At 42.7% G+C, this 69,754-nt stretch overlaps 1 protein-coding gene across 12 annotated transcripts; it reads right to left on the bottom strand.

The window, feature by feature from the left end:
• Window positions 1-9,077: 9,077 nt before the first annotated feature.
• On the bottom strand, window positions 9,078-38,473 carry tle3b (TLE family member 3, transcriptional corepressor b). Of its 12 annotated transcripts, none has more exons than XM_082527807.1 (22): window positions 38,336-38,473; window positions 36,518-36,741; window positions 35,880-35,980; window positions 35,637-35,700; window positions 33,649-33,693; window positions 27,401-27,463; window positions 26,569-26,673; window positions 23,899-23,937; window positions 21,525-21,728; window positions 21,001-21,060; window positions 18,520-18,642; window positions 18,017-18,067; window positions 17,453-17,608; window positions 16,423-16,561; window positions 15,778-15,950; window positions 15,109-15,185; window positions 14,767-15,016; window positions 13,638-13,885; window positions 13,360-13,507; window positions 13,028-13,178; window positions 11,034-11,110; window positions 9,078-10,542 (listed from the first exon to the last, which is right to left on the bottom strand). In XM_082527807.1, the coding sequence occupies exons 2-22, from the start codon at window positions 36,539-36,541 to the stop codon at window positions 10,435-10,437; spliced, it is 2,406 nt and encodes an 801-aa protein (XP_082383933.1). In that variant the 5' UTR covers window positions 36,542-36,741; window positions 38,336-38,473; the 3' UTR covers window positions 9,078-10,434. The 12 variants fall into 12 exon arrangements, with proteins under 12 accessions (XP_082383933.1, XP_082383938.1, XP_082383929.1 ...); XM_082527812.1 differs by lacking the exon at window positions 38,336-38,473 and adding an exon at window positions 37,260-38,299 and having other exon boundaries at window positions 21,001-21,017; window positions 21,524-21,728; XM_082527803.1 differs by lacking the exon at window positions 38,336-38,473 and adding an exon at window positions 37,260-38,299.
• Window positions 38,474-69,754: the final 31,281 nt, after the last annotated feature.

The following is a 69,754-nucleotide window of genomic DNA, read 5'->3' as shown; positions in this document are numbered from 1 at the left end:
CTTCACATTTTATCTGAGCCCTTCCACTGTGCTAATGACTTATTTGTACCAATTATTTGCTTTGCTGAGCTTGTTAACCCCCGCATTCACCTTGGCAGTTAAAGCGATTGCTATGAGGAGTGCTTTAGCGTTTCCCTTTTACAGGCCTTATGAAATGAAAAACTGAGTCCTCCGTGGGTCTGTGAGCTGCTTTTTTCTTACCGTAGGTCACAAAATGCACGACAAACCACAAAGTACTTCAGACCTCATAACTTAACGATCTGTCACAGTTGCGTGTCAGCTGAGACGCTGGTTTGAGCTCCGATCTGGTTGAACCCAGGTTGTTTTCCCATCCTGGAAAAAAGTCCTGGAAATAGTATGGATAAAAAGTTTAATGGACATTTTAATGCAGTGTAGTGAAGTTTTCAACATGTTAAATCAGTTTATTACAGCAGACGAGTGATGGTCGTCTCATATCTGAAGTATAGCCTGGTTTATATGTTATTGTTGTTGATTTTAAAGGCACGTGCCTTCGTTTTTAAGCATAATATTCAGCATATAAAAAGGGTGAGAGGATTCACGGTGGATTTCTTATTTTTTGCACTGTTGGTCAGATGTAAACTGAGAGGTTTTGAAAAAGCAGTGAGTCTATAGCCTCAGCTGAAAGATATTGAGCTATCGAGTCATTATTTCTTGCTTTTGGGTGTCAGTCATACATTATGAAATGCATCTCTCCATCTCTCTCACACCCGTGCAAGCACACATTATTTTTTTTCTCGTTCTTCACTCATATTAATAGAGATTGGTGTGCAAGAACTAATCAACACCCCCCAAAACAACGGTCTGAGCTGCTGTTATTAAGAAAAATGGTGTCCGGCAGACAGGGACAGATGACAGAAACCCAAAGTTAATGACTAATTAATTATCAGTTCAGTTCAGTTCAGTTCAGTTCATTTTTATTTCAAACATTTCAAACATGTGCCTTCACAATCATTACAAAATATCATTCCATTATTTGTTTGAAAAGGAGTAGGCTGAATTATCACACAAAATGTGATTAACTATCAGTATGTCAAACTTGAACAGAAGACAGCATTCACTTCAAGATGGTTCCACAAAGTGGGTACACTTAGTAGACTCATTAAAGTCAGCATTGTATACAAAGGGTTAAGTGGTCTCAGCAGAACATGTAACAGAAACCACGTAAAACTAAGAACTAAACTCAGTGTGCTCAAGTTTAATAAGCAGGGATGGATGGATGGATTTATTTATTATATGTACTCTGTGCATGTCTGAAAATCAGAGAAGAAAGAAGAAAGGTTTTCTCAAAGTTATGGAAACCCATTGGCCAAATAAATTAACCAGCATCCTCTCTGGTTCAGAAGTCAAACAAATAAACAAAGAACAGAACATGCCCTTCATCTTTGTTTTTTCACCTCCTCGTAATAAGAGGGTGGAGTGTGGAGGGTTACTCATGTTTGAGTTAAAAGTCAAGTTTTGCTTTGTGTGCTTTATGAAGCCTTCTGTTGAACCTCCTGTTGAATCATTGTTGAAGAAATATTGTTTCTGAAATAATTACCAAAAGTGACTAAATGTGCCGCATGTTAATTTGTGGATGCTGGTGCGTCTCACTTTTTCCACTGAAGGGGAAAGAAAGATGAAGTGCCGCTTCAATGAACATGACAAAAATAGACCAGAATCTGTTAAATGAAATTGAAAAAGCAGCCTTGGATTCATCATGAATGACACATTCATACCAGATAGGTTGAGGCCCGGGTTAACAACAGCCGCCACCCTGTTGACCAGTGGAAAGTGTGTTAAATGGACTAGTTCTTTTCTGTTCTAATTGAGCACTCAAAGTGCTTCAACGTGTATCCAGGGATCAAACCACTAACCTTCCAATTAGTAGATGATCTGCTCTACCTCCTGAGCTACAGGCATATATAACTGCTATCCCCAGGCAGTTTCATATCCGAGTGCTAACAGGCCTGACCCTGCTTAGCTTCCAAAATCAGACAATAGTGGGTGTGCTCGGGTTGGTGAGGTTGATCATAAGCCAAGTTTACAGTACCTGGTATTCACAGGCGGCCTCCCATGCAAGTATTAAACCAGGCCCAACCCTGTTATGCTTCCGAGATCAGACCCCAATCAGCTGCTATTGGGCGAAGACAGAGGAGGAGGAGAGGGGAAAGGCACGTTTAAAGGCAGTAAGACAGAAGTACATGTATGAGTGTGGAGGTGACTGCAGGGGCTGACTGGTAACAGGAGACCAGAGAGAAGATTCATGGAAGTATTGAAGAAGCAGAAGGTTGGCGTGACAAGGAAACAGAAAACTGAGCACGAGCATCATTGCAAAGATCTGTTGAATTTCATTACGTTGTGACATGTTTTTGGGGGGCAGGGGGGTTGCCTGCCCGTGTATAAAGTCTGGCTGCTGTTAGCTTGCTGCAGGACGGCCTCTTCAACTGTTTTGTTTTCTGTTTGCCTGAAAAGCTTTCAAAGCCTCCTCCAGTCCCTCCCGGGCAAAGAAAATTTTGGAAAATCCAGTTTGAGTACTGCTCTCGCTAGTCTCTGTGATCAAAGATCAAGGGAAAGGCTTCTATAACAGTAAAAGCATTGAATTATACATAACAATATGAAAACTCAATGCACGCACACACACAAAGCCCTCCTCTAATTTGAGGCGCTGATCCTGAGTGGGCTCTTGTGTCCTGCAGAGACTGATGAAAGCTTCTCATCTTAAGGACAGGTCAGAAGATGGAGCGAGGGCTGAATGCTTTCAAAGGGACTCAAATGACCTCTGAGAGCTGAAGCACCAGCGCTCTCTGCCTCTACACAACCTCCCTTTAATCTCACTCTGCTCTCTGCCAGCACTTGGTTATCCCAGTGAGTGAAAGAGAAAAGAGAGAGCCTCTTGTTTTTATCTGTTGTCTCATACACCGAGTTTTTCTTCAGGCTACTTGGTTCAGCCCAATCGATGTGCTCATAGGAGCTGCCATCACAGGAGAGAAGACGTGAAGATAGAGAAAAGAGAGCCGTGCAGGCATGTAACTGCTGAAGAGATAGGATGGGGGGAAAGGAGGTGGTGGAAGTGGTAGATGAAAACATAAAAGGCTGTCTCAGTGAGGAAGGAGAGATGGAAAGGAGAGAAAAGGGCTCATCATTTTGCTCTCCATTTCATCTCACGGTGCTATAAAAGAGAAATGAAATCAGAAGGCTGTCAGGTAAAGAGGAGTAAAACCTTTGCCTCCCGCTGAAATGGACCGAGGAGAGAAATGGGGAGGAGAGAGGCAGAGCAACCTGCATCAGTTCTCCTTCACAGGAAAAGCTCTCGACTGTCAAGAGAACAAAACACCTTGCATCAGGCAGAGCCTTTCAGAGTGGTTAGAAGCCTTTACTGGCGCACAGTCAGCTTTTAGCACAGATTGAAGGGAAGTCTTTTTTATGAATTGAGAGAAAAAGTCTTTAATGGATTTTTTTTTTAGGTAAGATATCGAAATTTATGCCGACAACAAAATGTAAAGAAAAACAGAAATATGAAATGACATCCAGGCTCATTTCTCATACATCTCTGAAATAAAACAGCTAATGAAATCACACTAGGATGGATGTCGAGGTTAAAAAAATATCTAAGTGAAGGTTGACTGGACCTGTGTGTGGATACATTATGTGGATACTAGACCCCGATCATGAGAATTTATTTCTGTTTGATTCAGTGTGCCTCTCTTTACATTTGGTGCCGAACAGGCCGCTAATCGAAGATCGTGGGCAGGAAGGAGGGTTAGTGAGCATCCTTTTGCAAACTCATTCTCATCAAAAATCAAATCAGTAACAACAAATCTGAAACTTTAGATCAAGGCTCGGGAGTTAATTTTCTTAAGGGGTCACATGGCAAACTGGGACTGTTGTGGAGCGCCATGCCAATAAGTTTATGCGGCCCTCCTCAACAGTCCTAGTTTGCCATATGACCCCTTGGGAAAATAAATTGCCCATCCATACTTTGGACATGGTGGATCTTATACTCTCACAGCTTGTTGCACTGCTTTTCTGTGTCAGTATAAGAGCAAGAAATCCTTTAATAATAATAATAATAGTGCCACACAGCAAGAAGGTCCTGAGTTCAATTCCATCATCAGGCCGGGGTCTTTCTGTGTGGAGTTTGCATGTCCTATGACAGCTGGGATAGGCTCCAGCGCCCCCGCGACCCTGAAAAGGATAAGCGGAAGCGAATGGATGGATAATAATAATTGCATTTATATAGCGCTTTTCGGGGCCCTCAAAGCGCTTTACAATACCACTATTCATTCACTCTCACATTCACACACTGGTGGAGGCAGCTACAGTTGTAGCCACAGCTGCCCTGGGGCAGACTGACAGAAGCGAGGCTGCCATATCGCGCCATCGGCCCCTCTGGCCATCACCAGTAGGCGGTAGGTAAAGTATCTTGCCCAAGGACACAACGCCCGAGACTGTCCGAGCCGGGGCTCGAACCAGCAACCTTCCGGTTACAGGACGAACTGCCAACTCTTTGAGCCACGATCGCCCATATTTAGAATTAAACATAGACAGTAATCACATCGTCTTAATTAAAGCTGTTCCTTTACTTTTTAATTGCGTAGTAGTGTGGTTAATTTCTCAATTGCAACAATCTGATTTTAGTTGTCAGTCAATTTCAGTTCTCTGTGGTGTACCCCAAGGCTGCATTCTAGGCCCCATTCTCTTCCCTCTAGTCATTCAATGCTGATGATATGTGGCTGTACATATGCTTAAAATATGTGATGTGCACACATTTAAATCAGCTCTGTAAATACTCATCTTGACCTTTAAGTTGTCTATCACAATTTTTTTTGTTTGTTTTGTCTTTTGTTTGTTTCATTTTTAGGGGGAATTTCACTTGCCTTAAATTATCTGCTTTTTGGGCATTTATGCTTATGTGTAGGAGTCAGAGCTCTTTCTAGAAATGAAAATTAATTTCCAAAAAGAACTTTGAATCGTGACTCGTCTGACCACAGAACAGTCTTCCATTTTGCCACACTCCGTTTTAAATGATCCCTGGCCCAGTGAAAACGCCTGAGCTTGTGGATCTTGCTTAGAAATGGCTTCTTCTTTGCACTGTTAAGTTTCAGCTGGCAACAGCGGATGGCACGGTGGATTGTGTTCACTGACAATGGTTTCTGGAAGTATTCCTGAGCCCATTCTGTTATTTCCTTTACAGTAGCATTCCTGTTTGTGGTGCAGTGTCGTTTAAGGGCCCGGAGATCACGGGCATCCAGTATGGGTTTACGCCCTTGACCCTTACGCACAGAGATTGTCCCAGATTCTCTGAATCTTTGGACGATGTTATGCACAGTTGATGATGATAACTGCAAAGTCTTTGCAATTTTTCGCTGGGTAACACCTTTCTGATATTGCTCCACTATCTTTCTGCGCAACATTGTGGGAATTGTTGATCCTCTACCCATCATGGCTTCTGAGAGACACTGCCACTCTGAGAAGCTCTTTTTATACCCAATCTTGTTGCCAATTAACCTAATTAGTGTTAATTGGTCTTCCAGCTCTTCATTATGCTCAAATTTACTTTTTCCAGCCTCTTATTGCTACTTGTCCCAACTTTTTTGGGATTTGTTGACACCGTGTAATTTTGAATCGACATATTTTTCCCTTGAAATGATACATTTTCTCGGATGAAACTTTTGATCTGTCATCTACGTTCTATTCTGAATAAAATATTGACATTTGCCATCTCCACATCATTGCATTCAGTTTTTATTCACAATTTGTTTGGTGTCCCAACTTTTTTGCAATCCGGTTTGTAAATGATGTTGCCAGTTACAGTCATGACAGTCCACAATCCTCACCAACTACCTCCCAGCATGTGTGTGTTACACCCAGCAATTAATGTAACATTAAAATACTGCCAAAGACAGTCACTTTTCATATTATGCAGAAGGTTACGCGAGGTTAGCTTCAGGTCCTTGAGCTGGTAATTGATGTGGAAGTATCTGTACAAAATATGTCCATGGATGCATGAGCTCAGCCATATGCACAGCACCTTCAGCCCACACGCGCAGCTAAAATCACCCCATATTGCATCCCTAAGCACCCCGTCTCCCCCTTCTCTCACATGCACAGTCAGAAATCACAGCCTTACAGCCAGCACCCCCACAAAAGTGAAAATGAATGTACTCGCCACCTGTGGTGGGAGCAGAACAAGAGAGTGGGAGAGGAAGAAAGAGAGGAGAAAAAGAAAAGACATGCCAAGTGTTCATGGCAGTGAGTCAGTACAACAGGATTCAGACGCTGACATTAATAGTATGTATCATGATTACATCTCCTGTGGCCTGTACTTGACAAAAATGCGTAATGAGAAAAAAAAAGAGAAAAGTTGCAGTTTGACAGTCTATATAGCTGTTGGTGTTTGCGTGATATTTATTTGTGAGACATTTTATCCAGAAATGCTGCCCAACAATCATTTCAGATATCAGTACAAAGCCACAAATTCCCAGAGTAGCTTGTCTTTTTCTTAGGTGTGTGTGTGTGGGAGTGTGTGAAATGCGAGTGCGACTGAATGTGTCTCTGCTGGCTGTGTGATTCATGTGAAGCCACCGACTAGTCACTCTCTAGCCGTGCGTGTACGTGCATGTCTGTGCATGTGTGTGGTTTGGTGAGCCACACTGATCCAAAGCTCCATGTCTCATCCCTCCCACCATTACTCCTGTCAGCAGGCCCGAAACCACAAACCATCCTGTCTGGAAACAAAGCCATTAAGTCACAACAACCGTCTCTGTCTCTCCCACGCCCTTTGCTTCAGTTCACAAGTCCTCGCTCCACCGCACTCCACCGTTTCATAGCAAAGTGTGCGCCGACAATCATATTCAAAGGAACAACCGACACTGAACTGTTTCTGTGAGCAAAAATTACACCTGCAGTAATCACTGCACATCTCTATAAACGTATGTACTTCTGATTTTTTCTTTGCACAGCGCGGAAGAAGAACAACCGAGCTGTTTCTATTAGCCGATGATTAATGAGCAACGTCAACTGTTTTTCCTGACAGCAAAGGAAAAATTGAGGTGTTTCTTTATCCTTTGCCTTAAAGTAAAAAATCATAATAATATATAACAAGTGGTATATTTTAAAATCAGGAAAGCATTGCAGAATTTCAGATGGCAACCGAATCTTTAAAAAAAACAAAAACAGATAACTGATGTGATATGAAAGCTGTCCTGTATCTGTCGTCATGGCTGCACAGCTCCATCAGTGTGTTAGAGAAGGTGCTCTGCTGCCTGTCCAGTAAGCGGTGCAGAGGATTATCTGCTTGTTTAGTGACCTCCTCTCCATCACTGCTTCAAAAGTATCCAGTGTGCAGCCAATCACAGCCTTCCCGATCAGTTTATCCCATTTGCTGGGTGTCACCAGCTCCCATGCTGCCCTCCTAGCAGACCGCAGCAAAGCACCCCCCATTATTTTGATGCACGTTGAACGGTTTCAGCATCCTTAGGAAGTATGAAATGCTCTTCTTCTAGTATACAGCCTCGTTGCTGGGCTTCCAGTTCCAGTGCTCCTAGACTTGTGCTTCTCTGCCACATCAACATCCTGACCATGTAGTTGTCCTCTTACATCTAAAGTTGATCGTCATCTAACTGGTCTCATTTACATTCAAACATAGATGATCGTTTCCAGAGCACTCCACAAAATCATCCACTGGTGCAGCGTCCTCCTCCAGCCCCACACCAATACATCCAACCACTGCAGAACCGTGTCAGTATTTCTGTAGGTGGCATGAGCTTGTGCTGTGCTGAACGTTTGTCTCATTTGTTTCAGTGCTGAATATCAAAAAAGCATTTTTGTTTGCACTGACAGAGTATTCAAAGAAGAAACATATAGCATAGGATGTAGTCTTTTCAAGTTTGGATTTTGCAGTAATCAGATTAAATAACATTTTTTGTTATACTTTAGATTATGTTGCTAGCTGCTATATCATTTGCATTCAGTAAGTCAATATGCCCCTTTATTATTATTATTTATACTTCTAACCACCTTAGTCTGAATGTTTAAAAAAAAGAGGGCAGTAACAGCAGTTTCAGCTGAATCAAATGAAAACTGGGTTTGAAACATTAACCCTCTCCAGGCAGACGTTGCAGATTTGCAACAGTTAAGAACTAACAACCTGATTAGCCCACATACATATTTTATGAGTTTCTTTTTATTCAGAAGTACCACTGCAGGACTTGGTTGTGCATTAGCAACAAAAAACTTAATTTGGGCCTGAGAGGGTTAAACATATTTTGTGATTTTTCATCTATTCACATCAGGTTTGATGCCTAAGAAGTAGATTTTTGAACATGAAAAAGGGAAGCAGTATTCTCATTATCCACTTCCATGATTTGAACTTATGGTTGGACTGTATCATTAGAATTACTATTAGACACGCGTTAACTTTCTAATGCCTGAGCTTAAAGATGCTAGAATATTATAATAATTATAATGACGGCTCAGTAGTCCTTTTCCATTAAGTTAGAAATACAGAGCGGATGCTACATACTGACAGGGAAAAAAGGTCTAGAAAAAAAAAGATCCCAAAAGTAGCCAACGATTATTTTACCAAATCTAAAATTTTAGAAATCAGTTTAAAATGGTTTTTCTTTTCTTAAATGTAAAAATAACATGCTAGTGTTTTCTGGAAGGATCATTTTCGGCTGAACACAACTTTAAAAACTAATAAGACTCCACAAAGTCCCAGTGAGAAAAGTAACCTTCAGCCCACAGACCTCCATGAAAACCACAATCCATGCGAGTTGTTCTTAAACTTGGCCTTTTGTACAGGTAAAGCAAACAAAGCGTACAGTTACCTTTGATCAGAGCTACGCCGTTTCCCTGTTTACACTCAGTTTGCTAAGCTAACAGTCTGTGGGTTGTAACATCATATTTATGTAAGAGTGCTATCAGGAAGCAGAATTCCCCAAAATGTCAAAGCATTCCTATAAAGTTCCATCCCCGCGATGCTGGCTTGCGTGTCGGAGCAGTCCTTCACAATGCACGGGTGCTTGTCGGGAACACCTGATGAACACCGTTGGGTCAAACAATATGAAATGGGCCAGTCTAGAAAAACAGTTTTATTGATTTTATTAACAACTGTACATTTCTTTTCAGTGCCGACAGCATTTGCTACATACTTTGGTGTTACTCAGAGGGGACTGGTGCATTTCACCCCATTCATAATTTCTTGTGGGAAATGCTGACAAGAACCAAGAGCACAGTTTGAATTTTACACCACCTTGATTCACTAACTTGAGTTTTTCTGTTTATATTTAAGTGCCATTACCACCTCCTCATTCTTCTTTTTATTATTAACAAGCATCTACAGGCATCGAGCACGTCTGTAGAGACGGACCAATCCGCGCAGTCGGGTCAAGGGTCAAATGTCTGCCTGTCTCCCCGTCACGGCCAAACAAACACGTTCCAGGAATATTGATAAGATACAAAGGGCAGAGTAATTCCAATAGCACAGATTGGACTGTTTGAGTTTGGTCTGTAGCCAGGAAATCAATGGAGCAATTCAACATCCACATTACGTCAAGTTAGCAAAAAGCACATTGTCATTCAGTTTGTGCCCGTCGCTGTGCTTCTGCTGCCAACTGAGGTCCAAGGGTTAGGCTGAGCTTAAATGTTTCCCCATCTCCCTTAAACTAACAAGGTAAAACAAACAGGGGAGAGATAGCACAGACAGAGCAGTACACTTAGTACACTTTAAAAAGAATTTCTATATATATATGAATGAAATTTACATCCATGTCTTTTCACGAATCATAGTGCACCGTTCGATCCCACAGTAGTCCAAAGCAGCCGAAGCTCCATCTCACACAGAAACCGTGATTTTTGTCCGTAAGAGCACTGTGACAAAAAGGCCATTTAAAAAAAAAAAAAAAAAAAAAATCTACAAGTTTGGTGCTCCTCTGATTTCCAAAAAAAGATCAGCCTGCAGAATGTGCTTTAAGAAAAACAAAGCGCAAAACTGTTAAAAAGTTCTCATGTCCCACTCAAATATCAAACAGAGTGGGAGGGGGAGAAAAAAAAATCACCACAAGTACACCCAGGACATGAAAATATATATATTTTTATAATATATATAAAATGTCTTATTTATTCCAATATGTACACTTTGCACAAGATGTCTGGGGAAGGAGTTTCTCACAATGAAGCGCTGCTTCACCAGGTTACATCCAAATATTCTTGAGGAAAGAAAAAAATCAAAAAAGTGCAACCCAAAAATAAACCCAAAGACAAAAGGACGAAAAAAAGTTCATTTCTTTCCAGTACAAGCATCCTCAGGCCGACAGCGCCTCTGATTTCCACGAGTACACTTTGAGAAATCTGCAGCCCGCAGACGGTTGGTCAGGGAGAAAACTTTAATCTCAGTAGAAGTGCTGAAGCAGAGCGGGAGCCTCTTTCTCTCTAGTAGATGACCTCGTAGACGGTGGCCTTCTTGTCACCGGATCCTGTCACGATGTATTTGTCATCTGCTGAGATGTCGCAGCTCAGGACGGAGGACGACTCCTTCGACTGTGGAAAGAAAAGAAAACAGGATTACCACTGAATATTCCAAGTCATCATTTCTTTTGTGTTGGTTTTCAGGTTCTCAGTCTTGGACTCAATATTTTAACCACAAGGAGAGAAAACTATGTGATTTGTTCAGCACCATGTGGGTACACAGCTGTTTAATTCAGTCAGATTACTCATGAATTAGCTGCCCAACTGTCCTTCAGGAAGAATCGGCTGATGTCACATTAGCTCAAGGACAAAATATAAACCAGAAATCTGAACTGGAAAAGCCTCGGCTTGCATTTTAAAATTAAGAAACAAAACTAATGAGTTGTATACAAGTGCAGTGTGAGATTAAAACAATCTGAATTTAGCCATTTTTCCAGCCAAAATTATTCTAGGACCCATCGGCCTCTCTTTGCACTGCAGCTCCAGTTAAAAAGTTTGGACACACTCGCTCCTTCATGTCCAAACCTTCGACTGGAGCTGTGTGTTCGTAGTTATCCAGTTACCTGGAATATGCTGGCACCATAAGGAGTCCTCCATGCATTCAGCAGGTTGTCCTTCCCTGTGCTCACAAACCATTTACCTGCAAACACAGAACACACCTCTTTAGAGTACAATCCAATGTGTGTGTGCTGAGAGAGACACACAAACATGGTCACTGCTGTCCTTCAGTCCTGCAATAGAGCTGTGCAGAACACAGCCAACACGTGACTGTAATAACATCATCAATGGCCATAAAAACCTGAAGGGGAAAAATTGCCACTACACCAGCAATCATAAAATGCCCATAATGAAGGAGACTCGCACCACTTCCTCTTAGATAATTATTTTAATCACCCTCTGATTAATTACCCAATTGACTATTTGGCTAATGATTTAATTAGTGACAGCGCGAGCTCTGAAGCAGTGAGCTTTATTTGAATGAACTAGTTCTGTGGCGGCAGAGATATGAGACGGTGCTGTGGGGGGTCTTCGGAGACTAAATGAATATGGACATTTCTAGGAGAAGTGCAGCAGTAAAACCTCATTTGTCTCAGCCTCAAACTGGAAACCAGCTGGTCTGCCTAACAGGCACAGTGATCCTCGCTAAAAAGCATTAACAAATTTCCCTAATGATCCTGTTTGTAAAGTAACTTCTCCCATGTTCACGCGTACAGTCCTCACCCCCTGAAATTCAGACTCAGTCATGTGAGCTGCATAAGTGTCACATTTCACTTTTTACAAATAAGCTGCACTCATTAAGAGTTCATAAAAATATTCTGAAAAGCAAACAAACAGCACTTTAATCACATTCAGTCATTTCTGGATTTACACAAATGGTGGTCCTGTTTGTTTTTATAGTACAGAGAGTAGTAACCAGCTGCACAGAGACTGCAAAATCCTGGCCAGGCAGTGTGTAAAGATGTGGTTTCGAGCCCAAGCGGCTGTCAAGACAAGTTAAAGATCCGGAAAAATCCATGTTCACCACATTTAACAGGCGGCCAGGTCAGGGATGTTAGGTCAGGAGTCCAAATTCTCTCACCAGTACCCCCCAAAAAAACCTATAGAGTAGCAGACTAACCACCAAGCGTCTCTAAATATTTCACATTTTATGCATTTGTTTAACTTTTCAGTTATGTTTTCTTAACATTGCTAATACATGTTAAAGCAAGCATTCCCAAGCTGACTTTTTTTTTATATACAATTCTGGTTGTTGGTACCAAAACCCCGTTATCAGCAATGGTTGCTCATTGTGAATGCAGAATCAATCTAGACCACATCTTCTCATCGACAGGTATGTGATACCTGCCACACACACAAGAAGATTACAATAGCTTAACATATTTTTGTACAAAAAACAAGCCAGTTCCTTTTTTTTTTTATATAAATGAACTGGCTCTGTTTGGGTGCCATGATGGTTCAGTGGTGAAAACTGTCCACTTGAAGAAAGGAAGTTTGCGGTTTGAATCCAACAGTTGCCTTTTCTTTGTGGTGCTTGCGTGCTGTCCAAAGTCCTGCACGCTAGGTCATTTCTAAAGTGGATCTATGATAGCTGAGACAGGCTCCATGCCAACGTGACCCTTAACTGGATAAACCATTAAGAGAAAGGATGGAGAGCGCAGCTCACTGGTATTACTCATCCTCTCTGCTGCTCTACAGGTACTTATGTTAGAGTACACGTCCACTATAAGCAAAGACAAGTATAGTCACCGCATGATTAGCTTTTGTTTGTAGCACAATCATAACATTTCGCTATCATCATGTCTGTTTGCTTCATGTCTGTCCCTGCTTGCAGGTTCTGTTACACGTAGGGAAGCATTGTTGTCATCAGCTCGAGTAGCACACAATTTCATGTACATCCCTCATTTGGTCGTGCCGTCCTTCGTGTGGGAGTATAGGATTCATGCCAAAATCTGGCGCCACTCAAACATTAAACACTATAATTGCCAGATAAAAGTGAAATGAAACTTTCTTGCTCACAGGTCTGTAATATATAAACAGCTCTTCCTCTAGTACTTACCACAGTAGGCGAACTTGAGTGAAAGAACGCAGCTTTCGTGCAGGTGCAGCTGGTACTTGTCAGGCTTGGTGTGGTGGAGCACCTCCACATTGCTGCTCTCCATACCCACGGCCAGCCATTCCCCAGTGGGACAGTAGCCCAATGAGAAGATCTGCAACAAGCACAGAGCAGGATCAGCAACAACATCAAAGCAGCCAAGAATCCCCTAACCAGAATCATTAAAACAACCCTTAACTGCTACTTCTAAACTGAATGCCTAAGACATGTCAGAAAGGTTACTCAGTACTATAACTGGATGTACAGAAAAGTTTTTTCCCCCCACTTTTTGTTACCTGTGAGGTAAAGTCATGCTGCTGGAGCTGTCGCCCTTCCCTCAAATCCCAGGAGCGGACCGTGTTATCGAGTCCTCCGGTCCACAGTTTGGTCCCGTCGTGGGAGATGTCAATACAGCTGGCTCCATCCGTGTGGCCCTGGAACTGCCTGGAACAACAAGATGCCAAAAATTAGACCAGGAACAAAGAAAGTTCTCCATGCAGGTGTCTTATGTTGACGTTTGGTCGTTTTGTTAAATGCAGTGTTTAAAACAAATCCCCTGCTCCAAAGTACTGACCTGACCAGGGTCTGGTTATGGAGGTCCCACACAGCGATGTTTCCATCGGAGCAGCAGGAAAAGCAGACCTTGGCGTCAGGGCTGATAGCCAGTGCGTAGCAAGCTGGGGCAGAGGAAGTGAGCTCAGCCTTTATGCGGGGCGTCTGTGAGGCCAGGTCCCAGATGGTCAGTGTGCTGGCCTCGCCACCCACTATTAGGGTGCGGCCATCAGGCAACAGCTTGCAGGAGCGGATGTAATTGTCTCTGTTCTGGAGCATAAACAAAGACAGGGTATCGCCCCAATCTTAATGACTGGATATAATCTGTGTGTTGTGTTTTTTTTTTTTAACATGTGAAATATCTGCATAATTAGTGATTTGAAGAAGACGGTTATATTTCTGCTGAAAAGCAAAGACATCAGCGACGCACATCAGTGTATTAATTTAAGGCTTCCTTTTTTTAAACTCAAAAGCAGATTTTCTTTGACAAGTTTTCACACTGTAGCCGACTCTTGTTTCTGATACAGCGAATATGTGGATGTCAGCGTTAACAAGAGATGCAGAAAGAACGTGTGGGGCTGCAGCTGTTGGCCAGGCTCCGAGAAAGCAAGAAGACAGATCAATAGGACCGTGGGAGCTCTTGGTGGAATTAAAACAGCACCCTGATGACTTTATAAGACCCGATTGCACTCTGGACGAACCTTAAGGGTGTTGGAGGCCAGATGAGTATAACTGCATGAAGCTACAGTATCAAAATGAGAAACGGGAGGCAGTTGGGAGGAAGTAATGAGCTGGGTAATGGCAGACAGGGTTGGCCAATCAGAACATCATTACTCAGCAGGCTTTTTTTCCCCCTCCCCCTCCCCTTACCAAGGATTATTTCAGCACAGCAGTGAGACACTATGCTGAATTATTCACATCTGTGTCTGCTGGGATCAGGAGGAAAGCTACTGGGGGATGTGGGGTCAGGCTACATTTGATGCTTAAGAAAACTCTTAATGAAGTGACCAATCACACAGACTTCATGAAACATGAATGCATTATGTCTGTGCTCTGGTTGGAAGCCTTACAACAGCTAGTCTAATGACACGCATCTAAATCACATTTCACACTTTCTCCTCCTGAGACTTCTAACGAAATAACAAAGTTACCAGGCAGTCGAGTTGGGACACTGGGCTCTTGCTGCCTGGCTGGCTGATGTCCCAGATCTTGACACAACCCTTGCCACCGGTGTAGACGTGACGTGTGGGATTGCTGATGGTGACGGCGCACACCACTTCCCCGTGGCTGAGTGTGTTGATCTGGCGAGCGTGCCGTGGGATGCCTGGCCCTATCAGTGCATCTGGAGGGAAGGGCACGGGCTGCATCTGACCATCTGCACTTACGTGAAAAGAATAGGCTCTGCAGAACAGAGAGGAATGGAAAAGCTCATTAGAAGTTCAAGCAATCCATTAAATGCAAATCTAGTTTAAACACAAAACCTAAATACTCACGGTTTTCCTCCAGAAATGGAAGTGAGGCTGGCTGGCAGCCCAGAGGCTCTCATGTGAGGATGTGGGTCGAAGCCCGCCTGCATGAACAAAACGGCGGAACAGTTAGCAAACAACCTGCAAAGATAAATCAGGCTAAGCTAACATTCGGATTGCAGCCTTGCTTTAGGTGCTTACGCCTCGGGGAACCCTTGTACCATTGTTTCCAGGCAAATCCCTTGAAAGGCACAGACTGAGCTTCACTGCATACAGCGGAGCTTTGCACAAGGCTATAACATCCCACATGCTAATGCTAATGAAGGGCTCAGAGATTTTCAAACATGGAGATGCATTTGAGGCCAAGATTTATGTATTTTTCTCTAGTCTTTAGAATGCTAACTAGCCAACATCAAAGTAAAGGAGCTGGGCCGTCTTTCTACTTTCTCATTATGTACACACAACAAGCTGCAGCCAGCCAAGCAGAAATATTCACAATGAGTTATGGAAATGCAGAAGGAATGCTCAAGTTTCTCAAAGTCATTTTGCAAACACAACCTACTGTAGCGGCGGATAATAAATACAGCTGTTCGCGAGGGCTGCCGTTATCTAACGGGCAAATCATTATTTATTCAGATGTGTGTGATAAATCCTCATTTTCACTAATAAATGCTTTATAGAAGCTGGAATAGTTACAATTGGCGAGCGTCCGTAGGCGGCGGCGGCTGCAGCGCTCATCTGTGGGGAAATGAGACCCGGATACACGCCAGGACTCGTCAGGGATCCGTTCATCTCGTGATGACCCATCATGGCAAAGGGAGTGGCATAAGAACCGGCGATGGACAGGGGGGTACGCAGGGCTGGCGCGGCTGACGGAGAGAAAAAACAAAACAAAAAAAAACAAACAAAAAAACCCAGATAAAGATAAATATAAAAACCTCATAGAAGAAAGAATCATTCATTCTGTTAGGCATCAAACAATGATTTGTTACAGTGAGCGCAGGGTTGCATTGAAAATTGCATTACATTACATGGTTAGGGGGTTAGGAATTGGGAGCAGCTTTGGGTGAGGTGTTTTTGTCAAATTTTAAAATGAACTTTAAATGTGAAGGAGATTTTTTTTCCCCTTGGTCCAATAAGACCCCAGTCAAATTCAGTTGAAATTCAAATTATTAGTTGTTATGGTGGTTGGTGCTGGGAACTATACATTTTTCCTAACAACCAGTCGGTGCTGGCTTGCCTGTGGGCCTGTATGACTGGATGTGACATTTGGATGATTTGATTACAACCCCCCCCAAAAAAACAAAAACAAACAAACAACAGTATCTTGCAGATACTCACCCAATGCCTCCATCATGCCGGACGGTTTGCCCATAGTTAGAGGCCGTAGTCCTGGAGTGGTGCTTGTTCCAGGTGTCGGCGCCTCGTTCCTCGGTGTAGGCGTGTTTGACTTCAAGCTTGGCGTAGATGACTTGTCATTCTAAAAAACAGAGATAGTCTTCAACTTTTAACCTCAGTGTGATTTGGATCCTATTACTGAAAGTTGTAAGTTCACATGTGCGTGCACATACACATGGGCACACAAACAGCATCCATACCAGAGTTCAAAATCCCCCACAGAGTCAAAAATACCCTCACTGGCAGGAAAATCCAGAGTGACAATCTGAGTGGACGGCTTGAGGTAATCCAATCTAACACTGACACTTCCATTACAGCCATGGTGTGTGTTTGTGTGTTTGGGGGTACGGATATAAACCTTTGCTTAGAAGTCAAGCTTATTAGGAGTGGCTAGACATTCAAGATGATGTCCCAAACACCTCTTATAATTAATCCAAATCCTTCAATGTTTGGCAAATGGGAGGCTGAAGAAGTGGGGGTTTAGCCTAGTGACATTATAGGTGGAGAGAGATGATGTGGATTAAAAAGCTATCCTAATCCTTAGCTTTACAAAAAACATTTCACTAACATAGCCGTGTCAGTGAACACTTCAGTATTAGAGAAAGTGGGAGTTGGAAGGAGAGAAGATGAGTTGCAGCATAAAAAGACAGAGACAGCAGTTCCCCCGCTGCTGTGTCTCTGGGTTATTTACAGCCTGAGGCCGAGGGAGAAATGACCATTTATTGGGTAAGCCATAAAGGAGATTGAGAGGGCTGAGCCATAGGGTTTGATTTCCTGAGAGTGCATCTACCCTCTGCCCTCGCAAGCCCCGCATAAGAGCTAACTGCTAAGCCTGCGTATTAGTCTTTCACACAGACATCCACTTCACTTGACAAATGCTCTTTAGTGTGTCAGTTCAGCCTCCCCTGCCCTTCCGCTGTAACCTCCTTATTTCAGCTTCTCTCTAGTCTTGCAGCATGTCACTGACACTCACATGGGCGTGGTCCTTAGCTTTAGAGGACGGCGTGCTGCCCGAAGAGGCGACAGAGGCGGGGCTGTTGGGGGCAGCATCTTTCTTCAGGACTCGTGATTTATCCAGCCCGTTTTCAGGAGGGGAGTGAGCGGGGCTAACTCGAGGGGTGGCCGGATCCTACAGAGTTAAATGAGACAGACAGAGAGCGAGACTGAGCAAACAGACTGGAGGAAAGCCACTGGCATGTACATGTAGGTCAAACAAACCGGGGCCTCATGTGCAAACACAGATAAATATACTCATGCACGTTCACATTCTCCTTCTCACACACACATGCACGCACTTCTCATTCACCTGTCACCCCCTTTTTCTTTGTATTCTTTGTCGCACTTTCTGCATGAGTGGCAAAAGAAATACAGCAAGTAAACACACACTCATCGCACACAACCAATATTTTGATAGACTTTTTGGCAATGTGGAAAGGTGTTGAGGCTTCGGCAGACAAAAGAGAGCTGTGTTTAGTTTTGTGTTCAGCCTTCACACTGAAAAATGTGACTGAGCAGCTCAGTTTAATTGCAGTCTTACCTCATTGGAGACATCCACCACCAAGTCATCACTTTTGTCTCCATCACTGTCCTGAAATGACGGAGTAACGGGTTAGCTCACTGGGACGGCAAAAATTACAGCATAAACCAAAGTGGTCCACATTCTTGACAGACCAGATGTGAAGACTGAGAATGAATGAGCTACAGGGTTATTTGCTGCACACAGAGAAAAGTTCAAAATGCTAAATGTAACACTTTGCCACAGTTTCTAATATTTACATCTTCAATGAAGTGTCTTTGGGAGAACTTTGCAACCTGGCATTAATTTTAACTAATATGAAGACAAGTCTGTGGATAGAAACAGTATGCACATAATAAACTTTGCATTTAGCGTTAAGTAAGTTTCATTACTAAGCTAACTGAATAAACTCAGGTATACCCTTCCAGGAAAACCGCAATTAGCAATTGAAAGGTAAATTTTGAAACGAAACAGGCTACAAACATCATCATTTTTTATTATTTGGACGAAAAGTAAACACTCACATATCTGCTCATGCTGTCTTTGTCGTCCACTTTGCGTTTCTTGGACTCGAGACCATAGTCTGATGAGCTGCGGTGCTTCTCGCTTGCTGCCCGCAGGCTGTCTGATGGCGAAACTGAGTTATTCTGCCAACAAGAACATGCAGACAGACCACATCAGTCTCCAGTTCCCTTTTAGTCTCTTTAAAACAATAAATATCCTGAACTATATGTGCTTAGAGAGCTATGAGGACATTACGGTGTGTTGCATTATGTAGAATTGCATTTTAATAAATCTCTGAAACAATCTTTCAGCACTTTAAGCTGCTGTCTTGGCAACCCAATATTGCAAATGAATGGAGTTATCAGTTGAGTGGAGCCTGTGATGTAGAGCAAACTCTTTTCTGCCAGATTGTGCCCTTCAGCAAAGTCACTGTTTTGTAGTTTAAATGCAGCAGGTGACAAACCTTGATGAGAGGCGCATGCTACCGAGCAGTGCGTTTTCACCCAGAGAGGACTCTAGTGCCCTTTCCTTTGTCAGACCAGTAACACTATTGGGTGCAAAGCTAACTGGACAACAGTCCTAGACTGAGGAAACAGCTAGCGCATAAACACAGAGAACACCAATGGGAGAGTGGTACACAAGGTGATGAAAGAGCAGAGGCAAAGAGGAAAAAAAATTGAAGCATGCACACACACAAGAAAGCCAGAAACACGCTACCAACTCAAACTCAACAAGCCACATTCATAACAGTACTGCATAACAGTAAGTACATGCAAATAAAAACAAAACTGACCACAAAAACCAAGTCTAAGGCTGCTGCTCCTGTATGTGTGCTTATCTCTGTAATGTGACAGGTCACAGTGAAAAAACACTGACTGTAGAGTTCATGAAAATGAACTAATGTTTTTAAAAAAGAGGAAGCAAAGAAAGAGGCCACTAAGGGAACCTGGACCAGAGAGCAAAGTGAAAGAGGGTGCTGCCAGCAGAGAAAAGAGCCATGAAAGAGAGAGTGAGAAAATGAAGGGGAAAGGAAGGAAAAAAAAAAAAAAAACAGAAAAGAAAATGAAGGCAGACAAGAGAGCAAAACAGGAAAGGAACTTGGCAAGCAATGAGAGCATAGCAGTGTGGCAATGAGTCCTCCCCACTAGTGGGAATGCTCGGACAGGCTGGCACTCTCTCAGAAGCTGCAAACAGGGTTTTTGTAGTCTGGGCGCTGGTGTGGTGGGGTGGCACTGCCAAACAGGCCAAAAGGCAGGGGGAGAAGGAGGGAGGAAGTGTAGGCGAGAACACCCTGAGGATAGCCCACACTGTTAGGTAGCTCAACAAATCCCTGCCTTCATCAGAGACAGAAAGGCCTGGTGAAAGAGGCAGTAGGGAGGTTTCTGACATATTGGCTGACTCAAAAAGAAAGAACAGCATAGAAAGGTAACAGCTTGAAAACCTAGTGAGATAAAAACCTCCTAAATTGAGGAGAGTGTGAGGAAAAAAAGTGTGCTGGAGGAGTTAACAACATACACTTCCACTACAGTTGCCCAACCAATTACGCTAACCAAGCAGCTTTTGGCCTCCTCCTCAGGTTCAGCTGCTGCTGTGGAAGAGTTTTAATCTGGTTTGGTGCAAAGATAGACCGATAAAAATCTACTGCAGCCTGTCTGTGTATCTGAGTCTGAAGCCTTTCAAGGATTGCTTAGACTCAATAACCCTGCACTTGCCTCCAACTCCAGTATCAGATGACCTGACACAAAAGGACAGGAAGACTGTGTGCGCAAACTGGAAAAGAGAGGGAGAAGACTGTGGCGGGGAGATCAGGTAAGGTGGCGTTGGCAGCCGCTCGTCACCACATGAGAAGAGGGACGAGTTTGGGTTCCCTTCAGACATGAGTGGGTCCATTCAGGATGGTCAGTCAATGGGAACTCAATCTGGCCAAGCAGATCCAACAGAGCGTTGCACTCTGGCTAACTGAGAGCTTTAAGCTAGCCCAATAAACAAGGACCTTAACATGAGAAGGAAGAGACTGTGACGGCGAGAGACTGGAGGGTGAATCAAAAAAGCGCTGGAAAGGAATGAATGACTAAGATAAGAATACAGAGCAGAAAAATAATAGAATTAGCAAAAGAAAAGGAGACAGGTAGATAAGAGGGGATGTAAAGAGCCAGGTAGGGGACACATGCAACCAGTAAATCCTTTAAGGTGGTTAGGGATGAAGAGAAGGAGAGTCAAAGTCGCTTTTAATTGTGCTGAAATTAAAGGAGGTTGCTGACTACTAATCCTTGCTCAGTGATTGGAGTCATTTTCCACCTGGATTAGATGGCACTGGCTTATTTGGCCAGACGTAATTATTTGATTCAGTCAGCTTATACCCCTGTGACTACAGCAGTGTGTGTGTGTGTGTCCGCACATGAGTTTCTATTGAACAAAGGGCTGTCGTCTATGTAAAGACACCTAATCACCAAACACAGTAAGCAAGAGAGCGACACACAGGAGACGGAGAGTCAACGTACCGTGCTCGACTCGCGTTCTTTCAGAGGAATGGCCAGGGGCGAGTGAAAAGATGAGGGGCCAGGAGAGAGAAAAGCAAAACAAATTAGTATGGGTGTCACCAGGATTACTCATATCAGCAACTCAGCAGTATTGATTTTGATACCACTTGGAAGACATGTTTAATTTTCATATTTAAGATCAACAATTATTAACCTGATACCTCAATTGCTGATATGTTAATGGCTTTTAAAGCCTTAATACTAATGGTAAAGGAATGATTACAACTTATGTTGTCTTGTGTCAGAATAAACTATTTTCATGCTGACACAATCAAGGGATTGACAAGAAAAACATCTAAAATCTAATATAAATTTTTTTTTGTCACACAAGCATTTGGTACAAAAACATTTAAAAACCTATATTGATGTGTTTCACTGATTAATATATTTGGCTGGAGAAAGCAGTGCTTGGCAGCTACAGTTAGCCATCATCCCTAAAATGCCATAGGCAGCGTGTTTGTGTGTGGCAGGCTTTGCTCCTCACCTCGGTGCTCCAGGTCGTGGTGGTTCTTCTCATCCTTCACAGGCAGGTGGGCTTGGCTGCCAAGAGCACCTAGAGCCAGCAGGCCGGAGCCAGCGCCCGTCACGGGGGGGATGCCGGGCGGCTGCAGGCCTGAAGGGTGAGGGGGCAGTTGGACCGGGGGACCGTGGGCAGCGTGAGAGAGGTGCTGAGCCTGAAGCTGCTGCTGCTGCAAACAAACGCAGAGAGACGAGAGACACGACAGAGGACAAGTGGGTCGGCTGGGAAGTGGATCCATGAATGAGCACACTCTGCTGCATTAGAGCTGGCTTTGACGACATTCAGTTGAAAGCCAAACAGTTTATGCGTAATAGCTGCCTGCAAATCTCCGCCAACATGTGGATCCAGCTCCACCAGGAAATAGTGTGAAATACCAATCACTACTTCCCAGAAAAACTGACAGGTGTTTGAGTATAAAGATATTCAATTTAAATTCCTATTAAAGAAAGCAAATCAGAACAAGGAGGAGCTGCAGCCACATGATATTTACCATTTGAGGCTTGAGCAACACTTGAATTACAAACTGCCCCAAAAAGGCTGTTTCACCAGCGATGTAAAAGTTAGCAAACCCGTGCAGAGTTTGCACACAGATGACTCATAATGTTCCTCCTCTGAAAGGACCCCGACCTCACGTTTGTTCTACACGTCTGGTTCTCTTTAAAAAAAAAAAAAAAAAAAATCACGCTCTGCACTCATTACCACACTGATACGCTTATCACTGCAAGCTTTACAAATTGCTCATTGTTTTGGTACGTGACCTTTATCTGACAACTGTGTTTGACTCAATAACACGTCACCTGTGGTCGCCAAAAACGATACAACGCTTTTGTTCACTCCCAAACCGCTGTGCTTCAATCATAGCTGGGACAGTTTAAAAAAAAAAAAAAAAAAAAAAAAAAATCAATAGGTCTACACTTGAAAACCTCAAAACCTTTCAACACTCTGGAAAACCAAGCAAGCATGCACTCCTTCAGCAAAATGCTGTTAAGCAGAGACGGCGGAGAACACACACGGCTCCCATGACGCCCTGAATGGGTCTGTGAGAGAAGCAACCAGAGAGGAGAGAGAGTAGATAGACAGGAGTTAAATAGCCACTCAGGCAAGAGGGAAGCAAGTGCTTTAAAACAAGGTTAAATAACACTTAGCACATCCATCAACTGCCTCTCCAAAAAGGGAGAAAAAAAAAAAACAAAAAAAAACATGATTGCTATTCTGCTTGCTAGACAGAACTTCAATAAGCTCATCCATACATTCATTACATAAAATGGAGAAACTAGACAAGGGTATATCTAGTGACTTCCCACATTTAAAGGCTTATTTAGCAGTTGGCCATTATTCAGTCAGCTCATTATGCCGAGCTGGACCTGAAATCGCACAATGGATATAAGCAACTGAGGGGTGGCATTGTTAATCGATATTGTACTGCTTTGCCGAGCAGCCTATTTGTTGTGAAAAAAGGGAAAAAGTGAGAAGGGGGAAAAGAAAAAACGAGAGAGAGAGGAAGGGGCAGCCAGAACAAGAAAAGGAGGGAGAGGCAGAATCAGAAAATAACAAGAGAATGAAAGAGAGTGAGCGAGGGATTGAGGCAGGGACGTCCCTATTGAGTGTGCCTAATGAGGAAAAGCGTGCAGGGATCATTATCAAGAAGCCTCATTAGCGAGCTATGGCTGAGGAGGAGGAGGAGAGACGAGGGAAGGGAGTCGTGAGGTGCAGAGAGCGAGAGAGAAGAGAGAAAAAAAAAAAAAGAGGGGGAAAAAAAAATTTCAGAAAATAAATTGCCTCCAATTCAATATTCATGGATAAAGAGCTGGCTTCCTTTCACACTTATCTTTTTTCATTATGTGTAAATGCCGCAGCAGCTCAGGCAACTTCCACAGGAAACAGGCAATTAAAGTTAACTAGGCGAAGCTGGCTCCCTGCAGAACAGTACTGTCAGGTGGAACAAGCATCAACAGCACCAGCACAAACCAGCTGGCACCCTGGCTTAATAAGTCTGGCAATGATCGCCACATTACCCACTTATTCTGTGCTTTACAACAGTTTCGAGCTCATCGTATCTTCTTCGGTCGTCACAACAAAGACTAAGATTTGGATTACAACCTATGTTTGAAGCAGAATACAGCAGTGGAAGAACGGGGGTAACATTTCTGAGGTTAGTCGTCAAATAAAGAGATAACGTTCTGTCAAATGCACAACACCAGAGTCGGGCAGAGTAGAGGCCAAAAATAACCTGACACGCCCCAAGCAGTCCTTTGTCTCCAAAAGGCATCATTCCCCTTCACAAAAAACAGACATTTCATTGCAAGCTAATCATTCAAAACCCTCCTCTCAACACTGACCGTGAAGGCTGGGTAGACGCCACGAGGCGGGTGCAGGTGCTGGGTCAGAGGAGAGAGCAGAGATTCAGAGGTAGGGCTGCACCTGATGGCTATTTTTAATACAATCATTTATTTTTCCTCATTAAATCGACAAAAAGCCCCAAGTGATGAATTCAAATCGGATGAAGACATCACCGGCTTTTGTGAGATGTTAAGTCAAAGCATGTGTAAATTTGGACACTGTAGTCACACTATGTAAATGTAGACACTCTTACTCTGTAATAAAAGACATACGCATAGCCAAATAAAACATGCAAAGGAAAGGAGATCGCTGTTACTGGAGTGACAACAGCAAAACTTGACGCTGTGAAGGTTTATGTCGTGTTCTGCGGATTAGCATTTACATGATACGTGATAAGGAGCACACCGGCTGTAACTGACTTGTTAACCATTATCCCAACTACAATCTCGCCCTGTGTCAAATTCATGGAAATGAGGGTAGGAACATGGAAATGAGTCTGCACCTCTGACACTTGTCAAATCAGACTCAATCATACGCTGCTTCTGGCCAAAAACTCATGCAAAATAGGGGAGAGACCAGTAGAGACCAGCCTTATGATGCTGTAAAAATTATGCTAATCTAATTATTTTTAGCCCTTTTATTTAGGAACGACTTTTAATAAACTACACTACCAAACCAGCTAGAAAATTGACCGATCAGCTTTCCTACGGCATAATGCTACCTAACAGATTTGTTTTTATGAGTGAGGCCCACATTGAAAGAAAAACTGTTTTTGGCCTCAGTCACTAACAGCTATTAAGAGAGGGTGGGGTGGTTCTGTTACGTACTCCATACAGTATGTGTGTATGGATTCTTTACAGTCAGGTTGTCTTTACATGACAACCTGACAGTACAGCAGGTGGTGCCTGCAGGGCAAATCTCTAACTTATGCATGTCTCAAATGCACTTTCTGATCCAACTGAGGTGAACACTCCCTGAGTTTGATGCTCCGAGTGTTTCTGAGGCTCTAATGTTGAGACGCTAGAGCATCACTGCCTCACCCACCCTGTGGGGGCATGGAGATTGATCACCTGCCATCTTTTCAACCCTATAATTAAGCCTGTTTTCCTGAGTGTATTATTGTGTGTGTGTGTGTGTGTGTGTTTCAGGCTAGCCCTGCCTATCTTTAATGAAGGCAGGGTCAACTCCTGTTGTGGAAAGGACTTCGTTGGGAAAAAAAACATAGAAGCGCCAATAGTGGATAATTACCCTCGGCTCCTGGCTCATTAAACTAAACCGAATTTTAAAATCCGCTGCTCAGTCGACAGCCTCCGATCACCATGTAACCTGACTATCAAAACCAAATACGCATGTATGTTTTTAAGAAAAGCAAATGCAAGATCCGGGCAGTGCACAGGCTATATTTCAGAGTGGATTTTTTGGGGAAAGAGTTTCCCTGTACTGTCTGCTAGATTTAAACATCTGGGATTTTTATTTGATTTTTTTAAAGAAATAAGCTCCAACTGTTAAGTTAACCAATGTGATTTATTCGCCTACTGTTCATATTAACAGCTTTACAAATAAACAATTTAGTTCTGCTTACTTTTTTAAAGAATTAAAAGCAAAACATTGTTGCAGCTTGTCCCAATCATTTGCTCCATTAAATATTGGATTGTAACAAATAACGCCTGAAATGAAAACTTTATTTATTGTCATCATAATTCAAACAAACAAACAAACTTGTTGCACTTTTTACCCATAGCAACAACATAAATAGCTAAATTAAGCTTGTTAAATGACATGACTTAATTATAGAAGCTGTGGCAACCATCAGGGAACAATGTAGTAAACAGTAGGGAGGAAAAAAAGATGTTCCTGTTCTCCCTATTCTTCCACAACTGCCGAAATCTTTTATCCACTACACCTTTCAAATGCTTAGTACCTGCTAAGTTCATGCTGCTGTAATCTCTGTTGTAATCACAATGGCTTGTCCTGACCTGACCACTCTTAATTCCTCGAGCTATTGGGTCAGAGGTAGGGGTAAGCCTGTTGGCTGGGTCCTTTTATCTAATTAAAGTGCAGCCAAAGTGAAATCTGAGAAACACCATGATCTGATCTCCCAGTCTGGACTGTGTTACTATATATCAGATGTTCTTTGACTCTGGCTGAGAGGAGGAAAATCAGAGCGGAGCTGCAACCTGGGTGCTGACGGGTCATGGTTAACCAACAATCAGAAATTACAGCAAAAAAAAAAAAAAAAAAAAAAAAAAAAAAACGCCATACTGACAGCACATTGCAAACATTGTCAACTCAAATAAAAACATAATAAACCACTTGAGACCAGGGCAAGTCTGTACAAGTGAAGAGGACATGATGTTACTAGTTTGCATTCAGTCTAAAAACTCAAATGCCACAGACGGGTGAAAGAAAATTGCTGCAGATTAATATGCTAAGCTACTTTTATCCCCTTTTCACCCCCATTTCCCCTGTGAATCTATTGCCCTTTTCCCTGGTTATTCTTGACATGCGACACTTCGGCCAAAGCTTAGAAAGGTCAAATACACCCGTGAGCAAAATGTAGCACGCTTCAATAATCTACATATCTCTATCTGAATGCTGGTCCTCCTTCACGTATGCAGTTTTGCCTCTGGTCTCGGGTCAAATGAAGGAAGAAGAGGGGATATACACACAGTCAGAGGCAGATTGGGAAGTCCACGTACCCCGATGATAGCATTCAGCTCAGTCATTGTCACCTGCTTGGCCCGTTCAACAGCCTGAGCCACCTGCTGTTGATGCTGCAGGACACATAAACAAAGATTAGATCACTGATGGAGAAGAATAGTTCCCGCCTGATGGTTCATCTAGACAAGTAGACACTTAAGCTTGGGGGGGGCCTCCATAATGCACGATAGTCATGTAATGGCACTTATCGTCAATAAAACAACACATCAATGTACTACATAGCACTCAACATAATAGGAGAATCTTCTACTAGGTAAAACAAGACATAAAAAAATACTCTGTATTGTATGTGTTATATGTATTATAGAAATGCAGGTCAGAGTGAATCAAAGGAACACTGAAACTGAAATCTATTGTCTGGAGGTTTGCCGCTTGAGGCGTTTGAAGGTTTGCTTTCATTTCATTTCCTTGCGCATTAATTCTCATCTCAGTTTTCCAGGAAAGCCAGTTCCTTCAGAAGAACTGATTTATGTGTTTATGTTTGACTATTTGCTCAATGTTGACAGGATGAGCTCGAAAAGGGGCGATATTTTTAGAAGTGGTCAGTAGTTGTTTGACGTTTGAGTCAAATACATTATTTAGTGGGCTAAAACTGTCAATTTAAAAAAAGAAGGGGGGGAAAAAAAAGGGTTTCCTCATTGTTATGTGCAGTGAATCATCTGTTGTTCCCCAGAGATTATCTGCACAATAGTCATCGTCACAACTACAGTAACAGCAGAATGTGAAACAAATGAGTCTCAGTCTCATCCCTGAAATGCTGCTGGCTGGGTTGACACTCACCTCTTGTGACAAGAATGGCATGATCTGAGCCAGAATTGCATTGAGGCGCTTGGCAATCTCAGTCTGTAGGAGAAGAGACAGAAATGATTAGAATGACATCCTTCCAGCATACTGCATGCCTCAGACAACAGAATAGCCAATAATAGCACTAAATGTTGCAGTGTCCATCCGGACACACCATGTATTTCTTAACTAAACTGGGACCGCCTTAGAACAAATTTGCTTCCCCCTTTCTCCTGCCTCCATTAAGCTCAAGCCTTATTTCATTAAGGCCTGAAATATGCTAATACCATCTGGCTGGAGAAACCCTAATGAGGTCCATACTTCATAATTACGGCCCATACAGAGGGGGGTAGGGCGTGCTGAAGCAGACAGGTTAACTCTGGCCCTATCTATCAGAGGCATCTTTGGTATCGACCACAGAATATTAGCTGGCAGAGTAAGCTGATACTGGAGGGCTCACCATACATGGAGCACTTTACAGTGCTGCATTTGGTCAAATGGATATGCTGTGCTGCCCGCCTACCGCACTTGAAGGTCCCTAGACATTTTGCCCAAGCCCATTTCCTTTTTTTTTTGAATCTGCACTTTCCATAGAAAGAGATGAGGAAGATGCATAGGAGAGGAACACAAAAGTAGAAAGCAGAATAAAAGAGAAGTGGTGGGGTATGTGTGGGGGTGATGAATGGTGAAGTGAAACCCTCTGATGTGACACTAAGGTAATGTGGTTTGACTGGACCGGGGGAGGTGAACTAATTGATTCTGAGAGATTAGGGGTGGAGGCCCAGCAGGTGTGTGTGGGCTGAAGAGGTCCTTCCCGCCGTTTTATACGATGCTGCACTTCACTCATTTTCTCCCTTAACCTTGTTTGACTGTGAAAGGGGGGGAGGGAGGAGGTGCCAGTAGCTTTCTGCACAGCCTCTGAGGAGGGGGGAGAAACGAGAAAAGAGGGAGAGAAGAGGAGGAGAGAGACCTTTGCTGGCCTGTCAGGAATTATCTCACAACCCCCGTCTGACCTCAGACGCACTGTGCTTTCTCCCTCCTTCCTCCTCCAAATGCTTCTTCGCACCCCTTCACGCTAATCTCCACTACTCTCTCTGCCCTCCCTCCTTCCTCTTCCTCTCATCTCCCCCCTCTTCTGTTGCTGGGGCAACACTATCTGGCACGGCTGATCGTTATGTAAATTGGGCTGGGGCTCTGACCAGAACAGCCTGTAAAATCATATTAGGCGCAGCACAGAGGCAGGTCATTAAATTGAATTTTCGGCCTGTCGATCTGATCAGCACGGGAAATTAATGAGGGATAACTGGGAGACTGGAAATGGGGGTGGTGATGGTGGTGGGGTTCTTCGGAGACTCATAAACCATCATCATTAGCGGAGGCTGGATACAATGACACATGGGTAGGGTGAGAGTGTTTCAGTATCACACCACTTCTCTGGAAATGGCTGCAAGGGGAGCAACATGGGGCCTGTAGAAACGGCGTTGTGCTGATACACTCGGCTATTAGAGCAACCACCATACAAACCCTCCCTCACGCAGAAAGGCATCCATTTGTTCGGTGCAAATCACCACTTCAGAGCCACCACTTTTAAGCCAAAAAAATAAATAAATAAAATTCACTGAATTCAGGTGCACCTTTGCTTTTTTTGAGTTGTTTAGTACTGTGCTAAAAAACACAGATTTCTCTCAACAATTCATTCTGAAACATGAGCTGAAGCACCAGGTGCTTTGAGAGCTGAGCTACTTAAATATTCCCAAAACCCATGGCTTCCTCTGAAATACCCCCCACCCCACCCCTCCTCGACTTTAAATATTACTTTGGAGCCAGGAAATAAAACAATGGAGCAGACTTCCTTTGCATCCATTTCTGTTGTACTTTCTGGGCCCAATTTATTGCAGTGTCACACAGGACCGTCGATTTAAGAGATCATGAGGGCAAACACGGCTCGCATGTCAACCTGTGACTGTAAACCCCTCAACCGAATCGCTGATGCCGCCAGCTACATCTCATCCTTCCGTGTCGTATTTAGTCACTCAGCTCTGTTCAGACAGAGTTCATGCGTTAAGGAGAGCAAAACAGGCAGATGGCATATCTGCACGTCTTTTTGACAGCCAGCCATTCTGAAGGGTTAAAATAAAAAAACAACAACAACAACAAAAAAAACAAAAAAAAACCTGCACACATTGATAACAAATCCAATGACTTGCAGCGCTCGTAACGACTCCCACTTTACTTTGCAGGCACTATTTTCCACAGTGCTTTTAGTGGCAGAGATGGGCACTGGAAAGAGTTTACTGTCACTTAAAGCCACTGAAAACAGAAGCCTTTGAGCCAGCAGAAGCTTTTCACTGCAGCTCCACAATTACAGGTACTCAGGGTTGTCTAGTAGCACCAGAGTTTGGAGAGGCTCTCACTCTCACTCTCACTCTCTGTCTCTCTCTCTCTCTCTCTCTCTCCATTGCCTGCCCCCCCCCCCCCCGGTCAATGGTGCGTTGAAAGCCATTTGGCTGTTTGTCGCTCCAGGCATTAGCCCCCGAGTGGAGAGCTGAGTCTCTGACGAGGATTCAATTGGTGAGGAAAACAAGTGGCATATGATGGTGGGGGGTGGGGGGCGCAGAGATGGCTGTTTGGGAATTATCTTCTCAGCCAGAGCAGAGAAAGAAAGAGGCACTTAGAGGTATCTTGTTCATTACAAATGCATGAAGAATATTTTGCATGTGCATGTCATTCTATTTTGAGCTCACACACACACACACACACACACACACACACACACACACACACACACACACACTTTTCTGCAGGGGGAGCATATGGAAACAGGTTGTTTTCCAACAGATTACATCTGATTTTGTTAACGCTCAAATCATCAAATACACAACATTTTTTTATGCTTCTTATTTCTGAATTATGTAGTTTACATGTACACACATATTCATGACAGGCCTGTCATCAGCTGGTTTTAGCGAGCGCGCACACACTCATTGTGTAATACTGTTCTTCCAGTCCTTCTAGCCTGGCTATCAAAATAAAGCAGGTCTCTCAGCCTCCGGTAACCTCGTCAAGCTCCCTTGAGACACACACAAACACACACACAGTGTGTGTGTGTTCTCATAGTCAGTTTGTTTTGGCTTTGAGAAAGATCGGCCATCATCACCTTGGCAAACAATTCCAGGAATCCTGTATAAATTATTCATTTGCACAAGCTCTCCCGTCTCCCTCCCTCTGCTCCTCCTTTCACCCTCTTCCTCCAGGAAACGGACTTCACTCTCCTTGACAAAGCACTTTCTCTGTTTCCCTCATTCATTCAACAAGTGAGGAAATGGATATGTGGAGCAAATTCACAAAATGGCTACCCAAGGTGCAACTAAGTTAAGCAGCACAGTAGAAAAATAGAGGAATTTATTCATCAGGCTTTCTAATCATGTGGCACTCACTTTGCCAAAGAGAGAACATTTGAGAGAGAGAAAAAAAAAAAAAGAATAAAAAAAATCAAAATGTAGGCAAGCGTACGAGAGATAAACAGGGACCACAACAGAGAACAGAGGGAGCGAAAAAAAAACAGAAAAAAAAAAAAAACACAAAGCATCCCCCACCACAAAGTCAGCAGGGCACGATGCTGAGGCAGCCTAATGAGCTGCGCTAATTAAAATCACTTATTGACAGCAAGCGAGGGTGATTACCTCCACCCTGCACTCTTTGCCATCATAAGAGACACTGTCAAAACAAATTACCCCCCGGCAGACGCACAGATCCCTTTCATAGCAACTATTCAGCTCGGCAGCAGCAGTAGGGGAAACTGTATCTGCGGGAACTTGAATTGCAGTGTTTGTGTGTAAAGACACAACTGGTGCTACCATGTAAGGGATGGGGAGTAGATATTTATGTGCACCCCGTGTTTATACCTATTCCCCCTCTCTTTTCAATCGCGCTCTTAGTTTATCATTTCTTTGCCACACTGCAATAAATCTTCAGCACAAGCGAAGTAATATGCCTGCCTGCATCCAATAATCCAGCCTCCCTCCGGTCGCACCAATAACAGGGACAGCTGAGGGGCATCTGTTTACCACTCGCTGATGTCACCACAGACACTCGTTCACCAGGGATGGGAGATCGTGTGTGTGTGTGTGTGTGTGTGTGTGTGTGTGTGTGAGTGAGTGAGAGAGAGAGAGAGAGAGAGTGTGTGTGTGTTTGGGGGGGGGGGGCATGCATTATTCAGAGATCTCAGTCGTCTCCACCGGGCTTATTGATAAACAAAGGAGATGCAGAGGAGAGGACAAGTCGATTAACCCATTTACCCTGAAGGCCCTCACTTCTTTCCTGTCTCCACCCCTTACCCCACCACCACACCCCTTTTTTTACCCACTTGTTTTGTCCACCGCCACCATCATCTAACCACAACAACCAGCTCCACCCCCACCCTGCATCACTACAATCTCCTTGTTGCTTTACAGAGAAACGCTCAGCAACGTGAAGGAAGGGGGGTGGGCAGCTCCACGATAAACTGTAAACACACCTAGTAAGCGCGCATGCACACACAGAGACACACACACACCACGTGCCTACAGAAAATGTCTACGCTTGATGAATTGCGCAGTGTGCTGCTGTTCCAACTGGGCTACCCTCCCACTGATGCCATTAACCTTCTGGATCTGAGGGCCATGAAGCCTCCACCCCACCCCTCTCCATCTCTCTCTCTCCCCCTCTGACAGACTCCCACTCTCATACATCATATCACACAGCTAATGACACAGGACCATCATTCACATCACATCGTTGGGGCGGCGGGGGCAGAAAAGGGAGGAGGGCGCAATGAAAAGACATAAGGGCGCCAAGAGGAGGTGGAGAAGGAGAATTAGGGAGGCAAAAGCGACTGAAGGAAACAGAAAGCAAGTGTGAATCAGAGCAAATGGAAATGTAAGTGCAGGAAGATAAAAAGGGGGCAGTCTGGAGATTATGTTCATCTTTTGTTCTTCTCCTTTTAAAGTAAACAGAATAAAAACATTATGCTGATGTGATTTCACACAGCTGACTACAGCCTCGGGTCACATCGTTAGCTAAACGGAGCAATTTTGCTGTGCTGTCTTCAGGTGCAATCTGACTTTTACAGAGGGTTGATTCTTTATTTGGGCCTCTGGTGACTACAGTATGTGTGTGATTACAATATCTTACTCCAACTATTCCAAAAATTCTCTGGCATACAGTCCAGATCAACCTGTGCGTGCATCAAAACTCATCAGGTGAGATTTCTCAGAACAAGTACAGACATCTTACAGGTAGAAGCCACAACTTACAGCTATTTTTATTCTCTGGATTCATGTTAAAAAAACAAAAAAAAAAAAAAAAAAACAAACAAACCTAGAGCCCAAACGAACATTCTGAGGGAATAAATTGTGTCCAATAGCCAGTCCAAAACACCCCAACCCCACTGAAAACATTATTCATGTTAATTCTCTAGATTTGCAACTCTATAGTATTATAGATTTAAAAAACAAAAAAACCCCAAAAAAAAAAAAAACCACACACACACACACACAGGCCATCAAAGCACTGCTGGAGTTACTCAACTTTTTGTTTCTTGCTAGAGGACTGTTCAGTAAGTCAATTCACTATTGACTACTTCACTACTATCCCATTATCGGGACGGTTTCCACAAAACAAAACAGAAAAGCAAAAAAAAAAAAAAGAAAAAAAGAAAAAAAAGAAACCACCAACCTGCTTCAAACAGTCTGGACATGACAGACCAAAGATCAACTGGAAGTACACCAACAAATGTGGCCAGCGCTTCTAAACCTAACTCAACGGTAACGTGACATGGAGTGAACTGTGGACATTTTTGATACAGCATGATGCCCAGTACTGGGTGGCAGCTGAACTAATGAGCTTTTAGCTCAAATGGCACTTGGGAGGCTTGGAGAATAAAGCAGGCAACGTATGTGCTCACTCACACACTCAGAAAGGCAAACCGCACACACGCACCATCTTCTCAGAATTTGCGCCAAATACTTCACTTTAATCTTATCAAACCATCCACATCAGGCAGCGTGCCCTTCGTGTTGTTTAGCCTGTCAGCGTTTTCACTACAGGAAGCCAGTATGTGTACGCTCCCAGAAGCATTTAGGGATGAGGGTAGAAACTAAGATCAGGTATGCATGTGTATGTGTTTATATTCTTAATCACTAGGAAGGGATGGGGGAGGGGGGTGTTTTGGCTGTACACAAAGCATCTCTGATATGGCTACATACCTGTTTGTGCATCTCAATGTTAAGCCCGTAGGACATCTCATAGTACTGTAAAAGAACAGAGAGAGAGCAGAAAAAGACATTATAAACTTAAATGAATTCATATGTTGAATTAATTAGAGACAGATGTTTATACATAATGACACCATTCTTAATTGAGCAAAACGCAAGACAGTCCAAACTGCTCTAGACTTTTCTCTGAACGCACAGAGAACTTGTGCAACAAGACAAACAGTGGTTAACTGGTGTGACATCTTATCGGTCCCCTCAAGCACCCAAACAAGAATAAAAGAAAGTCAATCACATGTAGAATAACAACTGAAGCGCGGGCGAACTGACATTAGCCGACGAGGCTGACATCTCAACGTGCATTTTTCAGCCGCGGCAGACGCTCGCCTGGCTGCAGCGCCTGTTTACTTCTACTTGGCACGGCCTCGTCTTTGAGCGCAAACCCCGTCCAGACAGCAAGGAGAAAGCCAATACTATTATTGAAAACAACATTATCTGCTGCTGATTGCCAAAAAAGCTTGCAAGCCCACCAACAGATACAAACTAAAGCCTAGTAGTTTGTCTGCCTTGTTTATCAAACACACAGCAAACAGCTTCCATTTATTGTAGCTACTCCCACCACCTTCTGGTTCCTCACAGGGAAAATAATATTTAACAAACGTACTGCTGCGTTTGGTTAAAGTCATTCCTTTCATGTACAAACAAGATAAGCACGTACATACACAAGTGTGAGGTCTAAGTTACACAACTTGTCAGATAAAGATTGTTCTTTTTTTCTCTTTTTTCTTGCCATGCACACAATGAAGCCTTTCCTGTATTAGCAAGAAGCTTTGAGCTGGCTTGTCTTTACAGAGGCACAGATTTCTTTGTCTCCCATTTGATCATCAGAGAGCTCTGAATTGACTATAATAAAATTTAACTGCACTCTTGGAACTGTTTTACATTTAACCCTTTGCAGCACTTTGATAAGCATCAAGTATTATCTCACTTCTCAAGTGTGGTTTCCATTAAAAGGCGAAAGCTCTGACACATGCAGTGCACAAAGCAAGCAAAATGACATGCAGCAAGTACGCAGGGTCAGATTTTTAACTTCCTGCTCTCTGACTTCGAACGTGATTTAAGCTGCGACTAAAAGCTACTCATCTAGTAAATGCCCCTGGGTGTTTTTGGCGATGTGAAACCCTTACAGACACATTTTGAACTTGCATGCTTTTGAGTTTATAATCAGAAACAATACAGAAACATGAGAACATTTCTCATCTGACAAACTGTGATCAGCACATCTTTAACATTTTTTAATGAAAGGGGGGGGGGGGGGGGGGGGGGAGGAGGAGACCTAAATCCATTTCTTACTTTGATTATCAAATGTAAGTTTTTTCCATTTTCCATCCATTTTTTTTTTTACTAATAGAGAGATAGATTTTACTGATATTTCAATAACAAGTAATTATCCAACAAGTAGTTCATTATCGTTGCAGCTGGAAGGAAAAACACACAAAGTCTCCCAATATGTGAGAAATCTCTGGGTGTGACCACATGGCTCACTCTGGGAGAGTTAAGATTTAAAACTTTCACACACACACACAGGAAGCTGTCTGATTCTCTCACACACACACACACACACACACACACACACACACACACACACACGGCAGACCAGTCATTAACCCCCAGTGGGCCATGCTGGGTGTGTTAGGGAGGGGTGGTGGAGGGTCATAAAGAGGACCCCAGAGCCACTGAGAGGAGGGGTAGGGGGGGTGGTCACACCCCACAATCAATAGTTGGACGTTTGACCTCGGCTAGAGTTTCACACCCCCTCCCTTCTTATCCCATGAAAACTCAGACGTGAGTCAACAGTCTTAACACAGGCTCTACAAAAACAACCAGGTTCTTTTCAGCACCTGTGACTGTTCACCACCTGAGGCGAAAGGGAGGAAACGCCATTCAAATCCTGTTCTCGGCTTAATAGCTGTAGTACTCACCATGACGTAGTGACGCTGCATCTCCGTCTTTTCGTTGGCCAGTTTGTCGTATTCTACTTTAAGGCTGGGTGGAGAAGAAAAAGCATTGCGTTTGTAAAAAGGATCGGTACACCGCTGCAAAACGTTTGGTTTTTGTGCGCCACGTTATGATTGCACAAAGCTACAGTAAGGGAACAAAACATCAACGGCTTCTGCTTCATGTTTCCAGGAAGCCGTTGGTTTTTACAGTAGTCTAGTCATTACCTGTGGTACTGGGCCTGCAGGAACTGAAATTCATCTTTGATCCTATCGCAGGACTCTGCTACTGTGAACTTGAAGCCAGGCTGCCCTGGCTGGTGAGGAGCCTGAAAAGTGTGAGATTGGAGATACCACAGGTGTAAATAACATCATCACATAGCTGAGCTCTCTCTCTTGGCACCTCCTCCTCTCCTTTATTTTATTCTTTTTTTTTGATAACACCCCTCAGTCCTTTTTTAATGGTTTGTCTTCTCATTTCCCTTGAGTCTTGGACTGGCAGAGGGAGCTGCTTTCACTCAACTTGTGCAGTGACAGAGATGTGACTTTATCCGTTTGCCATGTAGAGTCTCTAAATCACACAGTGCTGTTTTTTTTTACTGCACAATTAACTTTCAGGACCGTAAAAAGAAAAAAAAAACTGATGATCTACTTTACGAGTTCAACACAATCTCAGATCTTGTTTCCAATAAACACCACCTCTCCGTGCCTCTCCTTGCCACAGTGAAGCCCTCAGCAGCACTGATGCAGACCATAAATAGTAAGGTGTGGATCAGCAGCTTCACTCTGACGAGCTAATTAGGCCATTTTGAAGGGCAGCGCTTCTGCATCAATTTACAAGCAGCGACTAAAGACGGGGGACTTACCGGATGCCGGCCTTGTGGATACATGTCTAGTCTTTTTTTCCACACGGGAGTCTGTGTGTTGTTTTTCTCGTGCTTTCTTTCCGTAATCCCAGTGAAGGTGCGGTAAATCCCCGCCACCCCCTCCCCGATATGCGCAGGATGGCGGCGGACAAAGCCTCGTTCTCGGCTGCGAGGCGCACACTCAGAGCCAGCCCAGCGGATGGATCAGCTCCTTTCTTTTGTACCTAAACAAACAGAAAACAGCTGGATCACGTTCACAGCGCCTGAAAGCAACACGAACGTAGAGCTTTATGAACTCTCCGATACACCTTGTGCAAAATGCAGAATAAAGTAGTTTTCTTTTCTTTTTTTGCCCACTAATTCTCTGAACGTGTGTACCACAAAACAAATCTGTCGTCTAGATTTGCAAAAGAAAAGAAAGGGAAAAAGAAAACCAAGAGTGGCAGCAAAATGCGTTTGATGCCACGGATCAAATAAATCCCAAAGTTTAGACTTTTGATCACACCCGCAACGACACGATGCGCTTTTTTTTGGCTTTTTCCTCGTAAATCTAACGAGTCGTCTTCCACTAGAGGGTAAAGAAAACACGCAACTGTTGTTTTTGGTGGTCCTGGAAGATCAGAAAACAAGGAGCTGCTGCTTTCAAAGTCGGCTGCCATAAAGCCACCGCCACCACTACTACCACCCGTCTTGTTAGCGGCTCTCTTCATGTAACCCCCCTCTTTTTTTCTTTTTTTTTTACCTTTGTCTCGACTGATTCCTCTCCTCCTCCTCTCCTCTGCACAGGTAAGAATAATGTATATGAAAAAAATATTATCCACACGAAGCTTAATATCCGGTAATCTGTAACGTTCACCGCAGACAATTGTCCGTCGTCGTTTCTGTTTTTCATACACTTCTTTGCTCTTCTTTGCCCCCTTGAGAGTCCTTTAAAAGCCCCGGTGATTCCCGAGACTGAGAGCGCCGCTCAGTCCGCTCGGACGCTGGAAACCCCTCGACTGGGACGAGTTTTTGACCGCAGACAACTTCAAAGAAAGCCTCTGTTAGATCCAGTAGCAGCTCGAAACTCTTCCAGTAAGTCCAGGGATTATTATTTTGCGACTCAAGCGGTTCTTTTTTTTTTTCTTGTTTAAAATGTCGGCCGTTGTGAAACGCACCGCCAGCCTGCAGTTGGGTACCCAGTTCCTCTGCCGCGCGCTGTACCACACACAGACTGTGCACTGACACGAGGACCCGACTGCCGAGAGAGGGGCCTCGCGCTAACCAATTGGGTTCTCCGGAGGAGTTTAGCGCCGAAGACCAATCACAGCGCGTCAGTCCCACGTGGGGTACACAGCACTGTCGCGTCCTGATTGGGCCACGATATGTGACCTCGCATGTTCGCCATTTTGGATTTGAAGTGACATTCGGTGCGTTCAACAACTTGTTCAAAACAAAGGTAATAATTTATATGTCCGTGCACTGCAGCGGGTGCCCGAGTGTTTCACAATACTACACGGTATGTACCAACGAGCTGTACAATTTAAAACAAGTCTCGTTCTCAAATAGAGAAAATAACCCACCCCGAAAATAGAAGGGATCATTTTAATAAAAGCTTTTCGCCTTCAAAATCTGCTCACTATATGAGCAATTATAACTGAAGCTGGCGTGACCCTGAAAAAGAAGGTTATAGTTTGAAGCTTGACTATTTCACTGCGCTCTCGGTTGAAAAAGAGAGCTAGAGATGCCAAGAAAAAGAAATACGTCCTATTTCTGTGCCAAGAATAATACGCGCTCATAGAATTTCATTCAAGACTCGAAGTGCGCAGATGTGAATACCCCTTCATCTACAGCAGAGTGTCCTTTGAGTGACTTGAATTGATCGACCTATTTCTAACGAGACCTCAAGCATCTACAAGCTTTCCTATCAGCAGCACTAGGTAGGCTACAACACGTCTGCGCCTCAGCCTATCACGTGTTTCTCACTATGCCCTGCCCCACGTGGGTTCCCTCTTTCCCTCCACCCCTCTCCCCCCACTTCACCGCCTTTCATCCAATGATCTCGCAGCTGTCTTCCTGCGCGGCTCACCATTGGCTAGGGGCTGGAAAAGCTGTCAGTCAGGAGTCCTAGTTGTCAATTAAACCCACGTTGGGTACGGCGCTGACAAATGCCTGTGCTACTCTCCCTCCTGCCTGCGAACAGTGCCTGGAATGGCTGCTTAATTAGCTTCGAATGGCTTTTCCTTTCAGCTCAAACAATCTGTCACTACCATGTGGTAAAAAGAGCCCTGCATAAAACAAAAGCAGGAGAAAAAAAAGCCAGTAGGGGCTAAATATCAGTTTGATTCCCCCCCCTCCCTCTCCTCTTCAACCCCTCCATGAAAACATTTGCTGCAAAACAAAGCTTTTACCTCGCTCAAACACTGGATTCTCTCACTCATCTGCTTCTGCTCTCATTTTCTTCTAAAACTAGATTCATTTGTTTACCTGGGTGTCCATTTAGCCCCTGCATGTTTAAATTTAGGGACCAGATTTTTCTTTTTGCTTGTGGCCTGGCTTTACCTGACCCACATGACATTTATGCTTTGACTGATATATTAGCATGCTGTGAAATGTCTTCCCCACTGTTTCATTTCACCTAGATTTAGTAGTCATATATATATATATATATATATATATATATATATATATATATATATATGTATATGTATGTATATATATATGTATGTATGTATGTATGTATGTATGTATGTATGTATGTGTGTGTGTGTGTGTGTGTGTGTGTGTGTGTACGTGTATGTAGGCTATATATTACACTTTAAATTAATGCATCCTAGCATTAATAATGGTGATAGCATGTATGACACTTAACCACATGTCGAGAGCAAATTTAAGAGGAAACTGCTGTGACAACAAATGAGAAAGGGGGGAAAATGTGAACTGTTTCAGAATAATACTTTGCGGTGACCATAGTGAGAAATACTCTATGTTATTTGTAGCATAACTAAGTGCCAAAAGTCAAGAAGTATATCAAATTTGAACTGCAGCTAGCATGCTGAGAGCTTTAGCTGTTGCTAAGCAACAAATGTATCCCTCCTGCAGATGTGGTGACATCAGTTGGGATAATAACTCATGCACTGAGGGCATGTCAGTGAGCAACACACTGGCAGACTTTAAAGAAGGCCCTTTTTTTCCCCCCTGCACAGAACTTCTCCTAATGATGAATTATCTGTAGTCCTCGCTGTAATCATGGCACTCTGAGTGGGAACGCACTTAAACTACATGCAAACTCTTTGCACTTCTCCAAATCTGAGCTTCCTGAGGGAACTGTTAGTTCTCAGCCAGGAACAACCGCTGTCTGGCTTTGTGTTTCTGACAGACACTTTGACTCGTAACCCATTAACAGGTAATACCAACGGCCTCCCATTATTCTATTTAAAAAGAAAGAAAAAGTCACTCTTGGAAAAAACCATTTCTGTCATGTTTTCCAATCTGATTTAATAATTGTGCCAATTTCCTTGCAAGTTTTCAGGCCCTTTTATTTTGTTATGTTCCATAGAATTTGACAACCACACAAATACAGAATATCAATCAAATGTGTAAAGAAAATTTAAAAAAAAAAAAAATTCTGAATTGAGCTGTCATGCATCCTGTTTCTGTCAGTGGTCCTTAAGGCTGCCTCTAAAAATTCACCCGAGTCCACAGCTATCCGAGGGTCATCAATTTTCTAGCTACTCTGGTCTGAATTAGCCGACGAGCTTGTAAACTTGTAGCTTTTTCCTGTTGGTTTGGTTTCTTTTTGCACAGAGAACGCTCTAAGTGACCTCGAGGTGATCCAAAAGTCGTCACTACAAACCGCATAAGGACGTTCAGTCCTCTTACTGGATGGATGTGTCTCGGTAACAAAAAGTAAAAACAGGAAGAAGGTGCTGTGTTCTGGACTAATAGATATTCTGTCGGCTGCTCCCTCTAGGGAATCATCTGTCTCCATCTCACCCTACCCTCTTCTGTCATGCCAACCCCGCTGGATGTCTTCCTTCACTACATCCACAAACCTCTTCTGTGCTCAGCTTCTTTTCCTCATGCCTGTTACCTCTATCTTCAAGATCCTTTGTCCAATATATCCACTTATTCCTCCTCTGCACATGTCCGAACCACCTCAGCCTTGCTTCTCTAACTTTCTCTCCAAACTGCTCAACCTGTGCTGTCCCTCTGATGTACTCATTTCCTGTCCATCCTGATCACTCACTCAAAACCTGAGCATCTTCAGCTCGGCCTGCTATCATCTATTTATTTATCTACACATTTGTGGTACATCCCAGAATGCAAAGCATAGCCGGTTACAGGTAGGTGTTTAGCTGAGACACCTGTACACTTGGAAATTGGGTCATATCAAGGCTGGGAAAAAAATAAGCTATAAGCTCCACAGACCTGCGAGAAAGCATTGTGTCAGTGCACAGACCTATGGGGGAACCATTTCTGCAGCGCTGAAAAGTACCAGCCTCATTAACTCCGTCCCTACAGTCAAACACGGTGGTGGCAGCATCAGACTGTGCATCATGCCTTTCAGCGACAGTCCCTAAAACAAGGGACCAATCAGGGCAGAGGGAAAGATGCATCCAGAGAAATATGAATCCATTCTGACTGAAAACCTTTTCCAGGAAGCTCAGGACCTCAGGCTTGGGTGAAGGTTTACATTTCAACAAGACAAAAACCCAAAGCACAACGTCAAGAAACCTCATCTGTCAACATCTGGAGCCAACAGAGAATCATTTCTGGAAGGACCTGGAAATGGCTGCAACCTGCTTGTGCTTAAATGTACCCAACCTTTAAGGCCATTCACAAAAAGACTGCACACAAAGGTACTTCAATTAAGTAGTTGTGAGGGGTGTCCTTCATAAAAGAGATATTTCATATTAAAACATATAAAAAAAAAATGTTTTTAGCATGGTCATCATGTACTGAGTGTAGGCTGATGAGGAAAAACAAGTCTGAAACATACAATGTCTTACATTTTAAAAACTGCTGCACATAATCACAAGAAAGCTTCCTAAAGTTTTGTTGAAACAGCTTAAGTGACGTGATGGGTTCTAATCTTTAATCTGCTGGATATGATTTAATAATAAGCATTAAAAGTTCATTATTGAGTTATGGAAAAATTCTAATTATCAACTAATCTTTCTACAAAAGAACAGAAAAAAACCCACTGGAGCAATTTCCTCTCTGCCTCTCCTCTCTTTTGACCTTTGACCTTAATCACACAAACTTGCGGGCTGTACCAGTGCATTCTGCATGTTTCAGAACAAACGCATCCAGACAAGAGCAGATACACAAGTTCAGGTTTCATTTAGCCTCCAACTCTGAGTAAGCCCTGTTATTTAGTTTAAAAGCGTGCCGGCACGAGTGGCTTCACCTCACAGGCTCTGTGTGTATTTGCACTGCTTACTGCAGTTTCTAAGTACATCCTAGAAACAAGCCAACCAGGTGTATTAGAGACTTACGCCCCCCTCCCCATAGGTAAGGCTGTTAAGGTAAATCTTAACGTGCTCTGCAAGAAAATACAAATTACTGTGACTCTTAAATTGATTAAATTACCCACTGTTATTATGTAGGATGTTAAAGCACAGTTTTCTCAAAAGTCTAAGTAAAGTGCTCAAGAAAATAAGTATTACTCTAATCCACTTCAGAAATAAGAACAGCCAATTGATGTGTAAGTTGCCTCCCAAAGGCACCGTTTGCGCATCATCATTTTCATCAAGTCTACATTAAAAACAGGAGCGTGACAGTTTGGGTAAGTTTGTTTCACGTTCAGAAACTACTTCTCTGTGTAGCCTTTGCTATCAGATAAAGGGCTCACTGTGTTTCAGGTTTTACTCAAGACATTCCTTGTAGAAAAACAGTTTTATTACGTTTTATCTACATGGTCTTATGTACTATAATGCTTTTACAGTAGGTCTAAATAATAATAAAAAACCTATAAAAATTTGATAATTTAGCAACAAAAAACCCAAGAAGAGTCAAATCCACAACAAACAGAACCTAAGAGATGGTGTATGAACACCAACACAGGAAGCAGTTTCAGGTGCATTATTTTACATCAAAACTAATTTCTCTCCTGTAACTCTTACATACCAAATCACCGGGCAGTGTACTCCAACATGCTTTGGTATTTAACCCAGAATCCCCAAAAGCATTAACTACTGTCCAATCGAATGCTAATTACATTTAATTTAATGTAGATGCTTCCCAGGTTTGATCCTGGGTCTGATCTAAGTATGAAGGAACTGAGTGGACCAAGTGTACGAGCTTTGCAGCAACAGCCAGAATTTTAAACAGTCCAAAACCAACTGCTAGCATATCTGCATCATCCCCTATTCATCATAGCTGTACTCAAGTGGGCATGTACTGTTGATTTAAGCAGAGCTGCTGGTCAGGCATGCTGATATTTGTCAGTTTGCTCTGCGCTGAGCATCCTGGGATCGGTATGTGTAGGCCCGGTGTAAGGATGTGGGTTATCTGGGAACTGGCAAACACAGTGGTGGTCTCCACAGGCCCGGGACTCTGATTCAAGAACCACATACAAACAGACATTATCGTACAGCTTCATCTGACACATCAAGGACCCCGGACGTGTCTCTCTCACACACTCACAGTGACACACAAACACTCACACAAAGATTCACTTTTCATCCCGCTCAAGAGAGAGTGGCCTAGATTAAGCAGCAACAAAGGAGCAGGCTTCACCTCTGGGATAAGGGGGGGGGGAGTCCGCCCTTGTAGACCTCCGCACTGTTTATTTGCACTGGAAACCCAGACGCTGTGAAACTCCCACTCTGAGGCGCTGCACAAATATTGAGGCTATTTGCAGAGGTGGTTTTAATTCTTTACAGAGCAATGATTGGCTCTTTCCACTACCATCTCTGCAAGAGCTTCGCCAATGGATTCCTTAAGCCTTTACTGCAAACCCCCCCACCGGCCAACTCACACCAGCTCTAGAATAAATATCACAGATGTATATTTTTAATGGCTTTAGTGACCACTAAAGACTCAAATCCCAATTATTCTGCTTATGATATCAGATTCTCTGCTCAAACAAATACTCAGTACCAAAACCACAGTTTCTACAGAAAACCAATGCTTGGTTTCTGCTTCTGCCGTACACCAACACCCCGATACTTCCTGAGAGGACTAACTACGTTCAACTTAGCGTTCGGGGGTCTGTCGGGTGAAAACAAGGATGCTATTCTCAAGATACTTGGTGTGGTTGCGTGACATTAGAAATGAATAAAGACTGCACACACGTTCCCCGCAAGAGTGGCCTCACCTTTGTGAAGCTGTGAATTTATCAGCATCCATCAGATTAATGACTTCATCCATTCAACTGCTCCCTCTTTGAACCACCCGGGTCTCTTTCCACTGGTAGAATGCAGAATTGCGGCCCATTTCTGCAGTGGGGTGGTTGGTGGGGTGGTCACGGCACTATTGTGAAGCACCCACTGACTCTGGATTATTGACATGCTTTCACAGGCGAGTTCAGGCCTTGAAAGGAGACATTCCTCAGAATAAAGGATCCAGTGTGTGTCGCGGGGGCTCTAAACATGAATAGGCCCCTAAGTGTATCGCTGTGACTCGTCAGCTTGTAATCAACGCATATAAGATGAGAGGACACTAGAAAGAGAGGCAAACACAGACTTGAACAGTCCTACAAAAAAACAGCAAAGGCTTTTTTCCCCCACCTTTAGCTTGTTTGTCAATCTGATACAGACTGTGTTGAAAACATAGATGTAGGCACCGTAACGACATCCACAGGGTCAGGGTCCTCTTTCTATTTTGAAACTGCATGTACTGAGCACATGACATCACATGTGAGGCCCGTTCTAAATAATACCCCCCTTTGTGGTCCATTTTTAACTCTAACAGATCAAAAAGTTATAAAATGAACATCATTGTATTAAATAATACATAAAAATAAGAATTCATCAGAATTCACAGGTCAAGGGAGTTTCTTGTAGACTTCTATAAAAATCGCAACCACAGGAGTCGCCCCCTGCTGACCTCTAAAATTATTGCAGGTTTCAGGTATTTCAGCAGTGGCTTCTTGCATATGTCTACACACAAAAAAATGCCGAAAACAGTCAAAACATTTGCATTATACTTGCAGAAAACAGGTGTAAAATACTCTCCATAGTCTCTTCTATTCGTTGACAGAATAGAAACTAGGTTAAACAAAAGCGAACTTCAAATACATAAAGCGGATCTTGAGGAATTCTTTTTTGTTTGTAAAATCCGATGTGGTGATTTGCTGCAACTGGCCCTTGAAAGCAGGCACAGAAAACTTGCAAAGGCTCCTGAAAACACAGCTGTCTATCAGAGCAATTTGTTGAGGTACTCAAGGTAAACATGGGTGAAGAAGTGAGGAAAGACGGGAGGCTCGTCGTAGTGCCTTGACCAATTTCCTTTTGTTCTCGTCTTTCCAGGGAGCTTGGAGTTATTAAACACTCCGAGCTCCGAGACTGCTTGGGAAAAGTATTTTTCTAGTGAGGAGTTCATGAATAATTGCTTTAAAAGCGCTGAAGTAATACTGTATATTAATCACAGCTTAACAGTGGTTTGCTTTAATAACTGAATTTGACTCGTTAATTGTCGAGTTTTGCAAATGCAAGTTAGCTGTAGTGCTGCTCTGTGGACCTACTGCCCTGGAATGTGATGTTAAGCGCTCGTGCAGTTGGAGTGTTTGCCGTACGCGTGCAGTTTCAATTTGAAATGGGTCCACGGTTGTTGATAGTGGAAACATGATTGAGCCTTTTTTTCACACTCCTTTGCTGAGCATTAATGAATTCACAATGGCTCTGCCTCTGGTGCTGTCTGTGATTAATAAGCTCATTTAGACAGCACTCATTGTGACCTGGTCTACAGGCCAGCACCGTGTATGGCTCTTTAGTGGGTTGGTGTTATTTTTTGTGATTATCATCCAAGTGGCTGCTGTAAAAAGCAGGTCAACAAAGTGACCTTATCCTGTCCTTCAGCTGGAGAGTGAAAGAGAACCTAGTGATGACAGCGAGGCCTACTTTGCCTTTAGCAAGTGAATGAGCATGATTACGTGGAAATGAATAACATGGTTTTCATCGCGCTTTTAAGTATGCCATTTTTGTGTTGGTTTTGGCCATCATATGGCAATTTTAGTGACCTGGGTAAGCCCCTATCTCACTGTTGAGAAACTCAAATGTGGGAATTGGTGGGCATTCATCCGTATGGTTGGAATAAAATAACACAGCAAATATTCATGTCTTTTACCACTGTATGTTTTTAAAAGTCTTATGTCACCTAATAATATATGAAACAAGTTTCACAGGGGGATACTTCTAAGGCAGCGTTCCCCAACCTCCGGGCCACGGACCAGTACCGGTCTGTGAATCGTTTGGTACCGGGCTCGGGTGTGAAATGTATGGTTTTCAGGGTTTTTAGCATTATTTTGTTATCGTTTTTATCATTAACTCGGTTTTCCTGGGTCTTTTCACGTGTGTTATGAATAAATCTTCTTTTTTTTCGGTACCGGTACTAGTTTTATTTTGTTGTATTTATCTGCAACACCTTAAAGGCCGGTCCGTGAAAATATTGTCGGGCATAAACCGGTCTGTGGCGCAAAAAAGGTTGGGGACCGCTGTTCTAAGGCACTGCCAACTTGTGCTGAAATTATGGTTCAGCAGTGGTAGCAAGCTGTCAATGGAGGCAGTGTACAAAGTATTTATTGCAATCAGTCTACGGGCTACTCTACTCCTGGTTGTGCTGTTATTGGACCACCAGACAGCTGTGGAGAAGAGTGAAGTTATAACATGGACGTTAAGTTACAACAATGAAAAGTCTCCACTTTAGCCACTGGCTCTGCTTTCCATCCAGTGTGTTTTCTTCTTCTTTTTTTAATCTCTGATGCTGTCGGACCCTCCCTGTTTCAGCCCACTTGTTAACCAGTCAGCATTTGCCCGGTGCACAGTGCAGTTGGGATTTTGCAGGACTGCACAGGAGCATTACTGTGGTGATTGGAAACCACCTCTGTACACTTCACAAGTTTTCATAAATTACGCATTAAGGAAATGGCATATGGTAGAGGGTCACACATGGATATATGTGTACATCAGAAAAATAATTCCAAAAACCAGAATGTGTCCTTTGGAGACACGGGTCTACTTCAACATCTGAAGTGCCCATTTATACACATTTTAATTGAAACCAGGATGTTTTTATAAGCAAACCTGATAGATTTGGATGATAATACTGCAGGATTTGATGGCTTGGGATGAAAAAGCATTGTTCAGGCATCCATTGCTTACCATTCATTTCCTTATTAGTAGGAGAATGAATTAGCAGACTCTTGATTTAGCTGCAAGATCCTTTACATAGAACATCTTGTTTTTATACAATATGTCTCCACTGTTCACTATTATACTGTATCTTATAAAATGTTTATACTTGGTTATGAAAAAAATCAAGGTTATGATTAACAATGCAAATTAGACGTTGTTAATCATAAGCAGAGGTTTACAGTGAGCTACGCTCCTTGTTAAACTTTACAGAGGAAGGAAAAAAGGGCTGAATAAAGTATGTGAAAGCAGTCTGACATCTTGGTGGCATTTCAAATGTCTCCCTCATGTTGTGATGTTTTTTTATCAGTCGCTCAGCAGGTTACAAAGGCACTGAGTTCATTATGACCTGAGCAGAATGTGTTTTTCCAGGGAACAAGCCCCTACAGGCAGCGCCTTAGGACTACAGGCAAGATTTGGTGTTTGGCACTCTTGTATACCTCAGGGGGGACTGTGTAGCATTTATGGATGTTTATGGGGAGCATGCAATCCAGTGCAAAGGCTCCTGTTCTGTTTTCATGCGTGTGAACCCAGTCAGCCCTGTGAGATAAATGGAATGAGCTAAATCACCAGGGAGATTGCAGCCAGGCCATTGATTTTATGGGTCATCAGATAACACTGGGGCTTGCTGAGCACATGCCCTTCAGCACGAGGCGAAAGCTATCATTTAGCCAAATCAATAGCTCTAATTACCCCGCTCCACCCACCGTAATGAATTCAGAAACTATTCTACTATCTTCATAGGACTGGAGTGAGGAAATACAGTATCGCTGATTGCACGGCACTAAATTAACAGTCTCAGGCGGAAATATACTTTTACAGATGCTTGGTCATTTCAGTCTACTACCTTAATGTCAGGCACTTTGTGACTCAAATCTATATCGGTGTCAACCAGTTTCTACTAGCTGATCCAGCCAGACTCTGACTTAGCACAGTTAGCACAATATAACATTTCTGCAAACATGAGAAAGTTCCAGTAAATGGAAGTTGGATGGAAACTGAAAACACACTGACACACATCTTTCTGGCTAAATAACACACAATATGTGTGTATGTTTGCCAACATGAGGGTTAGCTACCAGCTAAACACACCAATGACAGAAGGATCACAGGATATTTCTAAATTCTTACCGATCAAAGCTACTTTTAAAGCAGGTTATGACACAGAACAGAAAGTTGCTGTAAAATAAATACAGTACTCCAACTGCAGATGTGGTTTTTTTGTTTTCTCAGACGCGTCACCGGATTTGAAACAAAAAAACTCTCACAATGCACAAAAAAGGAAGCCTGGGACTTTGTTATGGAGTTTCACCTTCACTCACTGCTCTATTTAGATTTCCTCTCAGCAGCACTTTGGCTTGATGTGACATTAACACACTCCACTCGGTCCAACAGCATCTCGTGTTAATATCTTCAAGCCGTCCACTTAAGAGCCAGTGCTGTTGTAGTGTTATACGCTCCCTTCCTTTGTCCCTGACCTCCAACATGCTGAGTGCTGCCATCCTGCTATCAGGTTTCTCCATGCCTATAACGCTGCAGTGGTCCACTTATCACCAAGGCTGGCACACTGCCCACCGCCCATCACTTTCTGTCTTTCAGTCTCTTATTCAGACCATAAAAACAAGTGTTACTAACTTTAATGTTATGTTCAAATTATACAGCAATGCAATACTGATCGTAATATTAATATTAATATTAATATTAATATTAAACAAAGATGAGAGAGCTCCCCAAACTTTGAACATCTAAAACCTTTATTTTTATTTTTCTGAAAAAACATATTTTTTGTGATAACCATGTGAAACACTGTCAGAATATGAAAGAGGAATTATCACCTGAATCTGCAGCTTGAGTTTCAGCTCATTTTCAGCTGTCTGGCCAACAGAGACAGATACAGTAAGCAACTAGCTGTTGAACACAGTGAAGCATTTAGCAGCTAAACAGCTGCAAATTTGGCAGAGACACTAAGCTGTGAATGTACCAATGAATTCATCACTCAGAAACTGTAGTTTATGAACTACAGTTTGGAGGGTTTTTTTGGTTTTATTTGGCTGGCATGCTAAGATATAAACTACCTCTAGCTAGCTGTATTAGCAATATCCTGCTGGGCGCATGATACAAGTAATCAAATACTACTAGAATTTAACTCACTGCAAAAACTGGAGTACAGACTAATTGAACAAATTGTTATTATCAGAGATGCTCTAAAAACAGAGGGAGATGGGGCAAATTTAGCTAACAGAGGTGAAGCAATTTGTTTTTTTGGCCCCTTATCTGTGGTCGTGGTTTTCAGGGGAATAAAAACTGAGCTGAAAAAAGGAGTGAACAGTGCACTTATATTTCTCATTGAATGATCACACAAATTATCTAACATGTTGATCATATTTACCTGTGGGTAAATAAATACGTTATTGCTAACATTGCTAACTATTTGCTAACAAGTTCACCACTCCCAGTGGTTAGTAAAGCCCTATTAAGAAGTTCAAAGCTGATTCTTTAAAATGTATGCTCACTACTGCCATAATTTACAAAATGGACTTGACGTTTTATCCAAGCTGATGTTTAAAAAAGTAGCACCTGAGCCGATAAAGTCATCAGAAAAAGGCACTTCTCAGACTTTGACCCTTGTCCGTTCATGTTTCTGCCACACACATATATCCCAAAAATATAATTGCAGGTTTAAAAGTCAACAGTTTAGAATGAGAGCGTTGTTATATGTGCTGAAAACTATTTAAAAAAAATATTAGTGTTAGTCAAACTCAGTTTACATTATGGGCCACATGCAGTCCACTTTGATTTGAAGTTGGCCCGACCAGTGAAACTGCTGATGATAAATGTGTAAAATTACATAAAAACCTCCTCGACCAGACTGTCCTGTAATTCTAAGATACAACGTTTTTTGTTAATCCTTAGAAAATGTGTTTATTTAAACCATGGATGCACTGCAAAAAACAAACAGACAAACCCTTCTATAGTATATATCACTAAATTATTTTGTTGTAGTATGAAATGCAATGTGTGTGTGTGTGCTTTTTTATGTCCACCTTCATATTTTCCAAAGCCATCCACTGGGCCAGATTGTACACTCTGCCAGGCCACTTGTGGTCCCCAACCCTAATGTTTGACATCCCTGGTCTAAATCATGACAAATCTTCTATCAGTTACAATCCCGGCTTTTTCACCCCCTTTTTCATCACCTGTTTGTTAAACAGCTTGTTAAATTTAATCGTCTTTTGATAATATTTCTATCCGACATTTAACACAAACTCAGCAAATATTTATAGTGAGTTTATATTTTCACCTAGCCATGCAGTTATCCAGGTCTGAGGATATTAGAAGCCACCAGTGTGATGTTACTTGTCATTAAAAAGCAAAACTGAAAACTCCATAATTAATGACAGTCTCTTTCTCCATGTCACTATGTGTATACGTGTGTCTGTCAAACAGTGCTGCCCCCAAGCTGGCAGGCTGCTGCAATGCAGGCGTGCATCCAAACACATCCAAACATGCCCAGCAGCTGGCCTCGGGGCCACTGTAGCTGTTTAACCCGTAACAGTGACTGATTAGAATACCAGTGACAGGAACTGAACCCAAAGCAGTTGTTGACAGGGGATATTAAGCAAAGTGGGGAGTCCAGCCACAGGGATTTGATGATGCCACCGGGGAAACATGTGCTGGCCTACTCAGCGGTTCTCTTTAACACCACAGCATCCAAACAGTTGATAACTATATCCAAGAGATGAGAAGTGGCTCGTACCATTTTACCCCACAGCCACGCCAGAGGCAAGTGAGAAGCAAACGATTTAACTCCACGACAATTATGGAGACAGTCGATGTTTGTCAGCTCTCTTCCACTGTACTGTTCTTTGGTTTTGTTTTTTTCTTCATGGTCTGTTCATTTGCTTTCCTCTATCAATCACAACTAGCAAAACTGCAAACAGTCCTGCTGCTTAAATACAATTTGATCCTCACGTCCTTGGGTTAAAGAAACCACAATTATTCATTTACATATTAAGTAAAATCTTAGGTCAAATGACTAACTCATCTTATAAACTTTGTCCCCATTTTCCAGTCTTTGAACTCAGTTATGCTTATCACCTCATGACTTTAGCTCTAAGGCCTTGTGTCTTGTGCATAACTTGGAAACACCTTTAATGGCTGTACATAACTTAAGCATCTCTGACCTGCTGTTCCACAATTAAGAACAACACGATTAGTCTTTATGGTTATGTTTTGGCAACATAAAACACCTTTACCATAATCCAACAATAACCTGTTGAGTTGTTACTGTATTTCCTGTACACATTAAACACTGCTTCTTACTTATTTTGTTTTAAAAAAATACATTCCTCACCTATTTATTCCCTTTAAAAAGTAATTTGTTACACTACTCTTTCCACTACTCCACAAAATGGCCTAAGATGTGTCATATAATTGCTGCTTGATAATATAACGCTAAACCACCCATGTGGCTATACCTATCATTTTCCTAATAAGGAGGGCATGTTGTTACATTCTTATCTTTATAAATGAACGTCTAAATCTTCGCCCCTGTAAAACATTCTGCCATTTCTGTCCTGAGTCCGAAGATGGGACAAAAGTAGTTACTTTCTTTATGTCGCCCATCATCCAGATAATTGGAGGACTTAGCATAAGTGATGCAATTATTTGATTAGTAGCTACTGTATAACGGCCATCCATCCATTTTCTTTATCACATACCCAATTCAGTGTTGTGGGTAGGCTGGAACACATCATAGCAATAACTATTATGTGATTAATGCATTTAGGAAAAGTAATGCCTTCAGCTTTGAAGCCCTTCTTTTGTGGAAACTGCTCTTAGTTTAGATTCAGGAGACAGACACCCTCTCTAGTTTTAAGATTAGGCTTAAAACTTTCCTTTTTGATAAAGCATATAATCAGGGCTGGATCATGTGACCCTGAATCCTCCCTTAGTTAGGCTGCAATTGGCCTAGGCTGCTGGGGGGGCTTTCCCATGATGTACTGAGTCTTCATCACCTTTTTTCACTCTGTGTTTATTCACCATCCCGCATATGTTCAGTTATTATTAATCTCTGGCTCTTTTCCACAGTGTGTCTGTTCTCCTGTCCCTCACCCCCAACCAGTCACAGCAGATGGCTGCCCTTCTCTGAGCCTGGTTCTGCTGAAGGTTTCTTCCTATTAAAACTGAGTTTTTCCTTCCCACTGTCACCAAGTGCTTGCTTATAGAGGGTCGTCTGATTGCTGGGGTTTTCTCTGTATTATTATTGGGTCTTTACTTTACAATTTAAAGCGCCCTGACACAACCGGTTTTGTGATTTGAAGCTATATGAATAAAAAAGAAGAAAAATAGAAGATTAATGTGTTACAGGCAAATGTAATAAGTTTTCATTAATGTCTTGCTTTGTTATGTAATTTAATGTAATTTAATACCTTCACATTTGGGATGCAGGACTCAAACCTTGACCCCCTGTGAAGAAGTCCTGTGTTTTGTCATGTTTCTAAACTTAAAAAAGAAAGAAAAGAACTTCTCAAGTAAAAAGCACAGTCCAGACAGTTACTGTCAGGATTGAGTGAGTGGTACATAAGAACTAATATTACATAAAAACACAAACCTGCTCTTGCTTCCATCACAGGGTTTTCCCAAACTTATGAAACCACACACCTATCGGAGTAGAACTACCACAGAAAATACGCCTAAAACTTGAAACACTAAAGTATTAATGGCTTTTTGGTCTTTAGGGAAATTTAATGTGATTCATGTTGTCACTGACAAAGAGCCATTAGCACCCTCCAACACTCCCCCAGAGATCCACCCTTCATGTCTGATTGTGTTTCACTGCTCGACAAAGTGCCACCTCAGTGTAATGAGTTGTTCATAATTTGTCACCATTCTGCCTCTTTCGACAAAATAACCTTTTGTTCTGCTTTGCTGTCCACTTCACTGCACTCTCCCAAGAAAGGCTTTTAGAGGCGTCTACTTCAGAGACAAAAAGCCGGACTGTGTGTGCAAAAGACGTGTGGAAGACAGCATGTTTCTTTTACTTATATTATTCACAAAGAAGCATGCATTTAGGTCCGGTCTGCTCAAAGCTAATATTACATTAATAAGGACTACAGTGCTCTTTATTAAGTGCCCACAAATATTAAAAAATTGGTAATGCATCATGCATCCTTTCCCCATGGATTGATGGGTTGATCTGAAATAAGGGATGTTCCTCAGTGCTCTCATGTAAACCATCATGCATAAGGACAATATATGTGACAATAAAGCCGCAGTAGCAACAATATGAAACTTTTTTTAATAGATCTGTGCATAAAACTTTGAGTTTTGGGACTCTAAACCTAAACAGGCAGTTATTTGTGATGATTACCATAGTTAATCTACAGACCTCAAAGTCAGTTGTTTATGAGTTCAGTAATAAAAACAATGCCGGATTTAATTTAATACATGTCCCTGATCATTTGGTTGCTTTTATCTGCTATGTGAGTCAAAGAAAGCGAGTTTGCCTGATTCAAAAGTAGTATCCCACATTTACGTACCCACTGCAACCATTTATGCACATCAAATACCCAGCAGCTGTGCATTTATCACAGCTCCATCCACCGAGAAGTCTCCGCATTTACAGCACTAAAGTTAAATATCCAGAAAATGTAGTTACATTGCAAAAGGCTTACAATGAAACTACAATTTCTTTGAGGCCATTCTCTCAAAATATCTCATAACCGTACTGCAATGACTGTACTCTATAGGCACGTGCTTAGACATGTAGGAAGCATAAATACACATTCACTTCTCCTATATTAAAAGCAAAAAACTTGGGGGACAGCTTTTGGTTTCCGGCCTAACATCAGCAGATCAGTCTGAGACACAAGACCCATTTTATTCCATGAACACAACGATTTAATTGTAATTTCTCCACACATATCAAGAGAAATGCTGGTCTTGTCGAGCTCATCAACACACTCATAGTCAAAGTTTTAAACAATCAGCCGTGTGATTAATGGTCGTCTGGCTTTACCACTTTGGCTTACTGCCAAATGTTACTGATTATTTCAGCTGATTAAACTGATATTTTAACTTGTCACATCGTGTTTTAATATGATAAGATTGAGATAGAATATGCAGTAGAGATGCAGTATGTCAGATAGGAGGGCAGATAATGACTTTACTTAGTGGATCATTTATTGGCCATCATAGGATACCACAATCATTTACAAAGTCACAGTTTTTATCACCGTAGCAATCCATGGCCTAGTGTTAACTCGACATAAAGATGATTTTGTATATGCAATAGTCAATGATGCTCTTTGTAATGGAATAAAGAGCACCGGTATTAAATGAGCATTCAGTGTCAGCAGATCGCATGCAGATACAAATTTTACACTAGCATACAATTAGTATCTGTATGAAAGCAGTACAACTGATGATTAATTGATTCACTCTCATTGTAGATCTGCTTTGACAAGGTGAACTGAATCTTGCTCAAGATAAAAAAAAACATCTCTAATGTTCATATATATATAATTATTTTTTTGCTATTATCGTCAATATTTCTATTAACCTTGCATACCATTAAGTGCAAAGCTATTGCAAGAAGAGTAAGGCCCAGCAGTCAAGCGAATCTTTTCTCACAGCCCCCACATCCATGGACAGAGGTGTTAATCCCTTCTTCCATTGCTACTTTTAAAGCTGAATACATCATCTTGCACCTATAGTACCATACTATTAACATGTTGTCAATACACTCATATTCTGAAGTTAAGAAATTACAACTGTGCGATTGTGATACTGTTCAAGACACAATTTTAATAGTGTCCACATTAGCTTGTTCAAACTAACACAGCCACCTCACTGTGATAGCAGTGTACATGTTATTGAAACTTGAGGAATATCTGTGCTATGCGCACTAACTGCCAAATATCTGGTGTGTTACTCTGACTTGTTACTGAGACATACAGAGTCAGGCAGATTATGAGGAGTCTATACATATACAAGGACTAATCAGCTTGGACAAAAATACAACTAAGTTAAGCATGTTTGTGATTTCTCTGCACTATGCAAGCATGCTGAGTAGATGAAACCTATTGCCTTCAAATAACCTGCCCATGTCCTCTCATCAGACATATGTTCCACCGTTACACTGTTTTCAGTTGAAGCTAAATTAGTATGCAAAAAAGGGGCTTTCAGTTAAATCAAGAGCACAGAACTGTCAAGTGTAGAAGATTGTTGCCAGAGGGGCCTTGCCAAAATCACAATTAAGCTGTCACAGCTACCGTCAAGAACACCCTCTTCAAGCTTTTCTCTCATTAATTGGGATTTGGGGAGTACCTGGGTCTCCTTGGTAGCGAGGTTCAAGTGGTTGTTAGTGAATGACAGAGCAACCACTTGAGCCTTTCCATCCTCTAGGCCTGAGAAGATGAGATTGTTACAAAACGTGATCAACAGCCTCTCAGGGGTCACAATGCGGGGCTTTAGCACCTCCAAGAGTATGTACGTTACTCCGTGCTCTTTGTAGCATCACCCACAAATATGTTTTAGAAACTGAAGTGCCTCTCCAACAACAGACATTTCTGTCATTCAAAGAGCCACACACACAGAGCACTGTATTATCCAGGGTCAGCCTGTTTTTAAGTGGCTTTAGCAGTTGACATCTTTACAATGTGCAGAAGATGTGCGCCTGAGATTTGCAGGTGAGTACTGTGGATGTACACAGTACACTTCATAAATACTAAGTGTAACATAAGAATTGCAAAATGGGAATTCCACAAGGTTCAATATTGGGACCACTACTATATATTAGTGAGACACCAGATAGCTGTAAAGAAGCAGCGTGCCACATGTATGCTGATGATGCAGAAAGGTGCCAACAAAGAGTCCACAATAGCCTGAACAGTTGGTTAAGAGTCCCACATTCATTTCATTGGTTGCACTCAGGAGGTATAATTACGACCATGTTCACAATAGTAGTTTAGTATAGGATGCTAATAATTGCTCTAAATTGAATTTATCATTATTTGCATGTCTCAGTTTTGACTGAGACCATGAAGATCAGCCCTACAGTCACATTTCGAGTTTGGCTAAAGAGGGTCAAACAGATCCACATAAACCTCATTTATATTCATACAGTGACACATACCAAAGGCCTCAGTTGAAGACTGAATAAAGAGACAGCAGCAAGAGAAGGAAGATTTGGCCCTACTGCCAAGCTCTTAGCTAAGACAGCAGTTACAATAGCTGGGGGGGTGAGAGAGGTTACAACTATTCAATCTCTATTAAACCGCATCATCTGCCTTAAAGTCATTTAGATGTGCTCCCAGCGATAGCGGTTAATGAGATTAAAGAACTGCGATCAAGCTGTGAGTAGCCAGCTGAAGTAGGCGGATAGAGCTGAAGACACGCTGCACCAGCTCTGACTGAAAACAGAATTAGTGTTGGGTGATGCTTTTGTGTCAGTGATTTCGGTGTACGTGAAAACACACATGTCAGAATTAGTCATATACTAAAATGAATAGAGCATTCATTGGCTTCCTTATATCAGGTTGCGTGGTTAAAAAAAGCTGAAGATGACTGTGTTTTTCTTTTAAATGGTTTAGATTTATATGCTCGGAGGTAAGACGACACGGTCAAAATGACACAGTCCTCTCAAGAAAAACAACATTGTTAATCACTAAAGCTCCTCATTTTGTTTACTAACCTACACACTTTCTTTAAAATGCTATTTTAGTTTTCCTCATAACCTCAGTGAAATACACAAAATCATTAAAGATTCAGCCACTCATTTCAGTTTTATTATGAAAAACAACTTCCAACATCAAAACATCTTCCAGAAGGACCTTACAGTAGCTAATAAGCTAGGTGGTTAATTGAAATGGTGGTGGAGTAGCAACAATTGTGTTTCTTTTCTTTGTTTCATATGAAAATAAACAGAATGTCAGGGTATTGAATAGTTGTTAAGAATATACCATCAGTGATTCAGAATAAATCATCATTCATTCATATATATTCATATTTAATAAATGCAAAAGGTAATTGGAAAATGAATTGATACTGAAAATGACTGTAGATGCCACCCCCGTTATTTATGCAAACAAAGCGATCCTCAATATTTGAATGCAGATGTTTCAATATGATAAAATGACGCAGCTAAAGATACATTTGTGGGACCATATGTTTCTCATGAAACCATTAGCAAAATAGAAAGCGCAAGCATTCTGAAGCCATTAATGTGATCTGATTTAGTCAGGTAAGTAGAGAGTTTTGAAAATGTCGAATCAGTGTCTACATAATAGGGAGAATATTAACATTCATCAAAAAACAGCAAATATAAAATTGATTCAATACTCACTCATGAGCACTTTATTGGGAACACCTGTTCTGCTGCTCTTTCGTGCAACTATCTAATCAGCCCATCACATGGCAGCAACTCAAAGCAATGAAGCTTAAAGTGGGACTCAGAATGGGGAGGAAAGGTGATTTAACTGACTTTGAACGTAGCATTGTTGTTGTTGTTGCCAGATAAGCTGGTCTGAGTATTTCAGAACATGCTGTTCTGCTGGGATTTTCCTACATAATAATCTCAAAGCTTACAGAGAATGGTCTGAATAAGCAAAAAACATCCAATATCCAGTTCTCTTGGTGAAAATCCCTCTTTGATGGCAGATGCCACAGGAGAAGGGCCAGAGTGCTTCGGGCTAATAGAAAACCAGGAGTAACTCAAATAAGCGCTTGTTATGACCAAGGTATGCAGAAGAGGATCTCTGCACAGCACATCAAACCTTGACGCAGCAGAAGACCACACCAGGTGCCACTTCTATCAGCTAGGAACAGGAAATTGATGCTACAGTTCCCCAAAAGTGGACAACAGAAGACTGGAAAAATGTTGCATGATCTGATTAATCTTGGTTTGTGAAATTTGGACCGTAGGGTCAGAATTTAATCTGAACTGACAGTAGTTCAGGCTGGTTGCAGTGGTGTAATGGTATAGGGGTATTTTTCTTTATGGCACATTCTCAGCCCCTTAGTAGGAATTGAGAATTGTTTGCTGACCGTGTCCATCCCTTTATGATCATGGGATGATCTGCCATGTGACACACAATGCCACACTGGGGAAATTTACTTACTTGAGCGGCACAGAACTCAACAAAACTTAAATCATCTCAAACTGGTTTCTTGTTGGTTTCCACAGTTTCAATCCAATAGATTTGAGATCTGGGATGTCACAACTGTGCGATGCTATGATGTCATTATAGGCCAAAATCACTGAGCAATGTTTCCAGCAGCTTCTTTAATCTACGCCACAAAGAATTAAAGCAGCTCTGAAGGAAAAACTGGGTCCAACGCAGTATTAGCAAGGTGTACTTAATAAAGTGTTTGGTGGGTGTATATCTCATATGAACACGGGCATGCTACTGGACAGAAAAAAACTTTAAAACACACTAAGAGATGGAGAAGGAGCGAGTGTGAACATGCTGCAGGGATTCCAGATGTTTAATATGCTGAGCTGTTGTCAAGGTTGGTGGGGGGAACATTTCTTGTGGCAACAGTAGCAGTAAACCCACACGTCGAACCATCCCACATCTGCCTATAGAGCAAAGAAAAAGAAGAAGAAGAAAAAGCCAGGTGTCTCTGGAGGCACCCCTGTGATACATTTCTAAGTGTCAACTCTAGAACCGTGCTAGAAAAAAAGTCATCTCCCTTTGACTACTCCACTATTTCTCTACTTGTTTTTGCCACACAGAGATACAACCAAAGCCCCTCCAGGCACAAGACTTCACACAAGCCCCTCAGTGCTTGGCAACTGACACAGAGCTTCTAGTTAAAAATACCCTCACTTCTTTAGCAGCATGTAGTGTAAGAACAGCATCTTGTTCCAGCTGCCGCACTGACAAATACAAGTGGAAGGAGACAGCTGATGGGAGGAGAGAAAGAGTAAATACATTAAAACTCAAAGAGTGGCAAATTTAATCAGGACCAAATGGAAATCTGTTTGGTGAAGACGACGAAGAGGAAGAGGCTGCTTTCCTCACGTCTCTGCTCGCAACCACATGAAAGAAGGGCAGCCGGCGCTCTTCTCCTTGGATCAATTCTCGATGCATTCCGATTCCTGATTGATAAAATGTTGATTGCAGTGCTTCATTGTTTCCAATTAAACCTCATTACACATTCAGCACTCCAGTTTAATTATCTGACATCAGTATTATAACACCTCGCCTTGCCGAGTGCCAGGGCTGTAAACATCAGTGTGATATGGGCTTGACACACTCTGAAAGTGATTAAGCAAATCAACATAAATTAATGAAACTAATAAATCACGGCGTGCGATTGCAATTTTCCTGCTTGTCTACGCTGATGAAGATCTCAAATACGTTTTCCCTACAGTGCTTGAATTATGCGCCTGCGCCGCTAGATTTCTGTTAAACAGCTTCACCGCGACGCTTTCACACACCAAACAAACAAAAGCAATTATGATGAAAGGAAGGCTGGAAAGACCACTTAAATATAGTCCTCTGGCTGATGGGAATAATTTATGGCGTATTAAGATTTCATGCTGAGTTCCTCTCATTCTCTTTTATTTCTCTTGCACTTCTGGATGATACTAGCATTAAAAAAAAGGAGGGGGGGGGCTTTTCACGCGTGGTTCCAGGATTGACCATCTGTGCTCCACATTTTGAGCAAAGGTTGAAAAAGCCAAGGGTATCAAGGAGATTTTGCTTGTGGGCCGTAAGCAGCTAAACACATGAAAGGATTGGATGAAGAAGTGCAGGCGCAATCTGGATGCTATTCAGAAGATATTCGATTAAAAGCAGCAGCTCACCAGGCGAACAAGCCAAGTCTCCCCACTGTCTCCGTTAACTGCAGTCCTGCTCTTCTGAACGACACTGACAGGCTGGGTTTGAATATAATTGGACAACGAACTGATTACATTTACAGCTGAGTGACAACACACCAGGAGAGGAAATGAAGTCATGAAAGTTTAGACCGTGCAATTTCGTAAATCATTACTCTGAAACACAAGCAAGATCACATTTTCTGGCACAGCGCTGAGCAGGCCGGGCCAAACACCACGTTTGGGAAACATAAACCTCAATCTCCGATACAAGGAATTCATATTAGTGAGCGTGGCTGGATTTCGTCAAATGATTGTGGAGTTTGTGGACAATTTATGAGACTGACTTTCCCGAGCGGTGACGAAAAAAATAAACAATCCCAGCATGGCAGAAATTCTTCAGCATCGGGATACTGGGAGCTTAAACGGCGCAAGTTGCTAACTTCCCTTCAGAAGTCCTCACCGATACTTTAATTTGGTTTCCTCTGAGAGCTACGGTGCTTAGCCCTGTTGCCAAGGCTGAGCGAGCAGGGTCCCCGTTGAAATCTGCACAGGTGTCGCCATAGTTTCACAGCTGTCTGGAGGCTTTGACACAAAAACACAATGCACAAAGGAGGAAAACAATATCAGCGCAGATAGTTCACTCAACAGTGAACAGATCAGGAAATAGTACAGGCTTAGGGAATACCTCCTCCTGTACAACCCTGTGACTGATCTGAACAGACAGACCACCTCTGAGAATCAGCAGAGCTCGGTGCATACAGCCATGCCAAGGATCAATGTCACCGTGCTAGCATGCTGGTGTTTAGCAAGTGTTATACTTGGTGTGATTGCAATACGAGTCATATGATAAAAGGTCAGGGAAGTTATTACAACCCATCACTGGAATAGAGCGATGTTGCCAAGATAATTCACAAGTAAGTAAGCAAATTTTACAGATTTAAAACCAAAGGGATTTAATTTCAATATCTTTCTGTTAAGTGTCCGTCTGTCCTCGCTGAACAACAGTTCAAACAGTCAAAATTTCATGACAATCATATAATTATACAGATGTCCCAGTGGATCCCATATTGGCCCTGCTAGCAATGCACCCAAAGCTCATTAAAACAGAAAGACAAACAGTTTCAAAAACTACATCTCTTCCTCAAAGTTTACAGGCTGTAATGAAGACTCTAACAAGCACTTCAGAGTACTTGAATAACAACTACGGCACACTGGCAGTCTAATTTTACATTTATTTATCTCCTTTAAAAAGAAAATGATCTATAACTCTTGAATAGTCGAGAATGGTACTCTGAGACTAATACCATACTAATCCAAAAGACAAACCATTCAGTCTTTGTAAACAGCTGAAGCTTATCGCTACATGTAGCAGCAAAACGGCATCAGTTGGAGAATTATAAACTACGCTGGGTATTCAGCACAAAGCCAGCCTGCACACTGTGCGTTTTTCAACAAAGTTAATTGTTAATTAATTCTTTAAGAGAAAACTAATTGGATATTCTTCTGGCGTGCTGGCATATGTCTGCTGTTAAATCCCAAGATAAGTCGTTGATATTTGTTTTAATAAGATTTCTCATGTTATGTCATTTCACCATCTCCCAGATTCAACCTCGTCTCAATCAATACAAAACAATTTATGTGAGGAACCGGTATCATAGCTGGAATCCACTTTCCCGACATTATCAAAGGTTATTAGTAGGTCAGCTAGATAAGACCTCAGAAATTTGTCCAGACAGTCAACATATCATCCCATTTCATAGGGGCGTACAGTGAACTAAAACTTGATTTTCAAGCAAATACGTAAGCAAAACAGCCTCTAACATGACAAGTTCGAGCCAGGCCGAGCTGACGGAGCCCAGGATCTGGCAGCCTCATTCTTCTGACAGCAACCCCGCTGGGGTTATCTGAAAGCTGCCGTCTTCAGACAAGTGTTTCCCCCCTCTAGCTTGAGTCGCTCTGCTTCACAGGGTCAACTTTGGTGTACACTTTCCGCAAAACCGATTTTTAAAACATTCATCGCTATGGACAAAATGTAATCTACTAAACTGCGTGCAGGTATGTTTGACAGCATTACAGACAAAGCAATGCAGGAAAATCCACATCATGTTTTATAGATTATCCTGAAGCTAACTTTGCAGTCAGCAGAAATAATTTGGTGTGAAGGGTTTCTTGAGATTGCAAATGACATCTAACATGAAGCTTTTGTTGGCGGTCTCTTCAGCAAAAAGCTTTGTGTCTGCAGAGGAAAAAAAAGAGATGGGGGGCTGGTGAAGCTGTCATCACTTCGATGCACAAGTTCACCTTTCCTCACCGCTGAAACCCGTGGAAATTGAAGCTGCATGCCACTTGCCTCTGAGGAAATCCAATCAGCGGAGGCTTCCAATTAAGCCAATATCCACGGATGAGATGGAGGCTGACTCGCTTTTGTTTTGTTTCGCCTTGACGGCCACGCGCCGCCCTCCTCTCTCTCTACATAGAGGAGTGTTTGTGTGTCACAGCACTTTTTCCCGATGAGTCCGATGTGATCTGTCGTCCGTCTCCGTCATTCACTCCACCCCCACCCCCCCCTCTCTCCCTCTGGACTCCTTCCATCACTTGTCCGAGTGAGAGAGTGGCGTGACAGTGATGTGATGGGGCTACGCAGACTGTCAAGATGGATTGCTACCTTGGGAGACTCGCCCGCACACATGCACACACAATGGATGTGTGACACACAAACACACAGGCAGAATCACACGTGCGTGCATTCACCCATATTCGCAACACACAATCGCACACATGCATGACTGTACAATCGCGGATTCTGCCGCACACATGCACGGTCCAGTGAACTCCTGGGCCTGTCAGCCGAAGGTCGCTCAATCTGACACAGTGTTCCAGCTGGAAACAGGCCAAGGGAGGCATCATGCTTCCGCTGCATCCACGCTGACTTGAAACGCACACACGCACCTGAGCTATTTCCTACCTTTCACACATACTTATTTAAGCACGTTAGTGTAATCACATGGTCTCTATTCCTGCCATCAACAATTAAAGTGGTCAGATTTTCACATGTGAACACGAGCTGAGCGTGCTTTAAATGTCTTACTTGTGTACAAATATGAAAGTGCCTATGATGTTAGGTATGATGGTCACATGACCCTTTAATCTGATAGTTCATGTCTGCAGCAGGCCTGTGTAAAACTGTCAAATTGCTCTGCTTTATACAAACAAACCTCTGTGCCCTTTAAACCGCAGACACACACACACACGATCACAGAGCAGTCAAGGATGATCAGTGTGAATCCCTGCCAAACACAGCTTCCTCTCTTCTGTGATGTACACACACACACTCGCACAAAAACACACCAAGCGCACAAATGCAGAGGCCTAACCCCGGAGGACAACATGTCAGGCAAAGATCTGAGAACACATTTTCGACTTGGCTGAGCAATCGAGCGGTCCGGGGGTCCACTCGGGTGCTGGTCTCTGCCCACCCTCCGTCTGCCCCTCCTTCTGCATCGCCGATCAACAGCGAGTAGCTGATGAGGTCAGTCAGACAGAGATGAATCTATACTCTGCTGGCACAGCCGTATGTAAGACTCAATCCCTGTGTTTTATTCTTTAACTGTGCACCGCCACTGCTGCTTTTTGTACCACCGACTCATTCAGAGGTTGTGACTTTGGCAGCTTTTTGTTCACTTGAGGGATCCTTAAGAGATGCTAAAGCTAAGCTGCAGCTGAAAGGAAGCAGTAAAGGAAGAGTTATTCAGAAAAGCTATGACTATGAAGTACTTAAAGCTGCGACTTGTGATTCAAATTAGATCAAATGTGTCGTCCCATCAACAAACTTCTACAAACACAAGAATACCATGTTATCATTATTAAAGTGGCACTCCTTCTGCCTCTGTCCCAAAGACTGGATGACATCCCGTATAAGAACAATCAGTACTACAGTAATAAACAGACTAAGTTAGTGATCTAATCAAATCCAGTGTTTGAATAGTTTCGAGAGCTCACTTTATTGACTGAATGCCTGCCTGAGGTCGGTTTTTATCGTTCCTCCTCCTTGCCTTCCTTGCTTCCTCGGACTCTTTTTCTTTTCCTGCTTCCCACAATTATTTTCATTGTTTCATCCGCCATCCCAGCTACCAGTAGCTACCAGGGAAAACAAAAGCGCTGTCATCTGCCTGTCTTGGTTGCACAACCAGCCTTCTTTTTCAGGGAGATTTGGTACTCAGTGGCAGACAGAGTGGCACAGTGAAAGCGAGGCTTATAGGGAGCCAATCTAAATACAGATGTGTCATTATCCTGTAACCAGTGGGAGAACAACATTTACACCATAAATAGTTAAAGCTGAAAACTTGACTGCTGCCTGTGCAAAAATGGCTGATTATTCTGTACTAAGTAGACTAAATGAAAACCCAGGAGGCATCCTTGCCAGATCTCTAAACCACCTCAACTGGCAAGTACCATCCATCTATCTTCTTGCGCTTTTCTTGGCCCAAGTCATGGGGCAGGAGTCTAAGCAGAGAAACTCAGACCTCTCCCCAAACACCTTCTCCTGCTTACCTGGGGGAACACCAAGAGACATGTAATCTCTTGGGTGGATCTGGTATACCCCAGGGCCTCTTCCCAGTACATCTCACCCAGTAGGGCGTCCAGAAGACATCCCTGAACCACCTAGACTGGCTCCTCTCAATGTGGAGGAGAAGCGGCTGTACTCTGAGCCCCTCTCAAATCACTGCACTCTTCACCCTAAGAGAGAGGCCAACCGCTCTTTTGGAGAAGGCTTATTCCCACCACTTCCTACCACTATTCTCATTCTTTCAGTCACTACCCAAAGTTCCACCAATGACTAACTTCCAGTATATAAATGCTAAATGGAGAATTCAAGAACTCTGACTGGGACGTTTCTGGGCAACACTGAATTTACAAAGCCATCTTCAGTGTAAACCTGCTGCTCGCCACAACTGCCTTCTCTACGGCAGTGAATTGAAAGCACGAAGTATACATTTTAGTAATGGGGCGTAAGTAAATTATGTACATGAAAATAACTCTTATTTTCTTGGCTAGAATACATGACTCATTGGGTATTTCACACAAAAATAAAGAGAAAAGGTACAGGTGTAAAGAAACAAAAAAAAAAACCCCGCTAACGACCGTGGAGGATGAGAAAATTAGTTCTGACAGAATCTCATTTGAAGTGTTCGGTCATTAAGCTGCAAAATGTGAGCATTTGAAAGTGAAGTTGATATAATAATAACTATTATTTTTAGCAGGATCACTTGGAGTCAAGCCTGCTATTACAACAGTTATTAATACGAGCTGCATTAATGCGTCCGTCACCATGCGGCGTGGCAGACTGAAAACACAGGTCATACCCATTTACCAAAAATATAAACATCAGAGTTTCTCAGTATTCATAATTGATTAGAACTGCATTAGTTAAAAGGATAATTAAGCCTCCAGTGTGGACCTTTTTATGAGCATGTGCTTGGCAACGTAGCACAGAGCATATGCAGATTTCTGTCTGTCATGGTCACCCCTAACCTTCTTAACCTCTACCTCTATCTCTACTCTCTCCATCATGTGCACATGTGTAGAGTATGAACTCTGCGTAACCCTCCCGCAAGTGGGCATGGCAGGCCCAGTTTCCACCGGCACTGGGCCTGTGGTTCTCCTCTCCATTCCTCACGGGACTGTGAAGCTGCATGGTGTGGTAGAGTAAGCTAGCCCTCTTAGTTTACTTGCTAACCAGTTGACCCAACTTATTCTCCTTCATTAAAGATTCTGACGAAACCTGCCTGACCCACTCTAGCTCACAAAGAAATACTCACCTGTGGATTTCAAGAGACCTTACCAGCACAAGAGCCTGCAGAGAAGAAGAGAATCCCTCCCAGTAAATACACGTGTCTTACCTGCAATTTTACCCATAAAAGTAACCACCACCAACCAATGCCTGCAACCTGTGACCTTACTGAACCCTTATGTCATATGACCACGTGGACTTGAGACTATTTGAACACCAACTTTGCTAACATACTAAAAAGCTGCAAATTCGAATCTGTTGTGAATGAAAAAGTGTTAATTATTTGAAGTCTTTGAACTTTTTTTTCCAGTGCGTCTCGCTTCGGAATCTTTTGCACCGACTGTGACACCGTCCTGCTGCTAGGAGCCAGGTGGCTTTTGTTTTTGTGAGACTGCTATTGAGAACGTCTGTTCTCAATAGCAGTCTTTCCTCTGAAGACCTATCTGCTCTCTGTGCTCCACTTAGACCTCGAGCCTGAAAGCCACAGGGGAGATGAAACACACAGAGGCACAGAGGAAGTGGTGGGGGAGGTCACTCTAGTACAGAGACAGTTTATGGTACAACACCGACTGCGTCACAGACGAGACCGTGTCAAAACACAGACTCAGAATACCTCAGCCACCACCAGCGCTGTGTGTGTGTGTGCACATGCAGATGTGTGCATTAGTACCGTGAGAGAGGGAGTCAGCAGCTCACAGTTCCTTGTCGTTATTTTTAACCAGTGCTGTGGTGGTTGAATGAGGAAGTGTCTGTCTGGTTTTGTGTCTTGCTTTAGGCACACCAATCATCTCTTTCTGCCTCTTTTCTCCAGCTATCTCTGTGAGAGAATAAGGCAGAAGGGGAGAGAGGAAATAAACTGCATCTTAAAATAAAAATGTGTACGCAAAGCCAAGCTGCTACTACGTGTTTTGATGCTCAGCTGAGCACTGCGCCATGTTTAACAGGGTTTTGTATGAAGTCTAGGGTGTTTCTGTGTGAAATGAGAAGAAGTCTGCTAATGAGCAGTGTGTGTGAGAGCTCCGTGCTGACAGCAGCTAACCCCACCGCTCTCTCAGACACACTCGTACACACATACACACACGAACATGCACACATGTCCTGGGAGACAAGTGTGGAGAAAGTAGTCCTAGTGTGCGAGTAGTAATTAGACTCCCATCCATTAACACAAGGGGCTGTGGAGGAGGATAAGCAGCAGGTGTGTGGGTGTTTGGGTGTGTTTCTGCCAGCGCGTACTTGTGTGTATCTGTGTTTTTGCTGTGTGCACATGTACACAATAACACACGGTTAATTGCGGTGACTTTGTGTATGTGTGTGTGTGTGTGTGTGTGTGTGTGTGCATATACAGCATGCCTGTGCTTATGTAGCTGTGTGCTAACGACACTGTGCAGGAGTGTGCACAATGACCCTAAAGTATGGATGCATCTGTTACAGGAACTCGGCAGCAGGTGTGAACACAGCACAAAGACAGAGAAAGCGTGTTCAAAGACGAGTTTGTTTACACATTCAAAGTCAATGAGGCACAGGGGAGGAGAAGCTCAAACTGCAGCGTTTCCTCAGTACACCGTGGGTTAGCCATTTTCACTTCTATCAGCCACACTTCTAAATGAATTCTTTGTATGTTCTCCAAGTCGGGCATTGCACTGCTACTCAACAATGTAAGGTTGTAATAATATAATGTTACCGTTAAAGGGACACGCGTTAATTGTGGACTATGGAGTACAGGGTGTGAGACACAATCGATGCTCTCAGCAGGCTTCTAATTTTCAGAATTTTTCAGCTGTATTGTGACTTAACCTTACTTACACAACGAAATGACTCAGTTGTCAGCGGCATGAATCACTCTGGAGAGAGAAATACCACTCTGTGTAGTTCTGTCTGTGATCTAATGTCACCGTCAACAGGCAAAGGGAAGACTGAGTTCTCCCAATAGGATCAAGTTGGATGATAGCTGATGTCTTCAGCTTAGTCTGCAACAGAACCCACCACCACATTTGTAATATAACACTACTTAGTATCACTTTTGAATGCAGTGATTTTGTAGTTCAAAGATAATTCTAGCTACTGTCAAAAAGACCAGAGCAACGTTAAAATTATCTTTTCAGTTGTGTTCTGTTTTGTTAGATCAAATTGAAGTTCACCTATTATTTTTAAAACAGTTTAAAATTTTCAAAAATTAGGAAAAGCAATCAACAAAATGTGAAGATGTAAGAACTACAACTTTGTCTCAGAGCCTATTCATTGTGTCCTCTGTAGTGGACTAAAAAAGTTAAACTGAAAGACCGTTTTTCCTTGGTTCCTCAGAGGGTATTGTATTGAAGAGATATTGTTAGCATGCTAACCAGCTAGCATCAGACTATACCTTCACCTATTACAACCCTATACATGAAGGGTACGTTTAAGCCCCTGTCACATCCAGTCTGCCCTCAGTCTGATATGAGAGATAGATGTTGTCCTACAGTCTATTCCTGTGTCCCAAACCGTACACTTCCAAACTTACACAAGCCACTCTGAGTATATTCATGCCATCAAGAACAGCAACATAATGTGTACTAAGAATACCTGAATAGTGTATTTAATGAATATAATAAATGAATAAATGGAACACTAGATACTTGCTACCTTTAGTGATTGCCATCTTGTCTCCAAGTCCAACACTGTAAACACTACTTCCAGTAAATGTTTCATTTGACTCTGTCAAAATTTATTCACTTCCACTAGTAGGTACACAGTATTATTTGAAACCAATTATTTGAATGGAAACATGCTGTATCGCGCATGACGAGGTAATGCATTTATAACAACATGGTAAATGCAACAGTGGCTGAAGCTCGTTACAAGCAACCAGGGTTTTTTCTTAGCCTAGCTCTGTTTCACACTTTTACAAACTTCCTTCCAGCCACCCTCCATCCTGGTGCCTACAGCAAGCTGAAGCAGCATAGCTACTCAAGCAGATCACCGTCAATGTTGGTTGGCATATTTGATCCAATTCGAGCAAAGATTTAAACATGCTAGAGTGTGTCCTAAGAGAACATTTTGTGGAATGAAATTAATCAGTTTGTTATTGTAAAACCCACAGAAGATTATACTAGCATAATGTGCACATTAACCACCTCCACTAATAAATAGAGCTGGCCTGGGTGAGCACCAAGTGCACCAGTCTGTTATTCACAATGTGATCACCTAGAACTTGAGCTGTAATGACACCGCTGTAACCCTACAAACAACGTTTGCCATAGTTTATCTCATTGTTCCAAATGGGGTGTCGGTCTAAGAGGAAACCTAGCTGAACTGATCTCTGATTAGTCCCTCGGGCCTGCCTGGCTGAGAATACAGAATGATGCAACATGTAAATGTCACCTGATGGGATTCTTTTTATTCTCCGTATAATGAGATCCCATTAGCTTAGAGTTTCCCACTGGATTTGGAACCACTAATTTAGGAGATTACTGGTCTCTTGATGAGATCAGTAGGGTTGTAGGCTGGATGTCTTGCCAGGGGCGATGTTGATTGCCGGCCTTGCTTTGGAGACACCTGTGGGAAGAGCCCACCCAAGTGACTGCATGCGTGTGTGCGCGTGTGCGTTTGCGCGTCTAATCTGAAGGGTTGTGTAAAAGACTCAGAGGGGACTGAGGAGCAGAGCGGCTCTGAGCGTGTGTGAGACAGAGAAAGAGTGAAAGGAAAAGCGAGTGAGTGTGTTAGTATGCTGTATACAAACCACAGCTTTGCTCCATGCTGTAATTTACCCTGCCGCCAAAACCACTGCTGCTTCTGCTGTTGCTGCCTAGCGCTGCGGCAGAGTTTAGCTTCTCTGGCTCTCTCGCTGGCTGGGGTTGGCTAGCGCCTGTAGACAGGGGTTGTGCTAACCCTTTGACTGTTTGTTTATCTTGCAGTCAGAACCAACCATTAAAAGTGGGCCCTTAGTCAAAAGCACAAAAACAGACGCTTGTCATGTTCGAGGGCTGTAATTGTAGCTCTCGCGTGATGTTTTTATTTTCCCTCTGACCTCACTGGATAAACTCAAGAAGCCACTTAACATTGGGCTTGGCTTGCCAGATCCCAGAGAGAGCGAGAGAGAGAAAGAGAGAAGCAACATGCAGTCAAAGAGCACTCGTTTTTCCCCTCCCTTTTTAATTCATAGCTGGGAGCACTTGCTGTCGCTATGCACTTTACCCTCCACTTCTGACCATATGAAAGACTGGGTACCTGTTGTGTGATTATACCATCGTAATGTGCCGCCTTTAAATCTTAAGCACTGTAACTGGCACTGGGATCAACTT

Source organism: Aulonocara stuartgranti (assembly GCF_965226115.1).
Source record: "Aulonocara stuartgranti genome assembly, chromosome: 1".
In the NCBI taxonomy this organism is placed as follows: Eukaryota; Metazoa; Chordata; class Actinopteri; order Cichliformes; family Cichlidae; genus Aulonocara; species Aulonocara stuartgranti.
Note: the sequence above shows the minus strand (reverse complement) of the source record. Positions and strands in the feature narration are given on the sequence as shown.

Coding starts and splice junctions, on each gene's coding strand:
- tle3b (XM_082527807.1), bottom strand. CDS start 36,541: ATGTATCCACAAGGCCGGCATCCG. Junction 26,674..27,400: donor TGCCATTCTTGTCACAAGAG/GTGAGTGTCAAC, acceptor TGTGTCCTGCAG/CATCAACAGCAGGTGGCTCA. Junction 17,609..18,016: donor TGGTGGATGTCTCCAATGAG/GTAAGACTGCAA, acceptor TTAACTCTGTAG/GATCCGGCCACCCCTCGAGT.